This window comes from Hemiscyllium ocellatum, chromosome 18, assembly GCF_020745735.1.
Source record: "Hemiscyllium ocellatum isolate sHemOce1 chromosome 18, sHemOce1.pat.X.cur, whole genome shotgun sequence".
Lineage (NCBI taxonomy): Eukaryota > Metazoa > Chordata > Chondrichthyes > Orectolobiformes > Hemiscylliidae > Hemiscyllium > Hemiscyllium ocellatum.
The window spans coordinates 79,275,539-79,347,627 of record NC_083418.1 but is presented as its reverse complement, the minus strand read 5'-3'; positions in this window follow the sequence as shown (position 1 = coordinate 79,347,627).

Here is a 72,089-nt window from a genome sequence, read left to right as displayed (position 1 = left end):
ACATGATCAAATGTGAGATTATCCAATTTGGACTGAAAAGGGATAGATCAGGATGCTTTCTAGATGGTTTGAAGTTAAATGTAGTGAATGTCCAAAGACGCTTGGGGTTTCAATTGCATAGAGCTTTAAAATGTCAGGAACAGATGCAGAAAATAACCAAGAATGTTTTTGGAATGCTGGCCTTTACATCTCAAGGAGTGGAGTACAAGAATGCAGATGTTATGCTGCAGTTATACAAAACCCTGGTCACTTGATTACCACGTGGAGCGCTGTGTGCAGATCTAGGCACCACACCTTAGGAAAGGTACATTGGCCTTGGAGGGAGTACAACATAGGTTTATATGATACCTGGAGTTCAGGGGTTAAGTTACAAGGAAAGATTATACGAATTGTGTTCATTTACTCTAGAACGTAGGAGGTTAAAGGGTGATCTGATTGAAGTCTTCAAGAGATTAACAGGAAAAGACAGAGAAGGTAAAGGTAAACTATTCTACTGATTTGAGATTCTAGAACCAGTAGACATAGTCTAAAAATTAGGGTCCAACTGTTCAGGAGAGATGTTAGAAAGCACTTTGACAAGCAATGGGTGGGAGAGGTTTGGAACTCCCTCCCATAATTGTTAATGGATGCTGGATCAGTTGTTCATTTTAAATCTAAGATAGCTTTTTGTTAGGCAAAGGTGTTAAGGAATCTGGGCCAAAGGCAGGTGGGTGGGGTTATGCCACAGATCACACTGAATGGTGGAACAGGCTCAAAGGGCCTACTCCTGTTCCTATCGAGGTAAAAACAAGGACTGCAGATGCTGGAAACTAGAGTCTAGATTAGAGCGGTGCTGGAAAAGCACAGCAGGTCAGGCAGCATCCGAGGAGCAGGAAAATCGATGTTTTGGGCAAAAGCCCTTCATCAGGAATACCTATCTTCCTACAGTATAGAGAGAAAATGGTTTGATATTTATTGTGGTACAGTGGTAGTGTGGAGAGAGAAACAGAGTTAACGTTTATAGTCAGTGACGATGGACTCTGAACGGTCACTGGTCTTGAAACATTAACTCTGTTTTTCTCTCTACAGATGCTGCTAGGCCTCCTGAATTTCTCCAGCAATTCCTGTTTTGTTTGAAATCATTGAACTCATTGTCAATGAGTTTGGTGATTAAACATTCTATGAAGAATGTAGTGAGCTTGTATGTTTCAGTGCTGCATGATATTATATTTGTTCACATATAATGATCCCAACTCGACCAGCATCGGGAAAATGCGATCTAGTGTGAGACAACTCAGAAATGTTCAAACCACATAGAGGGTGATTTCAGAATGATGCCATGGCTAAATTCAGAGGACAAGTTGCATACACTTGGCTCATATTCCTTTGAACACAGAAGATTGATGAGTGATCCAACTAAGGCTAAAGTATGTGTTAATGTAGAGAAAGGGAAAGAACTTCCACTATTGGAGGAAATTAATAGCAACAGTACAGTTACAAATTATTTTCCCCAAGACATCAAAGATGAGCCCTTGAAACAACATTGCAAGGTGATGGGCCAAGTTCTGCGATAGATAGCAATATGCTGGTTATTTTGATAACCAGCATGCCCATGATGGGCCAAAGGGCCATTTACCATGTTGTATAAGCTCTATGATACTTTACATTGGAGGTCAGTCACTCAGGAGTGAGATCAGAAGGAGCAGATGAATGGAAAACCCCTCAAAAAGCTAGAGCAGTTATAGCTGTCAAGACCAAGTTGATTGATAGATATTTACTGGATGAGGGTATTAGTTAACTCAGAGAAATGTCAGTAAAACGGAACTGAAATCCAGATCAGTCCTCAGTTATTATCTAGTTGAATGACAGACCAGGCTCAAGAAGCTGAATAGCATGCTCTTCTTCCTAACCTTCCTGTATTGTGAAATAGGCAACAAGAAACCTGTCATTGCACTTCTACAGGTTTCTTAAAGCTCAATAGGGCAGAGAAGATAACTGTTAGAGTTCACCAAAACATTCGTTAAAACTGAATTAACATTAACTAATAAAAATCCAATATGTCAGTACTAACACTTGAAAATTGTCTGATATTCAGTGTCAGGGTCGAATTTGCCTTCAGACAAGTTGTTTTTATTCATTCATAGAATACGGGTGTCACTGTCTGGGTCAGCAATATTGCCCATCCCTAATTGCCCAGACAGCAGTTACAAGTCAACCCCATTGCTGTGGGTCTGGAGTCACATGTAGGCCAGACCAGGTAAGGATGGCAGTTTCCTTCCCGAAAGGATATTAGAGAACCAGGTGAGTTTTTCCAATAATTGACAATAGAATCACAGTCATTGTTACATCTTTAATTCTAAATTCTTTATTGAATTTAAATTCTCCCATCTACCATGGCGGGATTCAATCCCAGGTCCCCAAACATTACCTGGGTCTCTGGATAAAGGTCCAACAAAAATACCCCTTGACCATCACCTCCCCCGTAAATGGGCATTAATTGCCCACACTAGGGCCTCAATATGTGGCAGGACCGGAAGGCTGACCTCAAGCCTTCCCACAATGCACTCAACTAGATGTTGGACTCACCATCTCCCTGATTAATTCCCCATCACCAAACTCACTACAGGGGAGGATACTCAATTTCGCCCAATATGACTAAGCTCCTGAAAACATAGAAACATAGAAACTAGGAGGAGGAATAGGCCCTTCAAGCCTGTCCCACCATTTAACACCATCATGGTTGTTCCTCTATTTCAACACCATATTCCTGCTTTCTTCCTTGTTGCCTTTAAAATCTAAACATCTAAACATACAGGACAACTTTTTCACACAGAGGGTGGTATGTGTGTGGAATGAGCTGCCAGAGGATGTGATGGAGGCTGGTACAATTGCAACATTTAAGAGGCATCTGAATGGGTATATGAATAGGAAGGGTTTGGAGGGATATGACTGGGTGCTGGCAGGTGGGACTAGATTGGGTTGAGATATCAGGTCGGCATGGACGGGATGGACCGAAGGGTCTGTTTCCATGCTGTACATCTCTATGACTCTATGGGTCTATTTATCCATCACTTTCTATGTCAGTGACTCAACCTCCTCAGCTTGCAGTGATAGAGAACGCCAAAGGGTCACCAGCCTCTGAGTGAAGATTCGACGTTTTGGGCATAAGCCCTTCTTCAGGAATCTCCTGTTCCTTGGATGCTGCCTGACCTGCTGCGCTTTACCAGCAACACATTTTCAGCTCTGATCTCCAGCATCTGAGACCTCACTTTCAGCCTCTGAGTAAAGAAATGTTTCCTCCTGTCAGTGTTAAGTGGTCTACCCTGTATCCTGAGACTGTGTCTCCTGATGTGAGACTTCCTGCCCAGGGGAAAACAATGGAGTTAGCTACTTATCACATCTGAAGGTTGGTGGTCAGGCAGGGAGTATTTCCAATGACAACCATTCACATTTAAAGAATAAATCAAAGTAACTAGGTAAATTAGCAGACTGAGCAACACCACAAAGATTCAATTATTTTTACAAAAACAAACTTTACTCTAAATTAGAAAGAATTAAATAGAGTAGGTACTATAACCTTGACATTGTGATATATCAAGATTTATGTTACCAACTCCATTGTACCTTTTGCTGCTCTTCCCTGCCCCACCCCAACCCTGAATGTTACCTTACTTTTTAAAAAATTTCTTTCATAGGATCTGGACATCACTGATAAGACCAGCACATGGTGCCCATCTTTAATTTCCCTGTAAACTGATTGGTTCACAGGGTCATTTCAGAGTGCACTTGAGATTCAGCCACATTTCTGTTGGACTGGAGTCACATGTAGCCCAGACCTTTGAGTGTGTGTGTGTTTGTGTCTGTGACCTTGTGCATGCATGTGTGTGTGAGTGAGTGTGTGTGTGTATGTTTGCATGTGTGCATGTCTGTGTGTATGTCTGTGTGTGCCTGCCTGTGTGTGTGTGCACATGTGTATGTGCATGTGTCTTTGTTGCATGTGTGTGTGCATGTATGTGCATGTCTATGCGTGTGTGTGTGTGTGTGTGTGTGTGTGTGGTCCTTGCATTAGCTTTCAGTTAAACAACACTCCAATGCATTTACCGACTTTATGTCTCTGTATGCCACAATCCCATCACAGAGCTGTCCCTGTGACTCCAGCCCACTGCCTTGGCTGGTGCAAGATGTTTTGATCGAAGCAATTCCACACACCAACCACTGGATTTCAAAGCGAACCACGTTGGACCTAGAGATCACACCATCAGTGTGAGCAAAAGTAGAAACATGTTAAAAAGAAAATGGACTTTTGTAAGTGAGTAATCTGTTCACTCAGCACTTGCTATTTTAACACATTCTTGCATTGTGTGTACTGTTTGATGCTGTCAGAATCCCTTGTGAGACACTTCAAATGCTGCTTGTTCTCCAGTAAGTCACTACTTTGTTTTCATAGTTACAATTTTAGGGTCCTGTAAATGTAGGGTGGTTTTTGTTATCTGTTTCTTTTATCTGTGCTTCCATTCTGCATTCAGGCACCAGGATCTGGATTCACAAAGAACATTCCTTCAAAATAGGGCACTGCTCCCATTGGCACTGAAAATAGCAGATTGTGAGGCAGGCCCACATTGGAAAGCAAAGGAAGTTTAGATCAAGGTCATAAATTCTTCTGTGAGTCAGAGCAGTGTTATGCACATGGAGATGCCAGCATGGTTCATTTTAGGACAACAAACCATGGGAAAATCTGAGTGGGACGTGTAGGGTTGTTACTGAACCCCTTGAAACAGTTTTTTTTTAACTAATGGAAGCATTAACCAGTTAGGAATTAACTAACAGAAGTAATTCCACAATCTTTTCAAATATGAAATGTTACTCTGAGGGATTAGAATTTCTGTAAAGCTTACAAAGAAAACGAACTTGCATTTTATTAATTATTATTCATGAAACGTGGGCATCGTTGGCTGGGCCCAGCATTTATTGGCCGTCCTTGTTGCCCCTTGAGTAAGTGCTGATGAGCTGCCTTCTTGAACCGCTGCAGTCCATGTTCTGTTGGTTGACCCACAATGCCCTTAGGGACGGAATTCCAGGATTTTACCCAGAGATAGTGAAGAAATGGTGATGTATTTCCAAGTCAGGATGGTGAGTGGCTTGGAGGGCAACTTGAAGATGGCGGTGTTCCAATGTATCTGCTGCCCTTGTCCTTCTGGATGGAAGTGGTCATGGATTTGGAAGGTGTTGTCTGAGGACCTTTGGTGAATTTCTGCAGCATATCTTATTGGTAGTACACACTGCTGCCACTGAGTGTCAGTGGTGGAGGGAGTAGATGTTTGTGGAGGTGGTACCAATCAAGCGGATTACTTTGTCCTGCAAGTCAAAATTCTCGGGTGCTATTGGAACTGCACTCATCCAGGCAAGTGGGGAGTATTCCATCACATTCCTGATTTAGAACATAGAACATAGAAAAATACAGCGCAGTACAGGCCCTTCGGCCCTCGATGTTGCGCCGACCAAAGCCTACCTAACCTACACTAGCCCAATAGCCTCCTGATGAAGGGCTTATGCCGAAACGTCGAATTTCCTATTCCTTGGATGCTGCCTAACCTGCTGTGCTTTAACCAGCAACACATTTTCAGCTGTGATCTCCAGCATCTGCAGACCTCATTTTTTACCCAATAGCCTCCAAATGCCTATCCAATGCCCTTTAAATGCCCATAAAGAGGGAGAGTCCACCACTGCTACTGGCAGGGCATTCCATGAACTCACAACTCGCTGAGTAAAGAATCTACCCCTAACATCTGTCCTATACCTACCACCCCTTAATTTAAAGCTGTGTCCCCTAGTAACAGCTGACTCCATTAGCGGAAAAAGGTTCTCACTGTCAACCCTATCCAAACCCCTGATCATCTTGTACACCTCTATCAAATCTCCCCTAAACCTTCTTTTCTCCAAAGAGAATAGCCCCAAGTGCCTCAGTCTTTCCTCATACGATTTTCCTACCATACCAGGCAACATCCTGGTAAACCTCCTCTGCACTCGTTCCAATGCCTCCACATCCTTCCTATAGTATGGCGACTAAAACTGCACACAATACTCCAGATGAGGCCGCACCAGAGTCTTATACAACTGCAACATGACCTCAGGACTCCGGAACTCAATTCCTCTACCAATAAAGCCCAGTACACCATATGCCTTCTTGACAGCACTATTTATCTGGGTGGCAACTTTCAGAGATCTGTGTACATGGACACCAAGATCCCTCTGCTCATCCACACTACCAAGTAGCCTACCATTAGCCCAGTAATCCATCTTATTGTTACTCCTACCAATGTGAATGACTTCACACTTAGCTACATTGAACTCCATTTGCCACCTTTCTGCCCAGCTCTGCAACTTATCTATATCCCGCTGTAACCTGCCACATCCTTCTTCGCTGTCCACAACTCCACTGACTTTCGTGTCATCCGCAAACTTGCTCACCCAGCTTTCTAGCCCCTCCTCTAGGTCATTTATAAAAATGACAAACAGCAATGGTCCCAAAACAGATCCTTGTGGAACACCGCTAGTAACTGCCCTCCAAGATGAACCTATACCATCAACTACTACACTCTGTCTTCTTCCAGCCAGCCAATTCCTAATCCAAACCTCTAATGCACCCTCAATGTCATACCTCCGTAGTTTTTGCATTAGCCTGCCATGGGGTACCTTATCGAACGCCTTGCTAAAATCCATATACACCACATCTACTGCTTTACCCTCACCCACTTCCTTGGTCACCTTCTCAAAGAACTCAATAAGGTTTGTGAGGCACGACCTGCCCTTCACAAAACCATGCTGACTATCCTTGATCACATTATTCCTATCCAGATGTTCATAAATCCAAATTTGTGCCTTGTAGATGGTGTACAGGCTTTGGGGAGTCAGGAGGTGAGTTACTCACAGCAGAATTCATAGCCTCTGGGCAGCATTTGGAGCCACTGTGTGCATGTGGTGAGTCCAACTGAGTTTCTGATCAATGGTAACCCCAGGACCATCAAGGATTCAATGATGATAATGTTACTGAATGTCATGGGGTGATGGTTGGATTCTCTTTTGTTGGAGATAACATTTGCGTGGCGTGAATGTTACTTGTCACTTGTCATACCAAACTTGAGTATTGTCCAGATCTTGTTGCATTTAGATATGGACTGGGCCAGTGTCTGAGAAGTGGCGAATGTGCTGAACATTGTGCAATCATGGGCGAACGTCCCCTCGTCTCACCCTATGATGGAGGGAAGGTCATTGATGAAGCAGCTGAAGATGATTGGCCTTTGTATAGAATGTTTTGTGACAACATAAAATTTAGACATCTTTCACATCCAACAAAGCTGAATTGTTTGAATTGACTTCACTGATGTAGTGTAGCAGCATAGCAGCCAAACATATTTCAAATTGCAATACAAGAATGACCAGATGTTTCGATGCTGATGGAGTGCGAATTAGTGAGCTAGCCATGAGGGATAACTCTTCTCTTGAAGTGGTCCCACTCCAAGCAATCAGCCAACCAACCAAGATAGAGCCTCCGATGGCCTCTCATCTAAAAGATGGACCTCCAGTCCTCCTTTGGAACCACACCAAAGTGTCAGCAATGGTTAGAGCTCACCAGTCTTTGATTCGGACCTGAATCCATAATTGTCCAATTCAGATACAAGTGTGCCACTAACTGGGATATGGCCAGCCCTCAGCAGGTGTTCACCTCCGAACCCGGTCCTTTAACTGCTCAAGACAAAAGTGTCTCATTATTTTATCCAATCAGAGAATGCTGTGTGCTTCATTGAAAGAGAAATGAAGGCAGAATAAGGTTCTTTCCCCATTGCAGGCACCAGTCCATTAACGGTCACATTCAGTGCAGATCAAAGTGATCCAAATTCCAGGTGATCCCCAAAGATTTAATGGTTGTGATTCCCCTAATTCAAGTCAACAGCTTCCCAAAGGCTAAAAATGAGTTTGATTTTAAAGAGAAAACATACTCATGTCAGTCATTTCCAGCAACTTGTTTTAGGAATATGGGTCAAACACAGGTAAATAGGGTTATTGGGAAATCTGGTGGGTATGGCTGAGTTAGACTGAGGGGTCTGTTTCCGTGCTGTGTAACTATGACTCCATATCTTTCTGACACTAATCCTTTTTCTGGTTTAAGACTCTTGCTCTTGGGTCAGAGAAAGGGAGAGTTCTGAAATGCCAATGGACCAGCTGGCATCGTCAGTATCTAATGCTGCAACTAACTTGATAACAATGTAATCAGGACTTTAAAACATACGCCAATAATGGCATTTCTTTTAAAAGGAATGCTTTGAATTCACACGTTAATGCACAGAGTTGTGATATAGCCAAGCCAAAAGCAGAGGTGAGGCCAAACTGAGTCAGCGCGATTGGGAAGCAGAGAACAATGCTGCCTTTTTAATCTCACTTTCAATTTGGCAGAATTAAAAGCCGGTTAAAACTTGTGCAAAATGTGAAACCCTTTAGCTGAAATGCTTCAATCACAATCAATATCACAGTACAAAGAGCACCTGTCACAATAGAATCCAGTTACAAAGCTTCAACTACTAAGATGAGCTTTAGTGCTTTATGACACTTTACAACACAGGGTCTGGGACAAGTATTAGTAGCAGGAGCATTTCCATATGATATGAATTTTATCTTTATTGAAAATAATGAAGCATCTGTTTAAAGTCAACCGCTAACTTAATGACAGGAAATTACCTATTTGATTAAAAGACCAGGATTGTAAAGTTTATGTCACATTATGATTTTCAATGGAGCGAAGGTTCAAAATATTATTGCAGTATCTTTGTCTTCACTTTGCCTTTTTACTAAATGATATCTTGTCATGATAACTCTTGTCTTCTGCTTCTGTTCAGTAACATCTGGCATGATGAGGAAGGTGCCTAAATTTTCTCATGGATTTTTGAATCTTGATCTCTTCCAATTTCATTATTTGCTTGTCCTTCAATTACCTTTGTACAAAAGGTTACTTATGAAATATGTCAACTATGTGCAAGAGAAATGTTTGTTAATTGACTCCCACCACTGCTGCTGGCACCGCATCACATTTCACTGGATGTAAAGGAATTCACGATAGCCTCTCTTCAGATAATTGCCAGGAGACCGGAATTGCAAAGCAGTTGTATTGTGTAAACAAATTTAATTTCTGATTGCAAATCTCAAACTTGTAGCAGTGCATCTCATCTCCGGCCTTCAAGAACCCAGGTGCTTAAAGCAGCACGTGAGTGGGAAGCAAAAGGAACGGTGTCTGGCTGAAGTTACAGCACTTTGCTGATATTTGGTTCCACCTTGGGGACCCACCTTCCAGATAGACCAGTAATGTCCAAGACACCTTGAGGTTTGATCCTTGCTTGGCCTCCTGCAAACCTGCTGTTAAAAAGTTTCAAGAATTGTCTTTGTGCTGGGTCTGCCACTATTTATTACGACAAGTGAGCCCTGAGCATTTCAACAATCTGATTGGCTTATCCAGTCACTTCTGTACATGGACTCAAATCAATCTGATCATTTCCAATTCATCTGCACTGCCTGAAAACGTATTGTAAGATGGTTCATAAAGTGCTTTCTAAAGAGAATTCAATATGTCAGAGGTAACCATGCACATTGTGAGGTAAGAGCCCCAGTAGTAACATCACTGTCCTGGTAACCTAGATACCAATCTGAGGACCTGGTTCAAATCCTGTTACGGTAATTGGCGGCATTTGAATTCAAAAAAAGTCTGACATTAATAGTTGAATGACGTCTATAAGTCCATTGCCATGTCACACATCTTCAGTGGAAAGAGTGTTTTATCCAAATCTACACCTCATACCTTCCAGGCCATCCTCCCCTTTTCCTGTCATTGGATTAAAGGGAGAGTAACAGCAGAATGCTCTCTCACAATCTCTCCAGAGGTTGTAAAACACAACTCAGCAAACACCTGAGCAATTATCTCCCTTAATGTTCACTTAGCTGAAATCATACAACATCTTATCAATGTCGCTGAAATGTGATGTTTTTCCACCCATTATCAAAAACAAGGCAAGTCTTCACAGAACCTGAACCCAATTTTTGTCCCCTTAGAAATCAAGTTATTAAATAAGAACAATAATTACACATTAAGAATCTTCATGGCAATTGCTTCCAATTGTTTAAAATGGATTCAACTTGTCCATTAAACAGTATCATCTTTAAGTCCAAACATTTTAATGATGAGGTAAGGCAACAGCAGAGGAAAAAGGGTAAGACATGGATCCTGCCCTTTGGATCACCTTACCTCATTGTACCTCATGGCCCATGCACCCAAAGACTTTGCAGTTCAGAATCAGTCAGATGAAGACCCACAGCAGAAATTCATGACCCTCAGGAGCCACTACCCGGTATTCAAGGAACTCGAATAGTCATAGAGTCATACAGCATGGAAACAGACCCTTCGGTCCAATTCATCCACGCCGACCAGATATCCTAACCTAATCTAGTCCCATTTGCCAGCACCTGGCCCATATCCCTCCAAACCCTTCCTATTCATATACCCATCCAAATGCCTTTTAAATGTTGCAATCGTACCAGCCTCCACCACTTCCTCTGGCAGCTCATTCCATACATATACCACCCTCTGTGTGAAAATGTTGCCCCTTAGGTCTCTTTTATATCTTTCCCCTCTCACCCTCTAGTTTTGGACTCTCCAACCCAAAGAAAGGGACCTTGGCTATTCACTGTATCCATGGCCCTCCTGACTTTATAAACTCTATAAAATCACTCCACCGACGCTTCAGGGAAAATACCCGAAGCACATTCAAACTCTCCCTATCACTGAAACCCTCCAACTCCCGCAACATCCTTGTAAATCTTCACTGCGCCCTTCCAAGTTTCACAACATCCTTCCTACTGTCAGAGATGGACAATGGGCTGACTCGCCTCTTTCTGTGCTGTATGAGTCTGTGATTGGAAGATTTGTTATTCTCAACACTGTCTGCTGGTCCTTGATATGAGCAAATTGGTTGCTATTTCACTCAGTGTGATTAACACAGCTGTAAGAGACTGTCATGACCTGTATATTCGAACATTTTCAGACTTCCAAGGAGAAGGTCATGGAAATTATTGGTGTTAATTAATGTGGGTAAGGAAACAGAGACAGTAAGGTGACAGTTTCTATGACATCATTGCTATGATCAGAAACTGAAGCCATACCAATGACTTTGTGCAGCCACTTCAAGTTCTGTTCAGGTACAAAGTTGGAGCCAAACACAATGTTTGTCTCCAAACTGTCTGTATCCTTAATGCCCTCAGACTGTGGACTGGCATTGAAAATATCACATTCCATCATCCCAGATCATATTTCTGGTCAGGTTTCCTTCTCTAAAATACTAATTGTATGATCTTTTAGAATGAAATTCAATGAAAAAACATATGTTTTCATCAAATTATTCAACCCTCACACAGCAATGAACTTGGCAAAACGCCTTGAGGCTTCACACATGCACCTAACCATGAATTTGGGAGTTCACTCTTTGTTTACAGAAAAACAGGTCATTCTCTGGCTTGGTGATAGACACACTGGTGGCAACGAAGGTTTTGGATTATAGTGTAAACCGGTTTACATCACTCTACAGATTTGTTGGATTTGACTGGAATGTAAGTAGATGAAAAACAGGTGACTGATCCAACATGGTTAACATTGGACCTTTCAGAGGTGTGGGCATGTACATATTACAATTCAAGCAACACACTCTGATTCGGTACTGTACAGCAACAAACTCAGATATTGTACGATACAGCAACACACACAGGTATTATCGTATACAGCAAACGATTCCGATATTGTAGGATACGGCAACACACTCTGATATTATTGTTTACAGAAACACATTCTGATATTGTATTGTACAGCAACACACTCAGATATTGTAGTGTACAGCAACACACTCAGATATTGGATTGGACAACTACAACTCCGACATTGTAGTGTACAGCAACACATTCCGATATTGTAGTGTACAGCAACACACTCTGATATTGTAGTGTACAATAAAACACTACAATATAGTGGTGTACAGCAACACACTCTGAGATTGTAGTGTACAGCAACACACTTTGATATTGCAGTATAAACAACACACTCTGATATCATATTGTACAGCTACAACTCCGATATCGTAGTGTCCAGCAACACACTCTGATATTGTAGTCTACAGTAACATACTCTGATATAGTAGTGGACAGCAACATACTCTATAATTGTAGTGTACATCAACAAACTCTGATATTGTAATGTACAGCAACACACTACAATACAGTAATATACAGCAACACACTCAGATTTAGTCGTGTACAGCAACACACTCTGATATTATAGTGTACAGCAACAAACTCTGATATTGTAGTGTACAGCAACACACTCTGATATCGTAGTGTACAGCAACAAATTCTGATATTGTAGTGTCCAGCAACACACTGCGATATTGTGTTGTACAGCAACACACTCCAATATCGTAGTGTACAGCAACACATACTGTTATTGTAATGTACAGCAGCACACTCCAATATTGTAGTGTACAGCAAAACCTTCAGATATTGTAATGTACAGCAACACACTCAGATATTGTAGTGAACAGCAGCACAATCTCATATTGCAATGTATAGCAGCACACTCAGATATTGTAATATACAGCAACACACTCTGATATAGTAGTGTACAGCAAAACCCTCTCATATTGCAGTGTACAGCAACACACGCTGATATTGTAGTGTACAACAAAACACTTCAATATAGTGGTGTACAGCAACACACTCCAATATTGTAGTGTACATCAACACACTCTGATATTGTATTGTACAGCTACAACTCCGATATCATAGTGTACAGCAACACTGCCTGATATTGTATTGTACAGCAACACACTCCGATATTGTAGTGTACAGCAACAAACTCTGATATGGTAGTGCACAGCAACACACTCCAATATTGTAGTGTACAGCAACATGTTCCGATATTGTTGTATACAGCAACACATTCTGATATTGTAGTGTACAGAAACACACACTGATATTGTAGTATTCAGAAACACACTCTGATATTGTAGTGTACAACAACACACTCTGATATTGCAGTATACAGCAACACACTCAGATATTGCAGTGTACAGCAACACACTCTGATATTGTAGTGTACAGCAACAAACTCTGATATTGTAGTGTACAGCAACACACTGTGATATTGTGTTGTACAGCAACACACTCTGATATCGTAGTATACAGCAACACACTCTGAAATTGTAGTATACAGCAACACACTCCGATATTGTAGCGTGCAGCAACACTCTCTGATATTGTAGTGTACAACAACACCCTCCCACACAGTAGTATACAGCAACACATTCTGATATTGTAGTGTACAGCAACACACTCCGATATTGTAGCGTACAGCAACACACTCTGATATCGTAGTGTACAGCAACACATACTGTTATTGTAATGTACAGCAGCACACTCCAATATTGTAGTGTACAGCAAAACCTTCAGATATTGTATTGTACAGCAACACACTCCGATATTGTAGTGAACAGCAGCACAATCTCATATTGCAATGTACAGCAGCACACTCAGATATTGTAATATACAGCAACACACTCTGATATAGTAGTGTACAGCAAAACCCTCTCATATTGTAGTGTACAGCAACACACGCTGATATTGTAGTGTACAGCAACAAACTCTGATATGGTAGTGCACAGCAACACACTCCAATATTGTAGTGTACAGCAACATGTTCCGATATTGTTGTACACAGCAACACATTCTGATATTGTAGTGTACAGGAACACACTCCGAGATAGTAGTGGACAGCAACATACTGTGATATTGTAGTGTGCATCAACACATTCTGATATCGTAATGTACAGCAACACACTACAATACAGTAGCATACAGCAGCACACTCAGATAAGTTGTGTACAGCAACACACTCTGATATTATAGTGTACAGCAACAAACTCTGATATTGTAGTGTACAGCAACACACTCTGATATTGTAGTGTACAACAAAACACTTCAATATAGTGGTGTACAGCAACACACTCCAATATTGTAGTGTACATCAACACACTCTGATATTGTATTGTACAGCTACAACTCCGATATCATAGTGTACATCAACACACTGCCTGATATTGTATTGTACAGCAACACCTTCTGATATTGTAGTGTACAGCAACACACTCCGATATTGTAGTGTACAGGAACACACTCCGAGATAGTAGTGGACAGCAACATACTGTGATATTGTAGTGTACATCAACACATTCTGATATCGTAATGTACAGCAACACACTACAATACAGTAGCATACAGCAGCACACTCAGATAAGTTGTGTACAGCAACACACTCTGATATTATAGTGTACAGCAACAAACTCTGATATTGTAGTGTACAGCAACACAATCTGATACTATAGTGTACAGCAACACACTCTGATATTGTAGTGTACAGCAACACACACAGGTATTATCGTATACAGCAAACGATTCCGATATTGTAGGATACGGCAACACACTCTGATATTATTGTTTACAGAAACACATTCTGATATTGTATTGTACAGCAACACACTCAGATATTGTAGTGTACAGCAACACACTCAGATATTGGATTGGACAACTACAACTCCGACATTGTAGTGTACAGCAACACATTCCGATATTGTAGTGTACAGCAACACACTCTGATATTGTAGTGTACAATAAAACACTACAATATAGTGGTGTACAGCAACACACTCTGAGATTGTAGTGTACAGCAACACACTTTGATATTGCAGTATAAACAACACACTCTGATATCATATTGTACAGCTACAACTCCGATATCGTAGTGTCCAGCAACACACTCTGATATTGTAGTCTACAGTAACATACTCTGATATAGTAGTGGACAGCAACATACTCTATAATTGTAGTGTACATCAACAAACTCTGATATTGTAATGTACAGCAACACACTACAATACAGTAATATACAGCAACACACTCAGATTTAGTCGTGTACAGCAACACACTCTGATATTATAGTGTACAGCAACAAACTCTGATATTGTAGTGTACAGCAACACACTCTGATATCGTAGTGTACAGCAACAAATTCTGATATTGTAGTGTCCAGCAACACACTGCGATATTGTGTTGTACAGCAACACACTCCAATATCGTAGTGTACAGCAACACATACTGTTATTGTAATGTACAGCAGCACACTCCAATATTGTAGTGTACAGCAAAACCTTCAGATATTGTAATGTACAGCAACACACTCAGATATTGTAGTGAACAGCAGCACAATCTCATATTGCAATGTATAGCAGCACACTCAGATATTGTAATATACAGCAACACACTCTGATATAGTAGTGTACAGCAAAACCCTCTCATATTGCAGTGTACAGCAACACACGCTGATATTGTAGTGTACAACAAAACACTTCAATATAGTGGTGTACAGCAACACACTCCAATATTGTAGTGTACATCAACACACTCTGATATTGTATTGTACAGCTACAACTCCGATATCATAGTGTACAGCAACACTGCCTGATATTGTATTGTACAGCAACACACTCCGATATTGTAGTGTACAGCAACAAACTCTGATATGGTAGTGCACAGCAACACACTCCAATATTGTAGTGTACAGCAACATGTTCCGATATTGTTGTATACAGCAACACATTCTGATATTGTAGTGTACAGAAACACACACTGATATTGTAGTATTCAGAAACACACTCTGATATTGTGGTGTACAGCAACACACTCTGATATTGCAGTATACAGAAACACATCCAGGTATTGTAGTGTACAACAACACACTCTGATATTGCAGTATACAGCAACACACTCAGATATTGCAGTGTACAGCAACACACTCTGATATTGTAGTGTACAGCAACAAACTCTGATATTGTAGTGTACAGCAACACACTGTGATATTGTGTTGTACAGCAACACACTCTGATATCGTAGTATACAGCAACACACTCTGAAATTGTAGTATACAGCAACACACTCCGATATTGTAGCGTGCAGCAACACTCTCTGATATTGTAGTGTACAACAACACCCTCCCACACAGTAGTATACAGCAACACATTCTGATATTGTAGTGTACAGCAACACACTCCGATATTGTAGCGTACAGCAACACACTCTGATATCGTAGTGTACAGCAACACATACTGTTATTGTAATGTACAGCAGCACACTCCAATATTGTAGTGTACAGCAAAACCTTCAGATATTGTATTGTACAGCAACACACTCAGATATTGTAGTGAACAGCAGCACAATCTCATATTGCAATGTACAGCAGCACACTCAGATATTGTAATATACAGCAACACACTCTGATATAGTAGTGTACAGCAAAACCCTCTCATATTGTAGTGTACAGCAACACACGCTGATATTGTAGTGTACAGCAACAAACTCTGATATGGTAGTGCACAGCAACACACTCCAATATTGTAGTGTACAGCAACATGTTCCGATATTGTTGTACACAGCAACACATTCTGATATTGTAGTGTACAGGAACACACTCCGAGATAGTAGTGGACAGCAACATACTGTGATATTGTAGTGTGCATCAACACATTCTGATATCGTAATGTACAGCAACACACTACAATACAGTAGCATACAGCAGCACACTCAGATAAGTTGTGTACAGCAACACACTCTGATATTATAGTGTACAGCAACAAACTCTGATATTGTAGTGTACAGCAACACACTCTGATATTGTAGTGTACAACAAAACACTTCAATATAGTGGTGTACAGCAACACACTCCAATATTGTAGTGTACATCAACACACTCTGATATTGTATTGTACAGCTACAACTCCGATATCATAGTGTACATCAACACACTGCCTGATATTGTATTGTACAGCAACACCTTCTGATATTGTAGTGTACAGCAACACACTCCGATATTGTAGTGTACAGGAACACACTCCGAGATAGTAGTGGACAGCAACATACTGTGATATTGTAGTGTACATCAACACATTCTGATATCGTAATGTACAGCAACACACTACAATACAGTAGCATACAGCAGCACACTCAGATAAGTTGTGTACAGCAACACACTCTGATATTATAGTGTACAGCAACAAACTCTGATATTGTAGTGTACAGCAACACACTCTGATATTGTAGTGTACAACAAAACACTTCAATATAGTGGTGTACAGCAACACACTCCAATATTGTAGTGTACATCAACACACTCTGATATTGTATTGTACAGCTACAAATCCGATATCATAGTGTACATCAACACACTGCCTGATATTGTATTGTACAGCAACACCTTCTGATATTGTAGTGTACAGCAACACACTCCGATATTGTAGTGTACAGGAACACACTCCGAGATAGTAGTGGACAGCAACATACTGTGATATTGTAGTGTACATCAACACATTCTGATATCGTAATGTACAGCAACACACTACAATACAGTAGCATACAGCAGCACACTCAGATATAGTTGTGTACAGCAACACACTCTGATATTATAGTGTACAGCAACAAACTCTGATATTGTAGTGTACAGCAACACACTCTGATATTGTAGTGTACAGCAACAAACTCTGATATGGTAGTGCACAGCAACACACTCCAATATTGTAGTGTACAGCAACATGTTCCGATATTGTTGTATACAGCAACACATTCTGATATTGTAGTGTACAGAAACACACTCTGATATTGTAGTATTCAGAAACACACTCTGATATTGTGGTGTACAGCAACACACTCTGATATTGCAGTATACAGAAACACATCCAGGTATTGTAGTGTACAGCAACACACTCCGATATTGTAGTGTACAACAACACACTCTGATATTGCAGTATACAGCAACACACTCAGATATTGCAGTGTACAGCAACACACTCCGATATTGTAGTGTACAGCAACAAACTCTGATATTGTAGTGTACAGCAACACACAGTGATATTGTGTTGTACAGCAACACACTCTGATATCGTAGTATACAGCAACACACTCTGAAATTGTAGTATACAGCAACACACTCCGATATTGTAGCGTGCAGCAACACTCTCTGATATTGTAGTGTACAACAACACCCTCCCACACAGTAGTATACTGCAACACATTTTGATATTGTAGTGTACAGCAACACACTCCGATATTGTAGCGTACAGCAACACACTCTGATATCGTAGTGTACAGCAACACATTCTGTTATTGTAATATACAGCAGCACACTCAGATATTGCAGTGTACAGCAACACACTCTGATTTTGTTGTGTACAAGAAAACACTCTCTGATATTGTGGTGTACAGCAAAACCCTCTGATATTGTCGTGTACAGCAACACACTCCGCTATTGTAGTGTACAGCAACACACTCTGATATTGTAACGTACAGCAACACTGTCTGATATTGTATTGTACAGTAACACCCTCTGACATTGTAGTGTACAGTAACACTGTCTGATATTGTAGTGTGCAGCAACACTGTCTGATATTGTATTGTACAGCTACAACTCCGATATCGCATAGTACAGCAACACACTCTGGTATTATAATGTACAGCAACACACTCCGATATTGTAGTGAACAGCAACACAATCTCATATTGCAATGTACAGCAGCACACTCAGATATTGTAGTGTACAGTAACTCACTCTGATATATTAGTGTACAGCAACACACTCTGATATAGTAGTGTACAGCAACACACTCTGATACTGTAATATACAGCAACACACTCCGATATTGTATTGTACAGCAACACACTGTGTTTATGTCATGTACAGCATCACACTCTGATATAGTAGTGTATAACAACACACTCTGATATTGTAGTGTACAGCAACACAATCTGATACTATAGTGTACAGCAACACACTCTGATATTGTAGTGTACAGCAACACACACAGGTATTATCGTATACAGCAAACGATTCCGATGTTGTAGGATACGGCAACACACTCTGATATTATTGTTTACAGAAACACATTCTGATATTGTATTGTACAGCAACACACTCAGATATTGTAGTGTACAGCAACACACTCAGATATTGGATTGGACAACTACAACTCCGACATTGTAGTGTACAGCAACACATTCCGATATTGTAGTGTACAGCAACACACTCTGATATTGTAGTGTACAATAAAACACTACAATATAGTGGTGTACAGCAACACACTCTGAGATTGTAGTGTACAGCAACACACTTTGATATTGCAGTATAAACAACACACTCTGATATCATATTGTACAGCTACAACTCCGATATCGTAGTGTCCAGCAACACACTCTGATATTGTAGTCTACAGTAACATACTCTGATATAGTAGTGGACAGCAACATACTCTATAATTGTAGTGTACATCAACAAACTCTGATATTGTAATGTACAGCAACACACTACAATACAGTAATATACAGCAACACACTCAGATTTAGTCGTGTACAGCAACACACTCTGATATTATAGTGTACAGCAACAAACTCTGATATTGTAGTGTACAGCAACAAACTCTGATATTGTAGTGTCCAGCAACACACTGCGATATTGTGTTGTACAGCAACACACTCCAATATCGTAGTGTACAGCAACACATACTGTTATTGTAATGTACAGCAGCACACTCCAATATTGTAGTGTACAGCAAAACCTTCAGATATTGTATTGTACAGCAACACACTCAGATACTGTAGTGACCAGCAGCACAATCTCATATTGCAATGTACAGCAGCACACTCAGATATTGTAATATACAGCAACACACTCTGATATGGTAGTGTACAGCAAAATCCTCTCATATTGTAGTGTACAGCAACACACGCTGATATTGTAGTGTACAACAAAACACTTCAATATAGTGGTGTACAGCAACACACTCCAATATTGTAGTGTACATCAACACACTCTGATATTGTATTGTACAGCTACAACTCCGATATCATAGTGTACAGCAACACTGCCTGATATTATATTGTACAGCAACACACTCCGATATTGTAGTGTACAGGAACACACTCCGAGATAGTAGTGGACAGCAACATACTGTGATATTGTAGTGTACATCAACACATTCTGATATCGTAATGTACAGCAACACACTACAATACAGTAGCATACAGCAGCACACTCAGATAAGTTGTGTACAGCAACACACTCTGATATAAAAGTGTACAGCAACAAACTCTGATATTGTAGTGTACAGCAAAACACTTCAATATAGTGGTGTACAGCAACAAACTCCAATATTGTAGTGTACATCAACACACTCTGATATTGTATTGTACAGCTACAACTCCGATATCATAGTGTACATCAACACACTGCCTGATATTGTATTGTACAGCAACACCTTCTGATATTGTCGTGTACAGCAACACACTCCGATATTGTAGTGTACAGGAACACACTCCGAGATAGTAGTGGACAGCAACATACTGTGATATTGTAGTGTACATCAACACATTCTGATATCGTAATGTACAGCAACACACTACAATACAGTAGCATACAGCAGCACACTCAGATATAGTTGTGTACAGCAACACACTCTGATATTATAGTGTACAGCAACAAACTCTGATATTGTAGTGTACAGCAACACACTCTGATATTGTAGTGTACAGCAACAAACTCTGATATGGTAGTGCACAGCAACACACTCCAATATTGTAGTGTACAGCAACATGTTCCGATATTGTTGTATACAGCAACACATTCTGATATTGTAGTGTACAGAAACACACTCTGATATTGTAGTATTCAGAAACACACTCTGATATTGTGGTGTACAGCAACACACTCTGATATTGCAGTATACAGAAACACATCCAGGTATTGTAGTGTACAGCAACACACTCCGATATTGTAGTGTACAACAACACACTCTGATATTGCAGTGTACAGCAACACACTCTGATATTGTAGTGTACAGCAACAAACTCTGATATTGTAGTGTACAGCAACACACTGTGATATTGTGTTGTACAGCAACACACTCTGATATCGTAGTATACAGCAACACACTCTGAAATTGTAGTATACAGCAACACACTCCAATATTGTAGCGTGCAGCAACACTCTCTGATATTGTGTTGTACAACAACACCCTCCTACACAGTAGTATACAGCAACACATTCCGATATTGTAGTGTACAGCAACACACTCCGATATTGTAGCGTACAGCAACACACTCTGATATCATAGTGTACAGCAACACATTCTGTTATTGTAATATACAGCAGCACACTCAGATATTGCAGTGTACAGCAACACACTCTGATTTTGTTGTGTACAAGAAAACACTCTCTGATATTGTGGTGTACAGCAAAACCCTCTGATATTGTCGTGTACAGCAACACACTCCGCTATTGTAGTGTACAGCAACACACTCTGATATTGTAATGTACAGCAACACTGTCTGATATTGTATTGTACAGTAACACCCTCTGACATTGTAGTGTACAGTAACACTGTCTGATATTGTAGTGTGCAGCAACACTGTCTGATATTGTATTGTACAGCTACAACTCCGATATCGCATAGTACAGCAACACACTCTGGTATTGTAATGTACAGCAACACACTCCGATATTGTAGTGAACAGCAACACAATCTCATATTGCAATGTACAGCAGCACACTCAGATATTGTAGTGTACAGTAACTCACTCTGATATATTAGTGTACAGCAACACACTCTGATATAGTAGTGTACAGCAACACACTCTGATACTGTAATATACAGCAACACACTCCGATATTGTATTGTACAGCAACACACTGTGTTTATGTCATGCACAGCATCACACTCTGATATAGTAGTGTATAGCAACACACTCTGATATTGTAGTGTACAGCAACACAATCTGATACTATAGTGTACAGCAACACACTCTGATATAGTAGTGTACAGAAACACACTCTGATATTGTAGTGTACAACAACACACTCCAATATTGTAGTATACTGCAACACACTCTGATATTGTGGTGTACAGCATCACGTTCCAATATTGTAGTGTACAGCAACACATTCCGATATTGTAGTGCACAGCACCACACTCTGATATTGTAGTATACAGCATCACACGCCGATATTGTTGTATACAGCAACACACTAATTTATTGTCGTATACAGCAACACACTCTGATATTGTACTGTACTGCAACAAAGTTAGATATTGTATTGTACAGCAACACACACTTATATTGTAGCATACAGCTACACATACAGGTATTGTCGTATACAGCAATAGACTCCGATATTGGAGAATACATCAACACACTTTGATGTTATTGTACACAGCAACACACTCTGATATTATAGTGTACAGAAACACACTCTGATATTGTAGTATACTGCAACGCGCTCTGATATTGTAGTGTACAGTAACACACTCTAATATTGTAGTGTACAGAAACACAGTCCGATATTGTAGTATACTGCAACACACTCTGATATTGTAGTGTACAGCAACACATTCCGATATTGTTGTATACAGCAACACATTCTGATATTGTAGTATTCAGAAACACACTCTGATATTGTAGTGTACAGCAACACACTCCGATATTGTATTATACTGCAACACACTCTGATAATGTAGTGTACAGCAACCCATCTGATATTGTAGTGTACAGCAACACACTCCGATATTGCTGTATACAGAAACACACTCATTTATTGTCGTATACAGCAACATACTGTGACATTGCTGGATACAGCAACACACTCTGATATTGTAGTGTACAGCAACAAAGTCTGATATTGTATTGTACAGCAACACACACTTATTTTGTAGCGTACAGCCACACACTCCAATATTGTATTGTCAGAAACACAATCCAATATTTTACTGGACACACTATCTGATATTGTAGTGTATAGCAACACACTCGGATTTTATATTGTACAGCAACACACTCGGATTTTGTAGTTTACAGCAATACGCTCCGATATTGCAGTATACAGCTAGTCACTCTGATATTGTGCTAAACACTCTGATATTGTAGCGTGCAATAACACACTCCCATATTGTGTTGTACAGCAGCACCCTCCAATATTGTAATGTACAGCCACACTCCGATATTGTATTGTACAGCAACACACTCCGATATTGTGGTGCACAGCAACACTCTCTGATATTGTAGTGTACAGGAAGACACTCTCCGATATTTTAGTGTAGAGCAACACACTCCGATATATTAGTGTACAACAACACACTCTGATATTGTAGTGTACAGCAACATACTCTGATATTGCAATGTACAGCAACACACTCCGATATTGTAGTGTACAGCAACACACTGTGATATTGCAGTGTACAGCAACACACTCTGATATAATAGTGTACAGCAACCCACTCAGATATTGTACTGTACAGCAACACTCTCTGATATTGTAGTGTACAGCAACACACTCTGATATTGTAGTGTACAATAAAACACTACAATATAGTGGTGTACAGCAACACACTCTGAGATTGTAGTGTACAGCAACACACTTTGATATTGCAGTATAAACAACACACTCTGATATCATATTGTACAGCTACAACTCCGATATAGTAATGTACAGCAACACACTCTGATATTGTAGTCTACAGTAACATACTCTGATATAGTAGTGGACAGCAACATACTCTATAATTGTAGTGTACATCAACAAACTCTGATATTGTAATGTACAGCAACACACTACAATACAGTAATATACAGCAACACACTCAGATTTAGTCGTGTACAGCAACACACTCTGATATTATAGTGTACAGCAACAAACTCTGATATTGTAGTGTACAGCAACACACTCTGATATCGTAGTGTACAGCAACAAACTCTGATATTGTAGTGTCCAGCAACACACTGCGATATTGTGTTGTACAGCAACACACTCCAATATCGTAGTGTACAGCAACACATACTGTTATTGTAATGTACAGCAGCACACTCCAATATTGTAGTGTACAGCAAAACCTTCAGATATTGTATTGTACAGCAACACACTCAGATACTGTAGTGACCAGCAGCACAATCTCATATTGCAATGTACAGCAGCACACTCAGATATTGTAATATACAGCAACACACTCTGATATGGTAGTGTACAACAAAATCCTCTCATATTGTAGTGTACAGCAACACACGCTGATATTGTAGTGTACAACAAAACACTTCAATATAGTGGTGTACAGCAACACACTCCAATATTGTAGTGTACATCAACACACTCTGATATTGTATTGTACAGCTACAACTCCGATATCATAGTGTACAGCAACACTGCCTGATATTGTATTGTACAGCAACACACTCCGATATTGTAGTGTACAGGAACACACTCCGAGATAGTAGTGGACAGCAACATACTGTGATATTGTAGTGTACATCAACACATTCTGATATCGTAATGTACAGCAACACACTACAATACAGTAGCATACAGCAGCACACTCAGATAAGTTGTGTACAGCAACACACTCTGATATTATAGTGTACAGCAACAAACTCTGATATTGTAGTGTACAGCAAAACACTTCAATATAGTGGTGTACAGCAACAAACTCCAATATTGTAGTGTACATCAACACACTCTGATATTGTATTGTACAGCTACAACTCCGATATCATAGTGTACATCAACACACTGCCTGATATTGTATTGTACAGCAACACCTTCTGATATTGTAGTGTACAGCAACACACTCCGATATTGTAGTGTACAGGAACACACTCCGAGATAGTAGTGGACAGCAACATACTGTGATATTGTAGTGTACATCAACACATTCTGATATCGTAATGTACAGCAACACACTACAATACAGTAGCATACAGCAGCACACTCAGATATAGTTGTGTACAGCAACACACTCTGATATTATAGTGTACAGCAACAAACTCTGATATTATAGTGTACAGCAACACACTCTGATATTGTAGTGTACAGCAACAAACTCTGATATGGTAGTGCACAGCAACACACTCCAATATTGTAGTGTACAGCAACATGTTCCGATATTGTTGTATACAGCAACACATTCTGATATTGTAGTGTACAGAAACACACTCTGATATTGTAGTATTCAGAAACACACTCTGATATTGTGGTGTACAGCAACACACTCTGATATTGCAGTATACAGAAACACATCCAGGTATTGTAGTGTACAGCAACACACTCCGATATTGTAGTGTACAACAACACACTCTGATATTGCAGTATACAGCAACACACTCAGATATTGCAGTGTACAGCAACACACTCTGATATTGTAGTGTACAGCAACAAACTCTGATATTGTAGTGTACAGCAACACACTGTGATATTGTGTTGTACAGCAACACACTCTGATATCGTAGTATACAGCAACACACTCTGAAATTGTAGTATACAGCAACACACTCCGATATTGTAGCGTGCAGCAACACTCTCTGATATTGTGTTGTACAACAACACCCTCCTACACAGTAGTATACAGCAACACATTCCGATATTGTAGTGTACAGCAACACACTCCGATATTGTAGCGTACAGCAACACACTCTGATATCATAGTGTACAGCAACACATTCTGTTATTGTAATATACAGCAGCACACTCAGATATTGCAGTGTACAGCAACACACTCTGATTTTGTTGTGTACAAGAAAACACTCTCTGATATTGTGGTGTACAGCAAAACCCTCTGATATTGTCGTGTACAGCAACACACTCCGCTATTGTAGTGTACAGCAACACACTCTGATATTGTAATGTACAGCAACACTGTCTGATATTGTATTGTACAGTAACACCCTCTGACATTGTAGTGTACAGTAACACTGTCTGATATTGTAGTGTGCAGCAACACTGTCTGATATTGTATTGTACAGCTACAACTCCGATATCGCATAGTACAGCAACACACTCTGGTATTGTAATGTACAGCAACACACTCCGATATTGTAGTGAACAGCAACACAATCTCATATTGCAATGTACAGCAGCACACTCAGATATTGTAGTGTACAGTAACTCACTCTGATATATTAGTGTACAGCAACACACTCTGATATAGTAGTGTACAGCAACACACTCTGATACTGTAATATACAGCAACACACTCCGATATTGTATTGTACAGCAACACACTGTGTTTATGTCATGCACAGCATCACACTCTGATATAGTAGTGTATAGCAACACACTCTGATATTGTAGTGTACAGCAACACAATCTGATACTATAGTGTACAGCAACACACTCTGATATAGTAGTGTACAGAAACACACTCTGATATTGTAGTGTACAACAACACACTCCGATATTGTAGTATACTGCAACACACTCTGATATTGTGGTGTACAGCATCACGTTCCAATATTGTAGTGTACAGCAACACATTCCGATATTGTAGTGCACAGCACCACACTCTGATATTGTAGTATACAGCATCACACGCCGATATTGTTGTATACAGCAACACACTAATTTATTGTCGTATACAGCAACACACTCTGATATTGTACTGTACTGCAACAAAGTTAGATATTGTATTGTACAGCAACACACACTTATATTGTAGCATACAGCTACACATACAGGTATTGTCGTATACAGCAATAGACTCCGATATTGGAGAATACATCAACACACTTTGATGTTATTGTACACAGCAACACACTCTGATATTATAGTGTACAGAAACACACTCTGATATTGTAGTATACTGCAACGCGCTCTGATATTGTAGTGTACAGTAACACACTCTAATATTGTAGTGTACAGAAACACAGTCCGATATTGTAGTATACTGCAACACACTCTGATATTGTAGTGTACAGCAACACATTCCGATATTGTTGTATACAGCAACACATTCTGATATTGTAGTATTCAGAAACACACTCTGATATTGTAGTGTACAGCAACACACTCCGATATTGTATTATACTGCAACACACTCTGATAATGTAGTGTACAGCAACCCATCTGATATTGTAGTGTACAGCAACACACTCCGATATTGCTGTATACAGAAACACACTCATTTATTGTCGTATACAGCAACATACTGTGACATTGCTGGATACAGCAACACACTCTGATATTGTAGTGTACAGCAACAAAGTCTGATATTGTATTGTACAGCAACACACACTTATTTTGTAGCGTACAGCCACACACTCCAATATTGTATTGTCAGAAACACAATCCAATATTTTACTGGACACACTATCTGATATTGTAGTGTATAGCAACACACTCGGATTTTATATTGTACAGCAACACACTCGGATTTTGTAGTTTACAGCAATACGCTCCGATATTGCAGTATACAGCTAGTCACTCTGATATTGTGCTAAACACTCTGATATTGTAGCGTGCAATAACACACTCCCATATTGTGTTGTACAGCAGCACCCTCCAATATTGTAATGTACAGCCACACTCCGATATTGTATTGTACAGCAACACACTCCGATATTGTGGTGCACAGCAACACTCTCTGATATTGTAGTGTACAGGAAGACACTCTCCGATATTTTAGTGTAGAGCAACACACTCCGATATATTAGTGTACAACAACACACTCTGATATTGTAGTGTACAGCAACATACTCTGATATTGCAATGTACAGCAACACACTCCGATATTGTAGTGTACAGCAACACACTGTGATATTGCAGTGTACAGCAACACACTCTGATATAATAGTGTACAGCAACCCACTCAGATATTGTACTGTACAGCAACACTCTCTGATATTGTAGTGTACAGCAACACACTCTAATACTGTAGTATACGGCAACACATTCTGATATTGCATTTTACAGCAACGCCCTCTGAGATTGTAGTGTACAGCAACACTGATACGGTAGTATACAGCAACACATTCCAATATAGTAGTGTACAGCAACACACTCCGATATAGTAATGTACAGCAACACACTCAGATATTGCAATGTACAGCAACACACTCTGATACAATAGTGTACAGCAACACACTCTGATATTGTGGTGTACAGCATCACGTTCCAATATTGTAGTGTACAGCAACACATTCCGATATTGTAGTGCACAGCACCACACTCTGATATTGTAGTATACAGCATCACACGCCGATATTGTTGTATACAGCAACACACTAATTTATTGTCGTATACAGCAACACACTCTGATATTGTACTGTACTGCAACAAAGTTAGATATTGTATTGTACAGCAACACACACTTATATTGTAGCATACAGCTACACATACAGGTATTGTCGTATACAGCAATAGACTCCGATATTGGAGAATACATCAACACACTTTGATGTTATTGTACACAGCAACACACTCTGATATTATAGTGTACAGAAACACACTCTGATATTGTAGTATACTGCAACGCGCTCTGATATTGTAGTGTACAGTAACACACTCTAATATTGTAGTGTACAGAAACACAGTCCGATATTGTAGTATACTGCAACACACTCTGATATTGTAGTGTACAGCAACACATTCCGATATTGTTGTATACAGCAACACATTCTGATATTGTAGTATTCAGAAACACACTCTGATATTGTAGTGTACAGCAACACACTCCGATATTGTATTATACTGCAACACACTCTGATAATGTAGTGTACAGCAACCCATCTGATATTGTAGTGTACAGCAACACACTCCGATATTGCTGTATACAGAAACACACTCATTTATTGTCGTATACAGCAACATACTGTGACATTGCTGGATACAGCAACACACTCTGATATTGTAGTGTACAGCAACAAAGTCTGATATTGTATTGTACAGCAACACACACTTATTTTGTAGCGTACAGCCACACACTCCAATATTGTATTGTCAGAAACACAATCCAATATTTTACTGGACACACTATCTGATATTGTAGTGTATAGCAACACACTCGGATTTTATATTGTACAGCAACACACTCGGATTTTGTAGTTTACAGCAATACGCTCCGATATTGCAGTATACAGCTAGTCACTCTGATATTGTGCTAAACACTCTGATATTGTAGCGTGCAATAACACACTCCCATATTGTGTTGTACAGCAGCACCCTCCAATATTGTAATGTACAGCCACACTCCGATATTGTATTGTACAGCAACACACTCCGATATTGTGGTGCACAGCAACACTCTCTGATATTGTAGTGTACAGGAAGACACTCTCCGATATTTTAGTGTAGAGCAACACACTCCGATATATTAGTGTACAACAACACACTCTGATATTGTAGTGTACAGCAACATACTCTGATATTGCAATGTACAGCAACACACTCCGATATTGTAGTGTACAGCAACACACTGTGATATTGCAGTGTACAGCAACACACTCTGATATAATAGTGTACAGCAACCCACTCAGATATTGTACTGTACAGCAACACTCTCTGATATTGTAGTGTACAGCAACACACTCTAATACTGTAGTATACGGCAACACATTCTGATATTGCATTTTACAGCAACGCCCTCTGAGATTGTAGTGTACAGCAACACTGATACGGTAGTATACAGCAACACATTCCAATATAGTAGTGTACAGCAACACACTCCGATATAGTAATGTACAGCAACACACTCAGATATTGCAATGTACAGCAACACACTCTGATACAATAGTGTACAGCAACACACTCTGATATTGTGGTGTACAGCATCACGTTCCAATATTGTAGTGTACAGCAACACATTCCGATATTGTAGTGCACAGCACCACACTCTGATATTGTAGTATACAGCATCACACGCCGATATTGTTGTATACAGCAACACACTAATTTATTGTCGTATACAGCAACACACTCTGATATTGTACTGTACTGCAACAAAGTTAGATATTGTATTGTACAGCAACACACACTTATATTGTAGCATACAGCTACACATACAGGTATTGTCGTATACAGCAATAGACTCCGATATTGGAGAATACATCAACACACTTTGATGTTATTGTACACAGCAACACACTCTGATATTATAGTGTACAGAAACACACTCTGATATTGTAGTATACTGCAACGCGCTCTGATATTGTAGTGTACAGTAACACACTCTAATATTGTAGTGTACAGAAACACAGTCCGATATTGTAGTATACTGCAACACACTCTGATATTGTAGTGTACAGCAACACATTCCGATATTGTTGTATACAGCAACACATTCTGATATTGTAGTATTCAGAAACACACTCTGATATTGTAGTGTACAGCAACACACTCCGATATTGTATTATACTGCAACACACTCTGATAATGTAGTGTACAGCAACCCATCTGATATTGTAGTGTACAGCAACACACTCCGATATTGCTGTATACAGAAACACACTCATTTATTGTCGTATACAGCAACATACTGTGACATTGCTGGATACAGCAACACACTCTGATATTGTAGTGTACAGCAACAAAGTCTGATATTGTATTGTACAGCAACACACACTTATTTTGTAGCGTACAGCCACACACTCCAATATTGTATTGTCAGAAACACAATCCAATATTTTACTGGACACACTATCTGATATTGTAGTGTATAGCAACACACTCGGATTTTATATTGTACAGCAACACACTCGGATTTTGTAGTTTACAGCAATACGCTCCGATATTGCAGTATACAGCTAGTCACTCTGATATTGTGCTAAACACTCTGATATTGTAGCGTGCAATAACACACTCCCATATTGTGTTGTACAGCAGCACCCTCCAATATTGTAATGTACAGCCACACTCCGATATTGTATTGTACAGCAACACACTCCGATATTGTGGTGCACAGCAACACTCTCTGATATTGTAGTGTACAGGAAGACACTCTCCGATATTTTAGTGTAGAGCAACACACTCCGATATATTAGTGTACAACAACACACTCTGATATTGTAGTGTACAGCAACATACTCTGATATTGCAATGTACAGCAACACACTCCGATATTGTAGTGTACAGCAACACACTGTGATATTGCAGTGTACAGCAACACACTCTGATATAATAGTGTACAGCAACCCACTCAGATATTGTACTGTACAGCAACACTCTCTGATATTGTAGTGTACAGCAACACACTCTAATACTGTAGTATACGGCAACATATTCTGATATTGCATTTTACAGCAACGCCCTCTGAGATTGTAGTGTACAGCAACACTGATACGGTAGTATACAGCAACACATTCCAATATAGTAGTGTACAGCAACACACTCCGATATAGTAATGTACAGCAACACACTCAGATATTGCAATGTACAGCAACACACTCTGATACAATAGTGTACAGCAACACACTCTGGTATTGTAGTGTTCAGGAACACACTCTGAGATTGTATTGTACAGCAACACGCTCCGATATCGCTGTGTGCAGCAACACTCTCTGATATTATATTGTACAGCAACTCCCTCTGATATTGTAGTGTACAGCAACACACTCTGATACTGTAGTATACAGCAAGACATTCTGATATTGCATTTTACAGCAACGCCCTCTGATATTGTAGTGTACAGCAACACTGTCTGATACTGTAGTATGCAGCAACACACTCCAATATAGTAATGTACAGCAACACACTCGGATATTGCAGTGTACTGTAACACACTCTGATACTATAGTGTACAGCAACACACTCTGAGATTGTAGTGTACAGCAACACACTCTGATATTGCAGTGTACAGCAACACTGTCTGATATTGTATTGAAGAGTAACACCCTCTGATATTGTAGTGTACAGTAACACACTCTGATATTGCAGTATACAGCAACACATTCAGATATTGTAGTGTACAGCAATACACTCAGCTTTTGAAGTATCCAACAAACCACCTAGAAATTGAATTTGACAGCCACGCACTCAAATATTGCAGTATACACCAACACACCTCAATATTGCAATGTACAGGTTCACATTCTGCTATTGTAGTGTACTGCAACACCCTCTGACGTTGCTGTGTACAAGAAAACACTCCGATATTGTAGGATACAACAACACACTCCGATATTGTAGTGTACAGCAACACCCTCCAATATTGTAGTATACAGCACCACACTCTGATATTGCAGTGCACAGCAACACACTCCGATATTGTAGTATACAACAACACGCTCTGATATTGTAGTGTACAGCAACACACTCCAATATTGCAGTGCACAGCAACACACTCCGATATTGTAGTATACAACAACACACTCTGATATTGTAGTGTACAGCAACACACTCCAATATTGCAGTGCACAGCAACACACTCCGATATAGTAGTGTACAGAAACACACCCTGATATTGTAGTATTCAGAAACACACTCTGATGTTGTAGTGTACAACAACACATTCTGATATTGTAGTATACAGCAACACACTCTGATATTTTAGTATACAGCAACACCCTCTGATATTGTAGTGTACAGCAACACTCTCTGATATTGTAGTGTCCAGCAACACACTCTAATATTGTAGTTGAAAATGTGTTGCTGGTTAAAGCACAACAGGTTAGGCAGCTTCCAAGGAACAGGAAATTCGACGTTTCGGGCCAGAGCCTGATGAAGGGCTCTGGCCCGAAACGTCGAATTTCCTGTTCCTTGGATGCTGCCTAACCTGTTGTACTTTAAGCAGCAACACATTTTCAGCAGTGATCTCCAGCATCTGCAGACCTCACTTTTTACACTAATATTGTAGTGTACAGCGACACATTCCGATATTGTAATGTACAGCAGCACACTCAGATATTGCAGTGTACAGCAACACACTCTGATATTGTAGTGTACAGCAACAAACTCTGATATTGTAGTGTACAGCAACACACTGCAATATTGTGTTGTACAGCAACACACTCTGATATCGTAGTATACAGCAACACACTCTGAAATTGTAGTATACAGCAACACACTCCGATATTGTAGCGTGCAGCAACACTCTCTGATATTGTAGTGTACAACAACACCCTCCCACACAGTAGTATACAGCAACACATTCTGATATTGTAGTGTACAGCAACACACTCCGATATTGTAGCGTACAGCAACACACTCTGATATCGTAGTGTACAGCAACACATTCTGTTATTGTAATATACAGCAGCACACTCAGATATTGCAGTGTACAGCAACACACTCTGATTTTGTTGTGTACAAGAAAACACTCTCTGATATTGTGGTGTACAGCAAAACCCTCTGATATTGTCGTGTACAGCAACACACTCCGCTATTGTAGTGTACAGCAACACACTCTGATATTGTATTGTACAGTAACACACTCTAATATTGTAGTGTACAGCAACACTGTCTGATATTGTAGTGTGCAGCAACACTGTCTGATATTGTATTGTACAGCTACAACTCCGATATCGCATAGTACAGCAACACACTCTGGTATTGTAATGTACAGCAACACACTCCGATATTGTAGTGAACAGCAACACAATCTCATATTGCAATGTACAGCAGCACACTCAGATATTGTAGTGTACAGTAACACACTCTGATATTGTAGTGTACAGCAACACACGCAGATACTGTAATATACAGCAACACACTCCGATATTGTATTGTACAGCAACACACTGTGTTTATCTCATGTACAGCATCACACTCTGATATAGTAGTGTATAACAACACACTCTGATATTGTCGTGTTCAGCAACACTCTCTGATATAGTAGTGTACAGAAACACACTCTGATATTGTAGCGTACAACAACACACTCCGATATTGTAGTATACTGCAACACACTCTGATATTGTGGTGTACAGCACCACGTTCCGATATTGTAGTGTACAGCAACACATTCCGATATTGTAGTGCACAGCACCACCCTCTGATATTGTAGTATACAGCATCACACGCCGATATTGTTGTATACAGCAACACACTAATTTATTGTCGTATACAGCAACACACTCTGATATTGTACTGTACTGCAACAAAGTTAGATATTGTATTGTACAGCAACACACACTTATATTGTAGCATACAACCACACATACAGGTATTGTCGTATACAGCAATAGACTCCGATATTGGAGAATACATCAACACACTTTGATGTTATTGTACACAGCAACACACTCTGATATTATAGTGTACAGAAACACACTCTGATATTGTAGTATACTGCAACGCGCTCTGATATTGTAGTGTACAGTAACACACTCTAATATTGTAGTGTACAGAAACACAGTCCGATATTGTAGTATACTGCAACACACTCTGATATTGTAGTGTACAGCAACACGTTCCGATATTGTTGTATACAGCAACACATTCTGATATTGTAGTATTCAGAAACACACTCTGATATTGTAGTGTACAGCAACACACTCCGATATTGTATTATACTGCAACACACTCTGATATTGTAGTGTACAGCAACCCATCTGATATTGTAGTGTACAGCAACACACTCCGATATTGTAGTGTACAGCAACACACTGTGATATTGCAGTGTACAGCAACACACTCTGATATAATAGTGTACAGCAACCCACTCAGATATTGTACTGTACAGCAACACTCTCTGATATTGTAGTGTACAGCAACACACTCTAATACTGTAGTATACGGCAACACATTCTGATATTGCATTTTACAGCAACGCCCTCTGATATTGTAGTGTACAGCAACACTGATACGGTAGTATACAACAACACACTCCAATATAGTAGTGTACAGCAACACACTCCGTTATAGTAATGTACAGCAACACACTCAGATATTGCAATGTACAGCAACACACTCTGATACAATAGTGTACAGCAACACACTCTGGTATTGTAGTGTTCAGGAACACACTCTGAGATTGTATTGTACAGCAACACGCTCCGATATCGCTGTGTGCAGCAACACTGTCTGATATTATATTGTACAGCAACTCCCTCTGATATTGTAGTGTACAGCAACACACTCTGATACGGTAGTATACAGCAACACATTCTGATATTGCATTTTACAGCAACGCCCTCTGATATTGTAGTGTACAGCAACACTGTCTGATACTGTAGTATGCAGCAACACACTCCAATATAGTAATGTACAGCAACACACTCGGATATTGCAGTGTACAGCAACACACTGTGATATTGCAGTATACAGCAACACATTCAGATATTGTAGTGTACAGTAACACACTCAGCTTTTGAAGTATCCAACAAACCACCTAGAAATTGAATTCGACAGCCACGCACTCAAATATTGCGGTATACACCAACACACCTCAATATTGCAATGTACAGGTTCACATTCTGATTTTGTAGTGTACAGCAACACACTCTGATATTGTGGTGTACAGCAACACACTCTGATATTGCAGTATACAGAAACACATCCAGGTATTGTAGTGTTCAGCAACACATTCCGATATTGTAGTGTACAACAACACACTCTGATATTGCAGTATACAGCAACACATTCAGATATTGTAGTGTACAGGAACACACTCAGCTTTTGAAGTATCCAACAAACCACCTAGAAATTGAATTCGACAGCCACGCACACAAATATTGCAGTATACACCAACACACCTCAATATTGCAATGTACAGGTTCATATTCTGATATTGTAGTGTACAGCAACACACTATGATATTGTAGTGTACAGCAACACCCTCCGATATTGTAGTATACAGCACCACACTCTGATATTGTAGTGTACATCAACACACTCCAATATTGCAGTGCACAGCAACACACTCCGATATTGTAGTATACAACAACACGCTCTGATATTGTAGTGTACAGCAACACACTCCAATATTGCAGTGCACAGCAACACACTCTGATATTGTAGTGTACAGCAACACACTCCAATATTGCAGTGCACAGCAACACACTCTGATATTGTAGTATACAGCACCACACTCTGATATTGTAGTGTACAGCAACACACTCTGATATAGTAGTGTACAGCAACACACCTCAATATTGTGAAATACATCAACACACTCTGATAATGGTGTTGTACAGCAACAAACTCTGAAATATTTACTTTAGACACCCTCCACAATTGTAATGTTAGCACACTCAGTTATTGTACAGTGACACAGTCTGATACTGTAGTGTACAACAACACTTTGCGATATTGTGAAGTACAGCAACACACTCTGATATATTTACTTTACACACCCTCCACAATTGTAATGTTGGCACACTCAGATATTGTACTGTACAGCAACACTCTCTGATATTGTAGTGTACAACCACACACGCTGTTATTGTAGTGTACAACAACACACTCTGATACTGTAATGTACAGCAGCACATTCTCATATTGTGTTGTACAGCAACGCTCTCTGATATTGTATTGTACAGCAACACACTCCGATATTGTGGTGCACAGCAACACTCTCTGATATTGTAGTGTACAGGAAGACACTCTCTGATATTTTAGTGTAGAGCAACACACTCCGATATATTAGTGTACAACAACACACTCTGATGTTGTAGTGTACAGCAACATACTCTGATATTGCAATGTACAGCAACACACTCCGATATTGTAGTGTACAGCAACACACTCTGATATTGTATTGTACAGCAACACACTCCGATATTGTGGTGCACAGCAACACTCTCTGATATTGTAGTGTACAGGAAGACACTCTCCGATATTTTAGTGTAGAGCAACACACTCCGATATATTAGTGTACAACAACACACTCTGATATTGTAGTGTACAGCAACATACTCTGATATTGCAATGTACAGCAACACACTCCGATATTGTAGTGTACAGCAACACACTGTGATATTGCAGTGTACAGCAACACACTCTGATATAATAGTGTACAGCAACCCACTCAGATATCGTACTGTACAGCAACACTCTCTGATATTGTACTGTACAGCAACACACTCTAATTCTGTAGTATACGGCAACACATTCTGATATTGCATTTTACAGCAACGCCCTCTGATATTGTAGTGTACAGCAACACTGATACGGTAGTATACAGCAACACACTCCAATATAGTAGTGTACAGCAACACACTCCGATATAGTAATGTACAGCAACACACTCAGATATTGCAATGTACAGCAACACACTCTGATACAATAGTGTACAGCAACACACTCTGGGATTGTAGTGTTCAGGAACACACTCTGAGATTGTATTGTACAGCAACACGCTCCGATATTGCTGTGTGCAGCAACACTGTCTGATATTATATTGTACAGCAACTCCCTCTGATATCGTAGTGTACAGCAACACACTCTGATACTGTAGTATACAGCAAGACATTCTGATATTGCATTTTACAGCAACGCCCTCTGATATTGTAGTGTACAGCAACACTGTCTGATACTGTAGTATGCAGCAACACACTCCAATATAGTAATGTACAGCAACACACTCGGATATTGCAGTGTACAGCAACACACTCAGATATTGTAGTGTACAGCAACACACTCTGATTTTGCAGTATACAGCAACACACTCAGATATTGCAATGTACAGCAACACACTCTGATACAATAGTGTACAGCAACACACTCTGGGATTGTAGTGTTCAGGAACACACTCTGAGATTGTATTGTACAGCAACACGCTCCGATATTGCTGTGTGCAGCAACACTGTCTGATATTATATTGTACAGCAACTCCCTCTGATATCGTAGTGTACAGCAACACACTCTGATACTGTAGTATACAGCAAGACATTCTGATATTGCATTTTACAGCAACGCCCTCTGATATTGTAGTGTACAGCAACACTGTCTGATACTGTAGTATGCAGCAACACACTCCAATATAGTAATGTACAGCAACACACTCGGATATTGCAGTGTACAGCAACACACTCAGATATTGTAGTGTACAGCAACACACTCTGATTTTGCAGTATACAGCAACACATTCAGATATTGTAGTGTACAGCAACACAATCAGCTTTTGAAGTATCCAACAAACCACCTAGAAATTGAATTCGACAGCCACACACTCAAATATTGCAGTATACACCAACACACCTCAATATTGCAATGTACAGGTTCACATTCTGATATTGTAGTGTACAGCAACACACTATGATATTGTAGTGTACAGCAACACACTCTGACGTTGCTGTGTACAAGAAAACACTCCGATATTGTAGGATACAACAACACTCTCCGATATTGTAGTGTACAGCAACACCCTCCGATATTGTAGTATACAGCACCACACTCTGATATTGTAGTGTACAGCAACACCCTCCGATATTGTAGTATACAGCACCACACTCTGATATTGTAGTGTACAGCAACACACTCCAATATTGCAGTGCACAGCAACACACTCCAATATTGTAGTATACAACAACACACTCTGATATTGTAGTGTACAGCAACACCCTCCGATATTGTAGTATACAGCACCACACTCTGATATTGTAGTGTACAGCAACACCCTCCGATATTGTAGTATACAGCACCACACTCTGATATTGTAGTGTACAGCAACACACTCCAATATTGCAGTGCACAGCAACACACTCCAATATTGTAGTATACAACAACACACTCTGATATTGTAGTGTACAGCAACACACTCCAATATTGCAGTGCACAGCAACACACTCTGATATTGTAGTATACAGCACCACACTCTGATATTGTAGTGTACAGCAACACACTCTGATATAGTAGTGTACAGGAACACACCTCAATATTGTGAAATACATCAACACACTCTGATAATGGTGTTGTACAGCAACAAACTCTGAAATATTTACTTTAGACACCCTCCACAATTGTAATGTTAGCACACTCAGTTATTGTACAGTGACACAGTCTGATACTGTAGTGTACAACAACACTTTGCGATATTGTGAAGTACAGCAACACACTCTGATATATTTACTTTACACACCCTCCACAATTGTAATGTTGGCATACTCAGATATTGTACTGTACAGCAACACTCTCTGATATTGTAGTGTACAACCACACGCTCAGTTATTGTAGTGTACAACAACACACTCTGATACTGTAATGTACAGCAGCACATTCTCATATTGTGTTGTACAGCAACACTCTCTGATATTGTCATGTGCTGCAACACATTCCAAAATTGCATTGCACAGCCAAACATTCTGATACTGTAGTGTACAGCAACACACTCTGATATATTTAGTTTAGACACCATCCACAATTGTAATGTTGACACACTCAGATATTGTACTGTACAGCAACACTCTCCGATATTGTAGTGTGCAACAACACACTCCGATATTGTAGTGTACAACAACTCACTCTGATATTGTAGTGTACAACAACACACTCTGATATTGTGGTATACAGCAACACAATCTGATATTGCAGTATAAAGCAACATTCTCTGATATATTTACATTACACACCCTCCACAATTGTAATATTGGCACACTCAGATATTGTACTGTACAGCAACACTTTCCAATATTGTAGTGTACAACAACTCACTCTGATACTGTAATGTACAGCAGCATTCTCTGATATTGTGTTGTACAGCAACACTCTCTGATATTGTAATGTACTGCAACACACTCTGTTATTGATTGGTACAGCTACACACTCTCATATTGGATTGTACAGCAACGCACTCTGATATTTTCATGTGCTGCAACACATTCCAACATTGCATTGCACAGCCAAACATTCTGATATTGTAGTGTACAGTAACACACTCTGATATTGTAGGATACAGCAACGCTCTCTGATATTGTAGGGTACAGCAACACTCTCTGATATTGTAGTGTACCGCAACACGCTCTGGTTTTTGGTGTACAGCAACAGAATCTGATATTGTTGAGTACAGCAACACATTCTGATTTTATAGTGTACAGCGACACACTTTGATAATGTAGTTGATAGCAACAACTCCAAAATTGCAGCATACAGCAACACACTCTGATATTGTGTTAAACACTCTGATATTGTAGTGTGCAACACAATTCTGAGATAGTGTAGTATACAGCAACACACTCTGATATTATAGTGTACAACAACACATTCTGATACTGTAGTATACAGCAACACACTCTAATACTGTAGTATACGGCAACACATTCTGATATTGCATTTTACAGCAACGCCCTCTGATATTGTAGTGTACAGCAACACTGATACGGTAGTATACAGCAACACATTCCAATATAGTAGTGTACAGCAACACACTCCGATATAGTAATGTACAGCAACACACTCAGATATTGCAATGTACAGCAACACACTCTGATACAATAGTGTACAGCAACACACTCTGGTATTGTAGTGTTCAGGAACACACTCTGAGATTGTATTGTACAGCAACACGCTCCGATATCGCTGTGTGCAGCAACACTCTCTGATATTATATTGTACAGCAACTCCCTCTGATATTGTAGTGTACAACAACACACTTCAACACTGTAGTGTACAACAACACACTCCACTATTGTAGTGTACAGCAACACACTCTGATATTGTAGTGTACAGCAACACACTCCAATATTGCAGTGCACAGCAACACACTCTGATATTGTAGTGTACAGCAACACACTCCAATATTGCAGTGCACAGCAACACACTCCGATATTGTAGTATACAGCACCACACTCTGATATTGTAGTGTACAGCAACACACTCTGATATAGTAGTGTACAGCAACACACCTCAATATTGTGAAATACATCAACACACTCTGATAATGGTGTTGTACAGCAACAAACTCTGAAATATTTACTTTAGACACCCTCCACAATTGTAATGTTAGCACACTCAGTTATTGTACAGTGACACAGTCTGATACTGTAGTGTACAACAACACTTTGCGATATTGTGAAGTACAGCAACACACTCTGATATATTTACTTTACACACCCTCCACAATTGTAATGTTGGCACACTCAGATATTGTACTGTACAGCAACACTCTCTGATATTGTAGTGTACAACCACACACTCTGTTATTGTAGTGTACAACAACACACTCTGATACTGTAATGTACAGCAGCACATTCTCATATTGTGTTGTACAGCAACGCTCTCTGATATTGTATTGTACAGCAACACACTCCGATATTGTGGTGCACAGCAACACTCTCTGATATTGTAGTGTACAGGAAGACACTCTCTGATATTTTAGTGTAGAGCAACACACTCCGATATATTAGTGTACAACAACACACTCTGATGTTGTAGTGTACAGCAACATACTCTGATATTGCAATGTACAGCAACACACTCCGATATTGTAGTGTACAGCAACACACTCTGATATTGTATTGTACAGCAACACACTCCGATATTGTGGTGCACAGCAACACTCTCTGATATTGTAGTGTACAGGAAGACACTCTCCGATATTTTAGTGTAGAGCAACACACTCCGATATATTAGTGTACAACAACACACTCGGATATTGCAGTGTACAGCAACACACTCAGATATTGTAGTGTACAGCAACACACTCTGATTTTGCAGTATACAGCAACACACTCAGATATTGCAATGTACAGCAACACACTCTGATACAATAGTGTACAGCAACACACTCTGGGATTGTAGTGTTCAGGAACACACTCTGAGATTGTATTGTACAGCAACACGCTCCGATATTGCTGTGTGCAGCAACACTGTCTGATATTATATTGTACAGCAACTCCCTCTGATATCGTAGTGTACAGCAACACACTCTGATACTGTAGTATACAGCAAGACATTCTGATATTGCATTTTACAGCAACGCCCTCTGATATTGTAGTGTACAGCAACACTGTCTGATACTGTAGTATGCAGCAACACACTCCAATATAGTAATGTACAGCAACACACTCGGATATTGCAGTGTACAGCAACACACTCAGATATTGTAGTGTACAGCAACACACTCTGATTTTGCAGTATACAGCAACACATTCAGATATTGTAGTGTACAGCAACACAATCAGCTTTTGAAGTATCCAACAAACCACCTAGAAATTGAATTCGACAGCCACACACTCAAATATTGCAGTATACACCAACACACCTCAATATTGCAATGTACAGGTTCACATTCTGATATTGTAGTGTACAGCAACACACTCTGACGTTGCTGTGTACAAGAAAACACTCCGATATTGTAGGATACAACAACACTCTCCGATATTGTAGTGTACAGCAACACCCTCCGATATTGTAGTATACAGCACCACACTCTGATATTGTAGTGTACAGCAACACCCTCCGATATTGTAGTATACAGCACCACACTCTGATATTGTAGTGTACAGCAACACACTCCAATATTGCAGTGCACAGCAACACACTCCAATATTGTAGTATACAACAACACACTCTGATATTGTAGTGTACAGCAACACCCTCCGATATTGTAGTATACAGCACCACACTCTGATATTGTAGTGTACAGCAACACCCTCCGATATTGTAGTATACAGCACCACACTCTGATATTGTAGTGTACAGCAACACACTCCAATATTGCAGTGCACAGCAACACACTCCAATATTGTAGTATACAACAACACACTCTGATATTGTAGTGTACAGCAACACACTCCAATATTGCAGTGCACAGCAACACACTCTGATATAGTAGTGTACAGGAACACACCTCAATATTGTGAAATACATCAACACACTCTGATAATGGTGTTGTACAGCAACAAACTCTGAAATATTTACTTTAGACACCCTCCACAATTGTAATGTTAGCACACTCAGTTATTGTACAGTGACACAGTCTGATACTGTAGTGTACAACAACACTTTGCGATATTGTGAAGTACAGCAACACACTCTGATATATTTACTTTACACACCCTCCACAATTGTAATGTTGGCATACTCAGATATTGTACTGTACAGCAACACTCTCTGATATTGTAGTGTACAACCACACGCTCAGTTATTGTAGTGTACAACAACACACTCTGATACTGTAATGTACAGCAGCACATTCTCATATTGTGTTGTACAGCAACACTCTCTGATATTGTCATGTGCTGCAACACATTCCAAAATTGCATTGCACAGCCAAACATTCTGATACTGTAGTGTACAGCAACACACTCTGATATATTTAGTTTAGACACCATCCACAATTGTAATGTTGACACACTCAGATATTGTACTGTACAGCAACACTCTCCGATATTGTAGTGTGCAACAACACACTCCGATATTGTAGTGTACAACAACTCACTCTGATATTGTAGTGTACAACAACACACTCTGATATTGTGGTATACAGCAACACAATCTGATATTGCAGTATAAAGCAACATTCTCTGATATATTTACATTACACACCCTCCACAATTGTAATATTGGCACACTCAGATATTGTACTGTACAGCAACACTTTCCAATATTGTAGTGTACAACCACACACTCTGTTATTGTAGTGTACAACAACTCACTCTGATACTGTAATGTACAGCAGCATTCTCTGATATTGTGTTGTACAGCAACACTCTCTGATATTGTAATGTACTGCAACACACTCTGTTATTGATTGGTACAGCTACACACTCTCATATTGGATTGTACAGCAACGCACTCTGATATTTTCATGTGCTGCAACACATTCCAACATTGCATTGCACAGCCAAACATTCTGATATTGTAGTGTACAGTAACACACTCTGATATTGTAGGATACAGCAACGCTCTCTGATATTGTAGGGTACAGCAACACTCTCTGATATTGTAGTGTACCGCAACACGCTCTGGTTTTTGGTGTACAGCAACAGAATCTGATATTGTTGAGTACAGCAACACATTCTGATTTTATAGTGTACAGCGACACACTTTGATAATGTAGTTGATAGCAACAACTCCAAAATTGCAGCATACAGCAACACACTCTGATATTGTGTTAAACACTCTGATATTGTAGTGTGCAACAAAATTCTGCGATAGTGTAGTATACAGCAACACACTCTGATATTATAGTGTACAACAACACATTCTGATACTGTAGTATACAGCAACACACTCTAATACTGTAGTATACGGCAACACATTCTGATATTGCATTTTACAGCAACGCCCTCTGATATTGTAGTGTACAGCAACACTGATACGGTAGTATACAGCAACACATTCCAATATAGTAGTGTACAGCAACACACTCCGATATAGTAATGTACAGCAACACACTCAGATATTGCAATGTACAGCAACACACTCTGATACAATAGTGTACAGCAACACACTCTGGTATTGTAGTGTTCAGGAACACACTCTGAGATTGTATTGTACAGCAACACGCTCCGATATCGCTGTGTGCAGCAACACTCTCTGATATTATATTGTACAGCAACTCCCTCTGATATTGTAGTGTACAACAACACACTTCAACACTGTAGTGTACAACAACACACTCCACTATTGTAGTGTACAGCAACACACTCTGATATTGTAGTATACAGCAACACACTCCACTATTGTAGTGTACAACAACACTCTCTGATACTGTAATGTATAGCAGCGCACTCTGATATTGTATTGTACAGCAACACTCTCTGATATTGTAATGTACTGCAACACACTCTGTTATTGATTGGTACAGCTACACACTCTCATATTGGATTGTACAGCCACGCACTCTGATATTTTCATGTGCTGCAACACATTCCAAAATTGCATTGCACAGCCAAACATTCTGATATTGTGTTGTACAGCAACACTCTCTGATATTGTAGTGTACAGCAACACACTCTGATATTGTATTGTACAGCAACACTCTCTGATATTGTTGAGTACAGCAACACATTCTGATTTTATAGTATACAGCGACACACTTTGATAATGTAGTTGATAGCAACAACTCCAAAATTGCAGCATACAGCAACACACTCTAATATTGTGTTAAACACTCTGATATTGTAGTGTGCAACAAATTACTGCGATATTGTGTTGTACAGCAACACACTCTGATATTGTAGTGTACAACAAAACACTCTGATACTGTAGTATACAGCAACACACTTTGATACTGTAGTATACAGCAACACCCTCTGATATTGTAGTGTACAGTAACACTGTCTGATACTATAGTATACAGCAACACACTCCAATATAGTTATGTACAGCAACACACTCGAATATTGCAGTGTAGAGCAACACACTCTGATACTATAATGTACAGCAACACACTCTGATATTGTAGTGTACCGGAATACACTCTGAGATTGTATTGTACAACAACCCCCTCCGATATTGCTGTGTACAGCAACACTGTCTGATATTATATTGTACAGCAACTCCCTCTGATATTGTAGTGCACAACAACACACTTCAACACTGTAGTGTACAGCAACACACTCTGATATTGTAGTGTACAGCAACACATTCTGATAAATTTAGTTTAGACACCGTCCACAATTGTAATGTTGGCACCCTCTGTTATTGTACTGTACAGCAACACTTTCCGTTACTGTAGTGTACAACAACACTCTCTGATATTGTAGTGAGCAGCAACACACTCTGATGTTGTAGTATACAGCAATACACTCTGATATTGTGTTGTACAGCTACACACTCTGATATTGTAGCGTACAGCAACACTCTCTGATATTGTAGTATACAACAACACACTCCGATATTGTAGTGTACAGCAACACACTCTGATATTGTAGTATACAGCAACACACTCATTTATTGTCGTATACAGCAACATACTGTGACATTGCTGGATACAGCAACACACTCTGATATTGTAGTGTACAGCAACAAAGTCTGATATTGTATTGTACAGCAACACACTCTTATATTGTAGCGTACAGCCACACACTCCAATATTGTATTGTCAGAAATACAATCCAATATTTTACTGGACACTCTATCTGATATTGGAGTGTAGAGCAACATAATCTGATACTGTCGATAACAGCAACACACTCTGATTTTATTGTGTACAGCGACACACTCTGAATTTGTAGTTGACAGCAACAACTTCAATATTGCAGTGTACAGATGTAAAGTACAGCAACATACTCTGATATTATGCAAAACACTCTGATATTGTAGTGTGCAGCAACACACTCCGATATTCTGTTATACAGCAAAACACTCAGATATTGTAGTGTACAGCAACACACTGTGATATTGCAATGTACAACAACACACTCTGATATTGTGTTGTACAGCAACACACTGTGATATTGCAATGCACAGCCACTCCCATATTGTAGTGAACAGCAAAACAATCTGATAATGTCATGCACAGCAAAATGCTCTCATATTGTAGGATACAACAACACACTCCGATATTGCATTGGACCACAACACATTCCGGGTTTGTAGTGTACACACACTCTGATATTGTGGTGTACAGCAACACACTCTGATGTTGCAGTATACAGAAACACATTCAGATATTGTAGTGTACAGCAACACATTCTGATATTGCAGTATACAGCAACACATTCAGATATTGTAGTGTACAGCAACACACCCTGATATTGCAGTATACAGCAAAACATTCAGATATTGTAGTGTACAGCAACATACTCAGCTTTTGTAGTATCCAACAAACCACCTCGAAATTGAATTCGACAGCCACGCACTCAAATATTGCAGTATACACCAACACACCTCAATATTGCAATGTACAGGTTCACACTCTGATATTGTAGTGTACAGCAACCCGCTCTGACCTTGCTGTGTACAAGAAAATACTCCGATATTGCAGTATACAGCAACACACTCCGATATTGGAGGATACAGCAACACACTCCGATATCGTAGTATACAGCACCACACTCTGATATTATAGTGTACAGCACCATACTCTGATATAGTAGTGTACAGCACCACACTCTGATATAGTAGTATACAACAAAAACACACTCCGATATTGTAGTATACAACAAAAACACACTCCAATATTGTAGTGTACAGCACCACACTTCGATATTGTAGTATACAGCACCACACTCTGATATTGTAGTGTACAGCAACACACTGCAATATTGTGAAGTACATCAACACTCTTTGATATTGTGTTGTACAGCAACACACTCTGATATATTTACTATTGACACCCTCCACTATTGTGATGTTAGCCCACTCAGATACTGTACAGTGACACAGTCTGATATTGTAGTGTACAACAACACTTTGCGATATTGTGAAGTACAGCAACACACCCTGATATATTTACTTTACACATTCTCCACAATTGTAATGTTGGCCCACTCGGATATAGTAGTGTACAGCAACACTCTCCGTTATTGTAGAGTACAAGAATACACTCTGTTATTGTAGTGTATAACAACACACTCTGATATTGAAGTATACAACAACACACTCGGATACGGTATTGTACAGCAACACTCTCTGATATTGTCGTGTACAGCAACACACTCTGATATTGTGGGTATACAGCAACACTCTCTGATATTGTCGTGTACAGCAACACACTCTGATATTGCAGTATACAACACTCTCTGATATTGTGTTGTACAGCAACACTCTCCAATATTGTAGTGTACAACCACACACTCTGTTATTGTAGTGTACAACAACACTCTCCGATATTGTAGTGTACAACCACACGCTCTGATATTGTAGTGTACAACACACTCTGATATTCTAGTGTACAACAACACTCTCCGATATTGTAGTATACAACAACACACTCTGTTACTGTAGTGTACAACTCACTCTGATACTGTAATGTACAGCAGCACCCTCTGATATTGTGTTGTACAGCAACACTCTCTGATATTGTCATGTACTGCAACACACTCTGTTATTGATGTGTACAGTTACACACTCTCATATTGGATTGTACAGCAACACACTCTGATATTTTCAAGTACTGCAACACATTCCAAAATTGCATTGCACAGCCAAACATTCTGATATTGTAGTATACAGCAACACACACTGATAATGCATTGTACAGCAACACACACTGATACTGTATTGTACAGCAACACACTCTGATATATTTAGTTTAGACACCTTCCACAATTATATTGTTGGCACACTCAGATATTGTACTGTACAGCATCACTCTCCGATATTGTAGTGTACAGCCACACACTCTGTTATTGCAGTATACAATAACACATGCTGATATTGTAGTGTACAACAATACACTCTGATATTGTAGTGTACAGCAACAGAATGTGATATTGTTGTGTACCGCAACACTCTCTGATATAGCGATATACAGCCACACACTCTAATATTGTAGTGTACACCAACACTCTCTGATATTGTAGTGTACAGCGACACACTCTGGTTTTTGGTGTACAGTAACAGATTCTGATATTGTAGTGTACAGCAACACACACCGATATTGTAGTATACACCAACACACTCTGATATTGTAGTGTGCAACAACACACTCTGATATTGTAGTGTATAGCAACTGACTGATATTGTAGTGTATAGAAAGACACTCCGATATTGTCGTGTACAGCAACACACACTGATATTGTAGTGTACAGCGACACACTTTGATATTGTTGTGTACAGCGATACGCTGCGATATTGTGTTATACATCAACACACTTCGATATTGTAGTATACTGCAACACTCTTTGATATTGCAGTGTACAGCAACACACTCCGATATTGTGCTGTACATCAACACACTCTGATATTGTAGTGTACAGCAACACACTCCGATATTGGAGTGTACAGCAACGCACTCTGATATTGTAGTGTACAGCAACATATTCCGATATTGTAGTGTACAGCAACACTCTCTGATATGTTTGTGTATAGCAACCCATTCCGATATTATAGTGTACAGCCACACACTCGGATATTGCAGTGTACAGCAACACACTCTGATATTGTAGTATACAACAACACAATCTGATATTGTAGTGTACAGCAACACACTCTGATATTGTGGTATATAGCAACACACTCTGATATTGTAGTATACAACAACACACTCTGATATTGTAGTGTACAGCAACACACTCTGATATTGTGTTATATAGCAGCACACTCTGATATTGTAGTGTACAACAACACTCTCTGATACTGTAGTGTACAGCAACACACTGATATATTTACTTTACACACCCTCCACAATTGTAATGTTGGCACACTCAGATATTGTACTGTACAGCAACACTCTCCGATACTGTAGTATACAACCACACCCTCTGTTATTGTAGTGTACAACAACTCACTCTGATACTGTAATGTACAGCAGCACTCTCTGATATTGTAATGTACTGCAACACACTCTGTTATTGATGTGTACAGCTACACACTCTCATACTGGATTGTACAGCAACACACTCTGATATTTTCATGTGCTGCAACACATTCCAAAATGCATTGCACAGCCAAACATTCTGATACTGTAGTGTACAGCAACACACTCCGATATTGTAGTGTACAGCAACACTCTCTGATATTGTAGTATACAGGAGCACACTCTGATATTGTAATGTACTGCAACACACTCTGTTATTGAGTCTACAGTTACACACTCTCATATTGGATTGTACAGCAATACACTCTGATATTTTCATGTGCTGCAACACATTCCAAAATTGCATTGCACAGCCAAACATTCTGATATTGTATTGTACATCAACACTCTCTGATATTGTTGTGTACAGCAACACACTCTGGTTTTTGGTGTACAGCAACAGAATCTGATATTGTTGAGTACAGCAACACATTCTGATTTTATAGTGTACAGCGACACACTTTGATAATGTAGTTGATAGCAAAAACTCCAAAATTGCAACATACAGCAACACACTCTGATATTGTGTTAAACACTCTGATATTGTAGTGTGCACCAAAATACTTCGATATTGTGTTGTACAGCAATACACTCCGATATTGTGTTGTACAGCAACACATTCTGATATTGTAGTGTACAGCAACACACAGTGATATTGTGCTATACATCAACACACTCTGATATTGTAGTGTACAGCAACACACTGCGATATTGTGCTATACATCAACACACTCTGATATTGTAGTGTTTAGCAACCCACTCCGATATTGTAGTGTACAGCAACACTCTCTGATATGTTTGTGTATAGCAACACATTCCGATATTATAGTGTACAGCCACACACTCAGATATTGCAGTGTACAGCAACACACTCTGATATTGTAGTATAAAACATCACACTCTGATATTGTAGTGTACAACAACTCACTCTGATATTGTGGTATACAGCAACACACTCTGATATTGTCGTGTACAGCAACACACTCAGACATTGTGGTATACAGTAACACACTCTGATATTGTAGTATACAACAACACTTTCTGATGCTGTAGTATACAGCAACACACTCCGATACTGTAGTGTACAACAACACAATCTGATACTGTAGTGTACAGCAACACACTCTGATATATTTAGTTTACACACCATCCACAATTGTAAAGTTGGCACACTCAGATATTGTATTGTACAGCAACACTCTCCGATACTGTAGTGTACAACCACACACTCTGTTATTGTAGTGTACAACAACTCACTCTGATACTGTAATGTACAGCAGCATTCTCTGATATTGTGTTGTACAGCAACACTCTCTGATATTGTAATGTACTGCAACATACTCTGTTATTGATGTGTACAGCTACACACTCTCATATTGGATTGTACAGCAATGCACTCTGATATTTTCATGTACTGCAACACATTCCAACATTGCATTGCACAGCCAAACATTCTGATATTGTAGTATACAGTAACACTCTCTGATATTGTAGGGTACAGCAACGCTCTCTGATATTGTAGGGTACAGCGACACACTCTGGTTTTTGGTGTACAGCAACAGAATCTGATATTGTTGAGTACAGCAACACATTCTGATTTTATAGTGTACAGCGACACACTTTGATAATGTAGATGATAGCAACAACTCCAAAATTGCAGCATACAGCAACACACTCCGATATTGTGTTAAACGCTCTGATATTGTAGTGTGCAACAAAATACTGCGATATTGTGTTGTACAGCAACACACTCCGATATTGTAGTGTACAGCAATACACACCGATATTGTAGTATACAGCAACACACTCTGATATTGTAGTCTACAGCAACACACTCCGAAACTGTAGTGTTTAGCAATACTGTCTGATATTGTAGTGTACAGCAACACACTCTGATATTGTAGTGTACAGCAGCACATTCCAATATTGTAGTATTTTGCAACACACTCCGATATTGTAGTGTACAGCAATACATTCCGATATTGTAGTGTACAGCAACACACTCTGATATTGTGGTATATAGCAACACACTCTGATATTGTAGAGTACAGCAACATATTCCAATATTGTAGTGTACAGCAACACACTCCGATGTTGTAGTGTACAGCAACACACTGTGATATTGTGTTGTACAACAACACATTCCGATATTGTAGTGTACAGCAACACACTCTGATATTGTAGAGTACAGCAATACATTCCGATATTGTAGTGTACAGCAACACACTCTGATATAGTGATATACAGCAACAGTCTCTGATATTGTGGTATATAGCAACACGCTCTGATATAGTGGTATATAGCAAGTCACTCTGATATTGACGTGTACAGCTACACACTCTCATATTGTGTTGTACAGCAACGCACTCTGATATTTTCATACGCAGCAACACATTCCAAAATTGCATTGTGCAGCAACACACAGAGATACTGTATTGTACAGCAACACACGCTGATAGTATATTGTACAGCGACACACTCTGATACTGTAGGGTACAGCGACACACTCTGATATTGTAGTGTACAGCAACACCCTCTGGTTTTTGGTGTACAGCAACACACTGCGATATCGTAGTGTACAGCAACACACTCCAATATTGTAGTGTACAGCAACACACTGCGATATTGTGTTGTTCAGCAACACACTTCGATATTGTAGTGTACAGCAACACACTCTGATATTGTAGAGTACAGCAACACACTCTGATATTATAGAGTACAGCACCATATTTCGATATTGTAGCGCACAGCAACACACTCTGATATTGTAGTGTACAACAACACACTCTGATATTGTAGAGTACAGCAACACACTCCGGCATTGTAGTGTACAGCAACACGCTGCGATATTGTGTTGTACAGCAACACACTTCGATATTGTAGTGTACAGGAACACACTCTGATATTGTAGAGTACAGCACCATATTCCAATATTGTACTGTACAGCAACACACTCTGATATTGTAGTGTACAGCAACAAACTCCGATGTTGTAGTGTACAGCAACACGCTGCGATATTGTGTTGTACAGCAACACACTTCGATATTGTAGTGTACAGCAACACACTCTGATATTGTAGAGTACAGCACCATATTCCGATATTGTAGTGTACAGCAACACACTCTGATATTGTAGTGTACAGCAACAAACTCCGATGTTGTAGTGTACAGCAACACGCTGCGATATTGTGTTGTACAGCAACACACTTCGATATTGTAGTGTACAGCAACACACTCTGATATTGTAGAGTACAGCACCATATTCCGATATTGTAGTGTACAGCAACACACTCTGATATTGTAGTGTACAGCAACAAACTCCGATGTTGTAGTGTACAGCAACACACTCTGATATTGTAGTGTACAGCAACAAACTCCGATGTTGTAGTGTACAGCAACACACTCCGATATTGTAGTTTACAGCAACACATTCCATTTTGTAGAGTACAGCAACACATTCCGATATTGCAGTGTACAGCAACACTCTCTGATATGTTTGTGTACAGCAACACACTCCAATATTGTAATGTATAGCAACACACTCTGATATTGTAGTAAACAGCAACACAATCTGATACTGTAGTGTACAGCAACACACTCTAATATTGTAGTGTACAGCGACACATTCCGATATTGTAGTATACTGCAACATACTTTGATATTGTTGTGTACAGCAACACACTCCGATATTGGAGTGTACAGCAACACACTCTGATATTGTAGTGTACAGCAACACACTCTGATATAGTAGTGTACCACAACACTCTCTGATATTGGAGTGTACAGCAACGCACTCTGATATTGTAGTGTACAGCAAAACACTCTGATATGTTTGTGTATAGCAACACATTCCGATGTTGTCGTGTACAGCAACGCACTCTGATATTTTCATGCACTGCAACACATTCCAAAATTGCATTGTGCAGCAACACACAGAGATACTGTATTGTACAGCAACACCCTCTGATATTGTATTGTACAGCGACACACTCTGATACTGTAGGGTACAGCGACACACTCTGATATTGTAGTGTCCAGCAACACACTCTGATATTGTACTGTACAGCAACACACTCTGATATTGTAGTGTACAGCAACACACTCTGATATTGTGGTATATAGCAACACACTCTGGTATAGTGGTATATAGCAAGTCACTCTGATATTGACGTGTACAGTTACACATTCTCATATTGTATTGTACAGCAACGCACTCTGATATTTTCATGTGCTGCAACACATTCCAACATTGCATTGCACAGCAACACACTCTGATACTGTAGGGTACAGCGACACACTCTGATACTGTAGGGTACAGCGACACACTCTGGTTTTTGGTGTACAGCAACAGAATCTGATATTGTTGAGTACAGCAACACATTCTGATTTTATAGTGTACAGCGACACACTTTGATAATGTAGTTGACAGCAACAACTCCAAAATTGCAACATACAGCAACACACTCTGATATTGTGTTAAACACTCTGATATTGTAATGTGCAACAACATCCTGTGATATTGTGTTGTACAGCAACACACTCCAATATTGTAGTATACAACCACATGCTCCGATATTGTTGCGAACAGCAACACACTCTGATATTGTAGTGTACAGCAACACACTCCGATATTGTAGTGTACAGCAACACACTCTGATATTTTAGTGTACAACCACATGCTCCGATATTGTTGCATACAGCAACACACTCGGATATTGTAGTATACAACAACACACTCTGATATTGTAGTGTACAGCAACACACTCCGATATTGCAGTGTACAGCAACACCCTCAGATATTGCAATGTACAGCAACACACTCTGATATTGTCGTGTACAGCAACACAACCTGGTATTGTAGTGTACAGCATCACACACCAATATTGTAGTGTACAGCAACACTCTCTGATATTGTAGTATGCAGCAGCACACTCTGATATTGTAGTGTAAAGTAACACACTTTGATATTATAGTGTACAGCAACACACTGCAATATTGTGTTGTACAGCAACACACTCTGATAATGTAGTGCACAGCAACACAATCTGATATTGTAGTGCACAGCAACACATTCGGATATTGCAGCGTACAGCAACGCACTCTGATATAATAGTGTACAGCAACACACTCTGATATTGTAGTGTACAGCAACACACTGCGATATTGTCAGATACAGCAACACACTCTGATATGGTAGTGTACAGCAACATTCTCTGATATGTTTGTATACAGCACCTCATCCCGATATTGTAATGTTAAGCAACACACTCTGATATTGTAGTATACAGCAACACACTCCGATATTGTAGTGTACAGCAACGCACTCGGATATGTTTGTGTACAATAACACTCGCCGAAATTGCAATGTACAGCAACACACTGCGATATTGTCGGATACAGCAACACACTCGGATATTGCAGTGTACAGCAACACACTCCGATATTGCAGTGAACAGCAACACCCTCTAATATTGTCGTGTACAGCAACACACTCTGATATTGTCGTGTACAGCAACACAGTCTGGTATTGTAGTGTACAGCATCACACACCAATATTGTAGTGTATAGCAACACTCTCTGATATTGTAGAATGCAACAGCACACTCTGACATTGTAGTGTAAAGTAACATACTTTGATATTATAGTGTACAGCAACACACTGCAATATTGTGTTGTACAGCAACACACTCTGTTAATGTAGTGTACAGCAACACACTCTGATAATGTAGTGTACAGCAACACACTGCGATATTGTCGGATACAGCAACACACTCGGATATTGTTGAATCCAACAACACCCTCTGATTTTATATTTTACAGCCACACACTTTGATAATGTAGTTTACAGCAGCAACTCCAATATTGCAGTATTAAGCAACACACTCTGATATTGTGTTAAACACTCTGTTATTGTAGTGTGCAACAACACACTCAGATATTGTATGCAGCAACACACTCTGATATTGTAGTGTACAGCAACACTCTCTGATATTGTGCAGTACAGCAACGTAGTCTGGTATTGTATTGTACAGCAACACACTGCGATATTGTATTGTACAGCAACACACTCAGATATTGCAGTGTACAGCAACACACTCTGATATTGTAGTGTACAGCAACACACTGCGATATTGTTGGATACAGCAACACACTCAGATATTGCAATGTACAGCAACACACTCAGATATTGCAATGCACAGCAACACACTCTGATATTGTAGTATACAGCAACACTCTCTGATATTGTAGTGTACACCAACACACTGCGATATTGTTGAATGCAGCAACATCCTCTAATATTGTTGAATGCAGCAACACACTCTGATTTTATCGTGTACAGCAACACACTCTCTGATATTGTAGTGCACAGAAACACATTTGGATATTGCAGCGTACAGCAACACACTGCGATATTGTAATATAGAGCAACACACTCTGATATTGTAATATACAGCAACACACTCTGATATTGTAGTGAACAGCAACACACTCTGATATGGTCGTGTACAGCAACACACTCCGATATTGCAGTGTACAGCAACACACTCTGATATTTTAGTGTACAGCAACACACTCCGATATTGTTGTGTACAGTGTCACATTCCATTATTGTAGTGTACAGCAACACTCTCTGATATTGTAGTATACAGCAGCACACTCTCATATTGTAGTGTAAAGTAACACACTTTGATATTATAGTGTTCAGTACCACACTGCAATATTGTGTTGTACAGCAATACACTCCGATATTGTAGTGTACAGCAACTCTCTCTGATATGTTTGTGTACAGCAATACATTCCAATATTGTGGTGTACAGCAACACTCTCTGATATGTTTGTGTACAGCAACACACTCTGATATTGTAGGGTACAGCAACACACTCTGATATTGTGTTGAATGGCAACACAATCTGATATTGTCGAATCCAGCAACACACTCTGATTTTATATTTTACAGCCACACACTTTGATAATGTAGTTTACAGCAACAACTCCAATATTGCAGTATTAAGCAACTCACACTGATATTGTGTTAAACCCTCTGTTATTGTAGTGACAAACAACGCACTGATATTGTAGTGCACAGCAACACACTCTGATATTGTAGTGTACAGCAACACACTCTGATATTGTAGTGTGCAACAACAGACTGCAATATTGTAGTGTACAGCAACACACTCCGATATGCTTGGGTACAATAACACTCGCCGAAATTGCAATGTACAGCAACACACTCTGATATTGTCGAGTACCACAACACAGTCTGATTTGTATTATACAGCAACAGTCTGGTATTGTATTGTACAGCAACACACTCGGATATTGCAGTATACAGCAACACATTCAGATATTATAGTATACAGCAACACACTCTGATATTACTGTCTACAGCAACACATTCAGATATTGCAGTGTAGAGCAAAACACCTCAAAATTGTATTCGACAGCCACGCAGTCCAATATTGTAGTATGCACCAACACACCTCAATATTACAGTGGGTAAAAAATGAGGTCTGCAGATGCTGGAGATCACAGTTGAAAATGCGTTGCTGGTTAAAGCACAGCAGGTCAGGCAGCATCCAAGGAATAGGAAATTCGACGTTTCGGGCATAAGCCCTTCATCAGGTTCCTGATGAAGGGCTTATGCCCGAAACGTCGAATTTCCTATTCCTTGGATGCTGTCTGACCTGCTGTGCTTTAACCAGCAACGCATTTTCAACTCAATATTACAGTGTACAGGATCACACTCTTATATTGTAGTGTACAGCGACACACTCTGATATTGTAATGTACAGCAACACTCTTTGATTCTGTAGTGTACACCAACACACTCTGATTTTGTAATGGACAGCAACGCAGTCTGATATTGTAGTGAACAGCAACACACTCTAATATTGCAGTGTACATCAGCACTCTCTGATTTTGTAATGTACTGCAACACACTCTGATATTGACATGTACAGCTACACACTCTCATATTGGACTGTACAGCAACGCACTCTGATATTTTCATGTACTACAACACGTTCCAAAATTGCATTGCACAGCCAAACATTCTGATATTGTAGTGTACAGCAACACACTCTGATATTGTGTTGAATGGCAACACAATCTGATATTGTCGAATCCAGCAACACACTCTGATTTTATATTTGTGGGTGGCACGGTGGCACAGTGGTTAGCACTGCTGCCTCACAGTGCCAGAGATCCGGGTTCAGTTCCCGCCTCAGGTGACTGACTGTGTGAAGTTTGTATGTTCTCCCCGTGTCTGCGTGAGTTTTCTCCGGGTGCTCCAGTTTCCTCCCAAGTCCAAAGATGTGCAGGTTAGGTGAATTGGCCATGCTAAATTGCCCGTAGTGTTAGGTAAGGGGTAAATGTAGGGGTATGGGTGGGTTGCGCTTCGGCGGGTCGGTGTGGACTTGTTGGGCTTAAGGGCCTGTTTCCACACTGTAAGTAATCTAATCTAATTTTACAGCGACACACTTTGATAATGTAGTTTACAGCAACAACGCCAATATTGCAGTATTAAGCAACACACTCTGATATTGTAATGTACAGCATCACCCTCCAATATTGTAGTGTATAGCAACACTCTCTGATATTGTCATGTACTGCAACACACTCTGTTATTGATGTACAGCTACACACTCTCATATTGGCTTGTACAGCAACACACTCTGATATTTTCAAGAACTGCAACACATTCCAAAATTGCATTGCACAGCCAAACATTCTGATATTGTAGTGTACAGCATCACACTCCAATATTGTAGTGTACAGCAACACTCTCTGATATTGTAGTATACAGGAGCACACTCTGATATTGTAGTGTACAGCAACACACTGCAATATTGTGTTGTACAGCAACACACTCTGATATTGTAGTGTACAGCAACACTCTCTGATATTGTGGTGTACAGCAACACATTCCGATATTGTGGTGTACAGCAACACTCTCTGATATGTTTGTGTACAATAACACTCGCCAAAATTGCATTGTACCACAACACACTCCGATATTGTAGTATACAGCGACACAATCTAATATTGTCGTGTACCGCAACACAGTATGGTATTGAATTATACAGCAACACACTCGGGTTTTGCAGTATACAGCAACACACTCTGATATTGCAGTGTACAGCAACACATTCAGATATTGTAGTGTATAGCAAAACACCTCAAAATTGTATTCGACAGCCACGTAGTCCAATATTATAGTATACACCAACGCACCTCAATATTGCAGTGTACAGGATCACACTCTTATATTGTAGTGTACAGCGACACACTCTGATATTGTCATGTACAACAGCACACTCTGATCTTGTATTGTACAGCAACACTCTCTGATTCAGTTGTGTACAGCGACACAGTCAGATACTGTAGTGTACACCAACACACTCTGATATTGTAATGTACAGCAACACACTTTGATTCTGTAGTATACACCAACACAGTCTGATATTGTAATGTACAACAACGCAATCTGATATTGTAGTGAACAGCAACACACTCTAATATTGCAGTGTACACCAACACTCTCTGATTTTGTAATGTACTGCAACACACTCTGTTATTGATGTGTACAGCTACACGCTCTCATATTGGATTGTACAGCAACGCACTCTGATATTTTCATCACTACAACACATTCCAAAATTGCATTGCACAGCCAAACATTCTGATATTGTAGGGTACAGCAACACACTCTGATATTGTGTTGAATGGCAACACACTCTGATATTGTTGAATCCAGCAACACACTCTGATTTTATATTTGTGGGCGACACACTTTGATAATGTAGTTTACAGCACCAACTCCAATATTGCAGTATTAAGCAACACACTCTGATATTGTAGTGTATAGCATCACACTCCAATATTGTAGTGTATAGCAACACTCTCTGATATTGTCATGTACTGCAACACACTCTGTTATTGATGTACAGCTACACACTCTCATATTGGATTGTACAGCAACACACTCTGATATTTTCATGTGCTGCAACACATTCCAAAATTGCATTGCACAGCCAAACATTCTGATATTGTAGAGTGCAGCAACACACTCTGATATTGTAGTGTACAGCAACACTCTCTGATATGTTTGTGTACAGCAACACATTCCGATATTGTACTGTACAGCAACACTCTCTGATATTGTAGTGTACAGCAACATTATCTGATAGTGTCGTTTACAGCAACACAGTCTGGTATTGTATTGTACAGCAACACACTCGGATATTGTAGTGTACAACAACACACTCTGACATTATCACGTACAGCAACACACTGCGATAATGTCGAATGCAGCAACACACTCGGATATTGTCGAATGCAGCAACACACTCTGATTTTATAGTGTACAGCCACACACTCTGATATTGTAGTGTACAGCAACACACTCTGATATTGCAGTATACAGCAACACACTCTGATATTGTAGTGTACAGCAACTCACTCTGATATTGTAGTGTACAGCAACATATTCCGATATTATAATGTACAGCAACACTCTCTGATATTGCCGTGTGCAACAATACATTCTGATATTGTAGTGTACAGCAACACACTCCGATATTGTAGTATACAGCAACGCATGTGATATTGTAATATACAGCAACACACTCTGATATTGTAGTATACTGCATCACACTCCGATATTGTAGTAGACAGGAACACACTCTGATATTGCAGTGTACAGGAACACAGTCTGATATTGTAGTGGACAACAACACATTCCGATATTTGAATGTATAGCAACGCACTCTAATATTTTAGTATACTGCTATATACTCTGATATTGCCATGTACCCACCCTCTGATATTGCAGTGTACAGCAACACAATCTGGCATTGTAGTGTACACACACTGTCATATTGTAATATACAGGCGCACACTCTGATGTTTCCTTCCATGATGATTGATTTTAGGCTATCATTTACTGGTCGGAGGGAAAGAGTTCAACAAAACATCGTCAGCCTGGAGTTTAGGGCTGGAAATCTCTCTGCCGTGAAGGAACTATTGAGCCAATTGAGTTTTTCTCATAAAATGTGCCATTTTGTGAGGCCACATTTGACAATGTTACAGGCAAACAGGAAAAAAGTTTCTATACTGAAGGGTAAATGGATAAATGATGCTACTTAAAAATATTAAAACAAGTAACAAGTTGTCTCTTCTGTCTTTCTCTCCAGCAAATACTGGCTGCATTTTTACCCCTTATCATATCTCACTCTGAACTGTAACTTTTGTTTTATGTGTCTTCTGAATCTCCTCATAATTTTTAAATAGACTTCAAAATGTACAAGTGGTGTTAAAGAAAGATGTACTTTTACCTATCAACATACCTATATTAATAACAACAATATATGTATTTCCTTCACCATTCCAAAATGAATTGTTTTGGCACATTCTGTTTAGCTTTTTGAACCAAATGAAATTTGTTTTTCTTGCAAGGCCTTAGACAGACCATTACAGTTTCATGTCAAAATGATGATCTCATTCCAATTTGATGGGCTGAAGGGCCTTTTCAGTCCTGCTTGATTCTATGGTTTTATGATTTATCTTTTCTTTGGCAATCCCTCAAGATCAAGGATGGCTTTCACCCATTCTGTTGTGGGTCATGAGGTGATGAAGTTAAAAATCACACAACTCCAGGTTATAGTCCAACAGGTTTAATTGGAAGCACTAGCTTTCGGAGTGCTGCTCCTTCATGAAGGAATGTTGCTCTGAAAGCTAGTGTGCTTCCAATTAAACCTGTTGGACTGTGACCTGGAGTTGTGTGATTTTTAACTTTGTACACCCCAGTCCAACACCGGCATCTCCAAATCCTGAGCATTGACTCACAGGCTCTGCCACAGTGAAACTGGGTGATGTTTGAAGGGACATACATACCAGGGTGTATACATAGCTGAGCAAGCAAGTTCATCCTGTACTGAACAGCTCATTGAACACTTTGATGTAAAGCCATGAATCAGAGAACAGAAATGTGTTCCCAGAAAATATGCAGAGAAAGGATGAAAATGTCCAACCCACAATAACTTGATAAGGAAACAACATGGCCAGTGCCAAGAAAATGCAACAATGCTGTGTTCTGAATACAGTCAGGATGGTTCCTTTCATTCAATTGGAATATTAAAGGAAATGTTTGTGCTCATAAGTAATGCTTCAGCGTACTAGATAAGGAGCACTTTCTGCCTCCAAGTGCTTCTCAGCTATTCTGGTTCAAGCACATCATGAACTGAAAACACATTAAAACGCTTTCTATTAATGTATTTCACACAACCACAAGAAACCATCCTACGTTACACGTGGGTCTCACATTACCTCATTTCGAAGCTAACTTCGTACCAAACTGTAGACAATTCTGTTGTGTTCTATATTTGCACTGCCAGTGAACAGATTCAAACATTTAAAATGTTGTTGTGATTGTAATGAGGTCAGTTGGGTGGACCTCATAGGATATGAGTTCCCTGATTGGGGCTGTTAACCTGGTCCAATCAGGGAGTCCTGGCAGACAGATATAACCAGGAGTGATGTCTCCCTCCAACTCTATTTTGATTTAATCCCTGCCCTCCCCTTCACTGTTTTGATCACACAGCATTGCCCTTTGATGTGAAGGGCACTGCTTGTCACTGGCCACTTGGGTGTTTTCCTATCTTCCTGGTGGTGGAAATTGAATAAGGATTCGTGCACTTTGTGTCTCTCACTGTGTCTCACACCTGCACACACACACCATGGGTGCTGGGGAAAAAAATAAGCACGACCGCAGTTAGGTGGTAGTGTGGGGGTAAGATAAAAAAAGAGAAAAAAAATAAAACCAGGTGAGCATTTAAGGAAAAAAATGGAGTTCAGAAAAAAAAAGAACAGGAGTTGATTGCACAGCATTGCCCTTTGAGGTGAAGGGCACTGCTTGTCACTGGACCACTCGGGTGTTTGCCTATCTTGACTTGGATCAGTAAGAAAAAGAAAAAAATAAATAACCAGGAGTGTCTTCCCCCTCCAACTCTATTTTGATTTAATCCCTGCCCTCCCCTTCACTGTTTTGATCACACAGCATTGCCCTTTGATGTGAAGGGCACTGCTTGTCACTAGCCACTCAAGTGTTTCCTTTCTTCCTGGTGGTGGAAATTTGAATGAAGATTTGTGCACCTTTTGTCTTTCACTGTGTCTCACACCTGCACACACACACACCATGGGTGCTGGGGATAATATAAGCACTACCGCAGTTAGACGGTAGTATGGGGGTTTTAAAAAAAAACTGCAGAGTCAGATATCCAAAGAAAAAAAAGAGAAAAAAATATCCAGGAATGTCAAAGGCTCTGTTCACTCTGAGAGCTGGCTCTGAGGGAGTTAAAAATGCTGACAGTATTTGCTGGAGAGAAAGATACAGCAGACAACTCATTACTTGTTTTATTATTAATAAAATGGCATCGTTCATCCTTTTACCCAGCTGTATAATGCCTGGATCAGTTCCTATGACTTTCCACGTGTAACTAAAGGGTAACTTAGTGACGAGATACCAGTCTCTGTGGAGTTATTTCAGATGGAAACAAAAGCAAAACAGAAATTGTTGGAGAATCTCTGCAGGTCTAGCAGCATCTGTGGAGAGAAAGCAAAGTTTATGTTTCACATCCCATGACTCTTCATCAGAATTGAAGTTAGAAAGTTAGATTTGATATAGATAGTAAACAGGAGGGTGGTGTTAATTCACTTTTTGATCTTCAGAATAAGGTGTAGGATGAATAGTCTAAGGTAACCTGGTGGATATGTTGTTCCAACCTGGTGTGAGATATAGAGCTCAAAAAATGCAAATTGACACAGTATTGGCTGAATTTCTCAGAGTTGGTACGAAATGATGTCTCTAATAAAGCACCAGCCAACTGGTCATCAGCAGAGTAACTGAAAGAAAAATCACTTTTACTCTGCCCATAAAGAGCTGAGATGGACATAAACGGTCTGTAAGGCACAATGAATATTAATAAGACTCTCTGGGTAAAGGTCATCGGCTCCAAGCTGAGAAGGAGCTGTGTTTACAGTCATGGTTACATTAGGCTTTGTCTGAAGAGTTAATTGACAAGTATCAATCTTGACTCAATGTTAGCTCCAGAGGAACTTTATTGGATCTCGAATTGCCGAGTGCTGCACAGGAGAATCTTACTCTGTCACAGATGAGATGCCTTTCAGATGAGACGCTGGCTGCCCAGTATTTATTACCCATCCCTGGGGAAGGTGATGGTGAGCTGCCTTCGGGAAGCACTCCAATCCATCACTGCTCCCCCCCAAGCAACATCACTAAAACAGATTCCTGCTATCCAGTCACTTGTCTCATTCCTGTCTCTGGCAATTTGCTATGTAAATATCACCCTGCCATATTTCCCTATGATGCACCAACAACTGGTCTTTATTACCTGTCGACTACTTGGGGATATCCTCGGTTCATGAAAAGTGCTATGAAAATGCAAATGATTTCAGGATCTACTGGCAGAGGCCTTGCCACTTCACCTGCTGTTCCGTCAGGACAGAGTCGCGTTTGACATAATCCCACCAGCCCCCGTTCACAGCTCCTTAACGTTCCTGCATTACTCTTGCTTATGGCAGTTAGCCATTTCACAAGTGAAATCGACCAAGGAATCCTTTACTTGGTGGATTCTTTTTAATACTCTAGAGAAAAATGTGGATCAAAGTATATCTACAACAAAGAATTAATGTCTAAAACAGACAAACAGGAGGCTGGAAGAACACAGCAAGGCAGGCAGCATTAGGAGGTAGAGAAGTCACCATTTTGGATGTAACCCTTCTTTAGGGCTGAAGGGTTACACCCGAAATGTCGACTTCTCCACCTCCTGATGCTGCCTGCCTTGCTGTGTTCCCCCACCCTCCTGCCTATCCCTCCTGTTGCTGCCTGCCTTGCTGTATTCTCCCAGCCTCCTGCCTGTCTGTTTTGAACTACAGCAGCTGCAGTTTTCTGTCTCTAAGGGAAGTTGAAACAGTGAACGGTTTACAACCAAGGAAAGGTGATAGTCGAGCAGTATATTATCACAAAACTATCAATCCAGAGACCCAGGTAATGTTCTGGTAACGTGGGTTCAAATCTTCCATGACAGATGGTGAAATTTGAATTCAAAAAGGAAAAGATTGGAATGAAGAGTTTATAAATGACTGTGAAGCCATTGTTGATTGGTGTAAAAACCCACCTGGTGCATTAATGCCCTTCAGGGAAGGAAGTTGGTCTGGTCTATATGTGACTCCATACCCACAGCAACATGTTTGACACTTAATCACTTTCTGGGCATTAAGGATGGACAATAAATGTTACCCAGAGTCAGTGATACCCACATCAAGGAACAAAATAAAAAACCATAACTCCAGTGTGCGACAGCGATACGCCTTCCACAGGTAGATTTTCCCTTTGCACATTTGCACTTCATTTCAGCCACAGAGTTACTTGGTCACAGCCATTACCAGGCTCCTCCTGATCATGCTGCATGGAAACTCCTGCAGCTGACAAAGAGCCAAGGTGCTCTCAGAAGCTGCTCCGGAAGCTTCTGATTTCAAATAAACCTGTTGGACTATAACCTGGTGTCATGTGACCTTTGACTTTGTCACTTTAGAGCTCTGAGTCGAAGAACCTATTTGCTTTATACAGCTATTTATTGGATCTTTACCTGCATGGGATGTCATGTTGAGGTTGTACAGGACATTGGTGAGGCCTCTTCTGGAGTAATGTGTCCAGTTCTGGTCGCCCTGTTACAGGAAGGATATTATCAAACCGGAGAGGGCTCAGAAAACAATTTTCGAGGAGAAAGTGAGGTCTGCAGATGCTGGAGATCAGAGCTGAAAATGTGTTGCTGGAAAAGCGCAGCAGATCAGGCAGCATCCAAGGAACAGGAGAATTGACGTTTCGGGCATGAGCCCTTCCTGAAGAAGGGCTCATGCCCGAAACATTGATTCTCCTGCTCTTTGGATGCTGCCTGACCTGCTGCGCTTTTCCAGCAACACATTTTCAGCTCAGAAAACAATTTACCAGGATGCCCTTGGGGATGGAGGGTATGAGTTATGGGTAGAAGCTGGATAGCTGAGACTGGAGGTGGCGGGGGTGACTTTTAGTGGTTTAGAAAATCATGAGGGGTTTCATACTTTCATAGTAATAGAAGCAGGAGTAGGCCATTTGGCCCATCGAGCCTGCTCTGCCATTCATTAAGATCATGGCTGATCTATCCATTGTCTCAGCTCCTCCTACCTACATTACCCCCATCACCCTTAATTCCCCTCACGTACAAAAACCCATCCAACTGTGTCTTGAATATATTTAATAAAACTGCCTCTACTGTCTCCTTGGGCACAGACTTCCATAGATTCACTACTCTCTGGGAAGCGTAGTTCCTCCTCATTTCTGTCCTACATCTACTCTCCCTGTCTCCTAGCCCTTGACCCATCCACCAGTGGAAGCAACTTGCCTGCCTCTATCTTATTTATCCCTTTCATAATTTTATATGTTTCTATAAGATCCCTTCTCATTTTTCTAAATTATAGTGAGTACGGTCCCAGGTTGTTCAAACTCTCCTCACAGGGTAATCCCCTCATCTCCAGAATCAACCTGGTGACCCTCCTCTGCACCACCTCCAAAGCCAGTATATCCTTCCTCAGGGAAGGAGACCAGAACTGTGCACAATAATCCAGGTGCCGCCTTACCAACACCTTGTACAGTTACAGCAGAACCTCCCTGCTCTTAAATTCAATCCCTCTAGCAATGAAAGCCAATGTTCCCCTCACCTTCCTGATTACCTGTTGTACCTGCAAATCAACTTTTAGCGATGCATGTATGAGCACTCCTTACTCCCTCTGTACAACAACAGGCTGCAATCTTTCACCATTTAAATAATACTGGCCTCCTATTTTTACTTCCAAAGTGGATAACCTCACATTTACCAATATTGTACTCCACCTGCCAGACCTTTGCTCAGTCACTCCACCTAGCTAAATCTCCCTGCAGACCCTCCACATCCTCTGCATCGTTTGCCTTTCCACTCAGTTTAGTGTCATCAGCAAACTTGGATACGCTTGGTCTCCTCATCTAAATCATTTATATATACCATGAAGGCCCGACACCGAGCCCTGTAGCACCCCGCTCACCTCTGATCTCCAACCAGAGAAACAGTCATTTATCCAAACTCTCTGCTTCCTATTGGTTAACCAGTCCTCTATCCATGTTAGTGCAGGGAGAGAGAGAAGGTGAATGACAGATCGTCTCGATGGAAGGAGCAGTGCTCCGAAAGCTTGGAAATTGAGTATTGAGTGTAGGAGTTGGGAGCTGTATTGTGGCTGTACAGGAATTGGTTAAGCCACTTGGTCAGGCCAGCCAGGGGCAGCCTAGGTGAGTCCCAGGCTTGGGGCCTGCCGGAAAATGGAGGGACCTGAGAGACCTGCCCCAAGCAGGAGAACCAACACGAACCGCTCCCAGCTCCATATGATGCCTGTGTGACATGGAATCCATCAGAACGTATCTGGAGACCAGCCCAAACACCTCAGCAAAAAACACACGGCTGGTCCTGGAGCAGCAAGTCGGCAGCAACTGAAAACAGGAACTTCTCCAATGGGTCCTAAACAAATGATTTGGTTAAAACAACCACACAGTAAGTTACCTGCTACATTGGGTCCTAGGCAGACCCTCTGCCAAAATACACTAAACTGCAACCTACCTGCTCCACAGGGTCCAAAGAAGGACCATGTAACTGGAAGCAGTCACAATCCACTCCACCAGATCACCGGACCACTCAAATGTAAGAAACCTGCGAGGGAGTCGACCTGCTATAAGACTGAGACTGTGCGGTTTCAAGTCCCCCGCTTCCGAGTTTACTCCGACCAAATGTACAATCTCTGGAGAACAAGATGGACGAACCCAGATCACGGCTCAGCTTCCAGCATGAACTGTGGGATCACTGCACACTCTGCTTCACAGAAACCTGGCTCAACCCGTCCATTCCCAACTGCGCACTTCAGGCTGATGGTTTTTCTATCCATCGTATGGACCATACAGCGTCCTCGGGTAAGACAGAGGGTGGAGGGGTTTGCCTTTTAATCAACAACTTGAGGTGTATGGACCTTGCAACCCTGGGCAGACATTGCTCCCCAAGCCTCAAATTCCTCATCATTAAATGCCGCCCCTTCTATCTACCGTGGGAATTTACTGCTGCTATACTAACTGCTGTGTACATACCACCACAAGCAAAGGTTGAGGAAGCTTTTGATATCCTATACTACCCCACTAACACCCTGGAGACAGAATACCCCAAGGCCCTAATTATTGTAACTGGTGACTTCAATCAAACCAATCTCAGGAAGGTGTTGCCCAGGTACCACTAGAACATTACCTGCCCCACCAGGGGCCCGGACATTTTAGACCACTGCTACACCCACTGGGAAGGATGCCTACCGCTCCATCTCCCACCCTCATTGCAGGAACTCTGACCACAATGCCGTGTTTCTTCTCCCGGCTTACAGGCAAAAGGCCAAGCAGGAGACACCCCCCCCCTCGCGAATACAGGTCCAGTGCTGGTCAGAGGAGGCAGAGGATCAACTCCGGTGCTGTCTGGAATCGGCTGAGTGGGCCGTGTCCAAACAGGCCGCAGGTACCTTGGACCGAGTACGTCACCACCGTCACAGACTTTATCAGCAAGTGTGCGGAGGACTGCACACCGAGGGAGTCAATCCAAGTGTTCCCCAACAGGAAACCCTTGATGATTCAGGACATACAGAACCTGCTAAAAACCAGGTGTGAGGCCTTCAGATCAGGATTACTGCACACTCTGCTTCACAGAAACCTGGCTCAACCCATCCATTCCCACTCAAATATAAGGAATCCAAGTATTGACCTTTGTCGAGCCATTAAGACAGCCAAGGACCAATACCGATCCAAACTAGAGACCCAGGCAGACACCCAGTAACTATGGCAAGGACTGAATGACATCACAGGTTCTAAAAAGAGACAGTGCAAGATAGCAGACGATGTCTCCCACCCTCCCTCCTCCTCTAACCTAAAAAAAAGGACTCAGTTGGCTGAACAGGTAAGCTACTTAGAGTTCTTGTTTTGGAGACTAAGTGTAGAGTTATGGCAGCGCGGCAGTGGAATGTTCCTCCTGCAGGATGTTTGAGGTAGGGGTGACCACCGATACTCCTGCCGACTTCACCTGCAGGAAGTGCAGCCAGCTCCAGCTCCTCACAGACCACGTTAGAGAACTGGAGCTGGAGTTGGATGAACTGAGGATTATTCAAGAGGCTGAGAGGGCGATAGATAGAAGCTGCAGGGACATAGTTACGCCAGAGAACAGAGGTAGCTGGGTAACAGTTAGAGGTGGGAAGGGGAGGAAGCAGGCAGTGCAGGGATCCCCTGTGGTCGTTCCCCTCAACAATAAGTATACAGCTTTGGATACTGTTGGGGGGGACAGCCTAGCAGGGGTAAGCTGCAGTAACCGGGTCTCTGGCACGAGGTCCGGCTCTGAGACTCAGAAGGGAAAGAGGGAGAGGAGGAGAGCGCTAGTTATAGGAGACTCTCTAGTTAGGGGGATGGACAGGCGGTTCTGTGGACATGGGCGAGACTCTCGGTTGGTTTGTTGCCTTCCGGGTGCCAGGGTCCGAGAAGTCTCAGACCGTGTCTTCAGAATCCTTAAGAAGGAGGGTGTCCAGTCAGAGGTCACATTGGCACCAACGACATAGGTAGGAAGAGGGGTGGGGAGGTCATTCAAGAGCTCAGTGAGTTAGGCTGGAATCTAAAAGCTAGGACAGACAGAGTCGTCATCTCTGGGAAACAGATTTTGGAAAAGTGCAGAAGCCACAGGGTAGTAGTCATGGGCGATTTCAACTTCCCAAATATTGATTGGAAGCTCTTTAGATCAAGTAGATTGTACTGGGTGGTGTTTGTGCAGTGTGTCCAGGAAGCTTTTCTAACTCAGTATGTAGACTGTCCAACCAGAGGGGAGGCCATCTTGAATTTGGTACTTGGTAATGAACCGGGACAAGTGATGGGCTTGTTAGTGAGTGAGCATTTTGGTGATGGTGACCACAATTCTGTGACTTTCACCTTGGTTATGGAGAGAGATAGGTGCGCACAACAGGGTAGATTTTACAATTGGGGGAAGGGTAAATACGATGCTGCAAGACAGGATCTGAGGAGCATAGGTTGGGAGCATAGGCTGTCAGGGAAGGATGTCATTGAAATGTGGAACTTTTTCAAGGAACAGATACGACGTGTCCTTGAAATGTATGTACCTGTCAGGCAGGAAAGAGATGGTCGTGTGAGGGAACCTTGGTTGACGAGGGAGGTTGAATGTCTAGTAAGGAGGAAGAAGGAAGCTTACATAAGGTTGAGGAAACAAGGTTCAGACAGAGCATTGGAGGGATACAGGATAGCCAGGAGGGAGCTGAAGAAAGGGATTAGGAGAGCTAAGAGAGGGCATGAAAAATCTTTGGCGGGTAGGATCAAGGATAACCCCAAGGCCTTTTATGCGTATGTGAGAAACATGAGAATGACGAGAACGAGGGTAGGTCCAATCAAGGACAGTCGTGGGAGACTGTGTATTGAGTCGGAAAAGATAGGAGAGGTCTTGAATGAGTACTTTTCTTCAGTATTTACAAATGAGAGGGACCGTATTGTTGAAGAGGAGAGTATGAAACGGACTGGTAAGCTAGAGGAGATACTTGTTAGGAAGGAAGATGTGTTGGGCATTTTGAAAAACTTGAGGATAGACAAGTCCCCCGGGCCTGACGGGATATATCCTAGGATTATGTGGGAAGCAAGAGAGGAAATTGCAGAGCCATTGGCAATGATCTGTTCATCTTCACTGTCAACGGGGGTCGTACCAGGGGACTGGAGAGTGGTGAATGTTGTGCTCCTATTCAAAAAAGGGAATAGGGATAATCCCGGGAATTACAGGCCAGTTAGTCTTACTTCAGTGGTAGGCAAAGTAATGGAAAGGGTACTGAGGGATAGGATTTATGAGTATCTGGAAAGACACTGCTTGATTAGGGACAGCCAGCACGGATTTGTGAGGGGTAGGTCTTGCCTTACAAGTCTTATTGAATTCTTTGAGGACGTGACCAAGCATGTTGGTGAGGGTAGAGCAGTGGATGTAGTTACATGGATTTTAGTAAGGCATTTGATAAGGTTCCCCATGGTAGGCTAATGCGGAAAGTCAGGAGGCATAGGATAGTGGGAAGTTTGGCCAATTGGATAGAGAACTGGCTAACTGGTCGAAGTCAGAGAGTGGTGGTAGATGGTAAATATTCAGCCTGGAGCCCAGTTACAAGTGGAGTTCCGCAGGGATCAGTTCTGGGTCCTCTGCTGTTTGTAATTTTTATTAATGACTTGGAAGAGGGAGTCGAAGGGTGGGTCAGTAAATTTGCAGATGATACGAAGATTGGTGGAGTTGTGGATAGTGAGGAGGGCTGTTGGTTGCAAAGGGACTTAGATATGATGCAGAGCTGGGCTGAGGAGTGGCAGATGGAGTTCAACCCTGTCAAGTGTGAGGTTGTCCATTTTGGAAGGACAAATAAGAATGCGGAATACAGGGTTAACGGTAGGGTTCTTAGTAAGGTGGAGGAACAGAGGGATCTTGGGGTCAATGTTCATAGCTCTTTGAAAGTTGCCACTCAGGTGGATAGAGCTTGTAAGAAGGCCTATGATGTATTAGCGTTCATTAGCAGAGGGATTGAATTCAAGAGTCATGAGCTGATGTTGCAGCTGTACAGGACCTTGGTAAGGCCATATTTGGAGTACTGTGTGCAGTTCTGGTCGCCTCATTTTAGGAAAGATGTGGAAGCTTTGGAGAGGGTGCAGAGGAGGTTTACCAGGATGTTGCCTGGAATGGAGTATAGGTCGTACGAGGATAGGCCTTTTCTCATTGGAACGGCAAAGGATGAGGGGCGACTTGATAGAGGTTTATAAGATGATCAGAGGAGTAGATAGAGTAGACAATCAGAGACTTTTTCCCCGGGTACAACAGAGTGTTACAAGGGGACATAAATTTAAGGTGAAGGGTGGAAGGTATAGGGAGGATGTCAGGGGTGGGTTCTTTACCCAGAGAGTGGTGGGGGCATGGAATGCGCTGCCTGTGGGAGTGGCAGAGTCAGAATCATTGGCGACCTTTAAGCGGCAACTGGATAGGTACATGGATAGGTGCTTAAGCTATTGGATGTGGTCTATCTCGACTTCCAAAAGGCCTTTGATAAGGTGCCACACGGGAGGCTGCTGAGCAAGGTGAGGGCCCACTGTGTTCGACTAAAAAGTGAGGTCTGCAGATGCTGGAGATCACAGCTGAAAATGTGTTGCTGGTTAAAGCACAGCAGGTCAGGCAGCATCCAAGGAACAGGAAATTCGACGTTTCGGGCCAGAGCCCTTCACCATTGTGTTCGAGGTGAGCTATTGGGATGGATTGAGGATTGGCTGTCTGACAGAAGGCAGAGAGTTGGGATAAAAGGTTCTTTTTCGGAATGGCAGCCGGTGACAAGCGGTGTCCCGCAGGGTTCAGTGTGGGGGCCACAGCTGTTCACATTATATATTAATGATCTGGATGAAGGGACTGGGGGCATTCTAGTGAAGTTTGCCGATGATACGAAGTTAGGTGGACAGGCAGGTAGTACTGAGGAGGTGGGGAGGCTGCAGAAGGATTTGGACAGTTTGGGAGAGTGGTCCAGGAAATGGCTGATGGAATTAAACGTGAGCAAATACGAAGTCTTGCACTTTGGAAAAAAGAATAAAAGCGTAGACTACTTTCTAAACGGTGAGTAAATTTGAAAAGTCAAAGTGCAAAGGGATCTGGGAGTGCTAGTCGAGGAT